The sequence below is a fragment of the Sceloporus undulatus genome, chromosome 1 (assembly GCF_019175285.1).
Source record: "Sceloporus undulatus isolate JIND9_A2432 ecotype Alabama chromosome 1, SceUnd_v1.1, whole genome shotgun sequence".
Taxonomy (NCBI): Eukaryota; Metazoa; Chordata; class Lepidosauria; order Squamata; family Phrynosomatidae; genus Sceloporus; species Sceloporus undulatus.
In genome coordinates this window covers 40,724,181-40,796,269 of record NC_056522.1, presented here as the reverse complement: position 1 = coordinate 40,796,269, position 72,089 = coordinate 40,724,181, and the positions used below count along the sequence as shown (strand labels likewise).

Here is a 72,089-nt window from a genome sequence, read left to right as displayed (position 1 = left end):
CTCACAGTTTTACAGTGGTGGCAAATCTATGACACAAATGCCAGAAGTGACACTCATAGCCCTCTCTGTGGGCACACATGCCATTGCCTCAGCACAGAGTTTGCCAGAGTTTGTTACTAGAAAGTCAGAGGGACATGGCACTTTGCAATATTTGAGTGGGTTTTGGGTTGCAGTTTGGGCACTCGATCTCTAAAACGTTTGCCATCATCGGAAAGAAAATCATCCCAAATGCCTCAAACTGACTGAAAACATGGCAATTGACTGATCCTCCAATTCCCCACAGTCTCTCAAAACTTTTTTAAAAATGTGTAAAATCAGCTGAAAATACAAGAAGTTAAATTCTTTACTTTTGGCTGAAAATTCAGTGGCATGGCCGACCACCAGGACATAAAACTGGTCCTTGATACTATTGCTTCTCCCTGTTTGAGAAAATCTGGAGGACATATGGTGACAAGGAGTTAGCCCTAGCCTAGGTTTGGAGTGGTTTTGGGACCTCTGTTTTCTACCCACTGTTTTGAGTTCCATGCCTGTCCCCCTTGCTATGGCTGGACTCCTTCTTGACAACAAGTGCTTGGCAGCTAGAGATGGAAATAATGTTTACAGTTGTTTGTTCCCAGGCCAAAAGATTGGTTTTCTGACAGTCAAGAGCTCTTGTCAGGAAGAATAACAAACCACAGAGTTTATTTATTTACTGTAATTTTCTCCAGCTATCCAATGTCACAAAGTCTTATATAGGAGTTATAGTGCATAGAAAAAGTACTTTTGTGCAACAATCCATTTTCTGCACAGAAAATGGGTTCACTGTACAGTCATCACTGATCTGTGCACAATACGCCCATTTTCTGCACAGAAAATAGGATTTACGTCAAGAGAGCACATGTTTTTCTCTGAAGAATATTTCCTGTGTAATAGGGCACTTATTCAGGACATTTGAATATGGATGACAATACTGCAGAGGAATATTCTTTTTTTCTGTAGCAGAAAATTAAACTATTTTAATGAAGTGTACTCATATGCAATGATGAAATAATCACGGATTTATACCCTTACAGGCAGCACTCAGATGCTCAAGCATGACTGGGACACAGCCAGAGCTGTATTGGAAGGAAAGTTGTTGTGATTACAACATAAACACAGAGGGAGCTCCAAATATAGCCTTTGTTTTCAGTGGCAGCTGCATTTATGTCACCCTTCTCAACCACCTATTAATCCTGACAGGCAGCCTGTTGAAAGATCCCTACAGTGAGCCACTCCAAAGTAATTTGCTACTTCAGAGGTTGTGATTTACATTTTACATATTTGAGGGTAAAAGACAAGAAATCAATAAAGCGATACAGTGCAACTTTCCCAACTGTGCGGGTTCAGTTCCGAGGGCCCTGGCAGATGGCAAAAAACATGGATGGTTGCACCTCATATTATTCAGTGGCAGCAATGTGCGCACAGACACATCAGGGTGTCCAAGTAATACACATGCCACCATTGAATAATATGGGCTGTGTACTCTGCAGACCATCAAATCCACAGATCACCAGCCCACAGATACAGAGGGTCCACTGTTCAACTTATTTATTTATTTCCATTTGTATGCCACCTTTCTCTTTTAACTTTTAACTTTAATTAAAAAAATTCCAGGACCTCTGCTTTCTCCTCCCACTGAGCCTTGCCCCACTCACACCATTACTTCAACATTTAAAATGGACACAGGTGAACATTATAGCCTGTTTATGCACAAAGGCAGATGTTGCTGGAGCAATGGTGTTATCCCCTGTTAGGGTGTCACCTGGTGTGGCCCATACCTCAGTACCTCTTAGTGACGCCCCTGGGAGAGGAGCATGTTGAGAGGAACCTCCTGCCCTTGATGTTCTCCTTCACCATTGCAATCTATTTGCTCATCTTCTCTTTCTGTCTAGAGTATGCTCGTGAAAAAGTACAGACAGTGGTCCACATGATGGGGCAGTTGCCTGCAGCTGCCTATTGGCTGATTGACTCCCTGCTTGGCAAGCAAGTATAGGAGGAGGAGGAGAAAGAGGAAGAGCAGCAGCAGCAGCTACTGACAACAGTGCTGTCCAGAAGGTAGACTCACATAGGCTGCATCCAGATGGCAGAAATAATCCGGTTTGGCACCACTTTAGCTGCTATAGCTCAATGCTATGAAATTCTGAGAACAGTAGTTTTGTGAGACATTTAGCCTTCTCTGTCAATGAGCTCTGGTACCACAACAAACTACAATCCCCATAATTCCATAGCATTGAGCCATGGTAGTTAAAGTGATGTCAAACCGGATTATTGCTGCAATGTAGATGCAGCCTTAGAGAGGAGGACATTGACAGTGTCTGGACTTGAGCTTGGGAAAGTTACTTTTAATACCCCCCCCCCCCCCCGTGTTTTGGATTATAAATGCCAGTTTCCCATGAACTGTTGGTCTAACATTCTCCACACTGCATGTTGCATTGGTTGAACGTTTTCAACTAATCTTGAAAGTGGGGATGCAGCCCTCCAGCAGTTCTTGGACTGCAGCTCCCAGCGGCCCTATCCAGAAAAGCCAGTAGTGCAAAATGCTGGGAGTTGAAGTTCACCAACATCTGGAGGGGCACACAATTCTCATCCCAATTGTAAAGACAGCCCCACACTGAATGAATGCAGCTAGTGTGCCTGGATTTCACTGATAACACAGAGGGTGGACAAATTACATTTTTGGATGAACATTTCTAGAATCCCTCATCAAGTATGATCATTGGTAAAGCTGGTGAGGGATTCTGGGAGTAGTAGCCCAAAACGTGTTTCCTGACCTGGTAGGTGACCCTCCAGAGCAGGGATAGGCAACCTTTTTGAGCCGGGGGCCGGGTTGCTGTCCCTCAGACAACTGGGGGGGCCGAAGCCAAAAAATAAATAATTAAATATTTTTTTAAAAAAAAAAATTAAATATATAAATAAACCAGGACAAATGTAGGACAAAATTTTCAAATGGAAGACACTTTTTTTTAAAAAAATGGAGGACACGCGAAAAAAATTGCTGATTTTTTAAAAAACGTTAATATAAATGCATGTTTCTGAGGCTTCTATAGACAATTGCCCCCCAAAGGCACTGGTGGCAATCGGTGGTAGGACCAGACCAGGAGCCGGTCCCAAGGCCTTGCCGGGCCACATCCGGCCCGCGGGCCGCAGGTTGCCTACCCCTGCTCCAGAGCCTGGAATTGACTGTGGCTGTGATAGGGAAACCCCCCTCCCCCCATTGTTCTCTTCCGGTAGGCCTTCCCCGATTGATAATGTCCAGAACCAATTGAATCCCCTTCCTTTTATTATTTTTCTTAGTTGTGGTTTGTTTTTTTAATTTTGATGTATTGTTATGTACTTTTTAACCATCTTTTACTGTTTCATTTTATAGTTGGGAGGGAGGGTTGGGTCGAGGTCTTGTGGGGCTTGTTGTATATTGTATTAACTTTGCTGTTATCTGCCTTAATCCTCAAAGTGGAAGAGGCAGGTTATAAATGAATTATTATTATTATTATTATTATTATTATTATTATTATTAATTCTTCATATCTAAACATCCTGGGTATGCAGGGTTTTACCCAGTATCTGCAATTATCGCAGGGTAATGTATGAATAACAGTTCTGGTGCAGTGCCTAACCAGAACTACTGCAGAGAAATCTCATTGGCCAGGTTCTTACACCTTGTCCATAGTGACATCATGGGGATTCCCTTCTGACTCAGAGCAGTCTAGATTGTGTTTATGATTATTGCCAATGTGAACTTTGAATTCAGAGAGCAATATGATCCAGAACCAGGGGATTAAAAAGCACAAGGAAAAACCACTCCGTTCCCTCTATCCCCATAGAAAAGTTAATGTCAGCAGCTGAGCTAACTGGAAGGAAAGTGGCATCAGCCAAAATCTTGGCTGTCTCGTTGAAAAATTTATCTGCTTATGATGACAGGAAACCTGAATCAGAGATACGTTTGCCATTAGTAATTGTTTGGCGCTAATGTGTAATGCAATACAGATCTCTTCTATCTATGGCAATATTCACCTTTTCCATAAGTCTGCTGAGGCCCAAGATTTACAAGTGAATGAGCTTGAAATGATGATATGTAGATGATGCCCGTTGCCCTGTGTGTTGCCTTTTTGGTGTATGTAATAACTCAACCCTCACAGGGATTATGCTCTCTGGCTGTCTGAAGGCAGGTTATCTGTTGAAATACTTATTCTTTTATGAGGGTGAATCCAGAGTGCATTGTGTAATGTATAATAAAATTACAAGGGGGAGGAAGGAGGGAGGGAGGAAAAGATAACACAGTAAAATATACTCCAATGACTTCACCATTCAGTAATGGCTCCTACCAAATAACAGCCCTGTAGTTTTATCTTTCAAAAACCGAGATTGTGTTAATGCTCTAAAATTAAATCTCTTGTGAAGTTATCTGGAATTTCTCAACAACTTTAAAAGGGGGATTATTTTTTCATCCAAGGTCATGCCTCAAGAATTTGTAGGAATTCCGCCTGGAAAGTAATAATCAGTGGAAACTGGCAGTCAAAGCTAATTTATACTACTCTTCCAGATAAAAAATTCCTTCCATCTTAGACCTGCATTTTAAAAGAAAGAAAGAAAGAAAGAAAGAAAGAAAGAAAGAAAGAAAGAAAGGCTATTATCACTCTTGAGAGAATACATCAGTGAGGGGGGAAATTAGGAATTATTTTAGAAAAATCAATGCTGCATCTGTAGCATCTATTTTAAAATCATTTTTGAATGCTTCAGAAATGAACCAACTGGGCTGGGAAATGGGAATGGCAAGAATTGTGCACAGCCTGGAAAACTCACCTTTTTGGGACTGTGCCAGCTGGGGGATTCTGGGACTTGTAGTTTAAACAAATAACTTTACTAAGCACTGAAACTATGTTTGAGAAAAAGGAACGAACACTAGGTCAAACCCAATGTGACTTTATAAAGTAAGGTTCACAAGCAAACATTATTTGTTGTTGTTATTGTATGCCTTCAAGTCATTTCCAATTTATGGCGAGATTTTCTTGGCACAGGGTTTTCTTGGCAGAATTTATTCAGGGTTTGCCTTTGCTTTCCTCTGAGGCCCAAACAGTGTGACTTGGACAAAATCATCCATTTAGTTTGCATGGCTGAATAGGGATGTAAACCCTGGTCTCCAGAACTGTAGTCTTACACTCAAATCACTACACCATGCTGGCTCTCGCAAGCAAACACAGGACCATGAAATATCATGCTTATCTGACAGTCTGTACACTGAAAGTGTGTTTGTTTTGCCACTCATTTTTAAAAGTTTCCCAAAGTTGTTTTACTTTGTCCACATGGAGTTGGTTCACTTAGTTTTATCCCAGTGTATCTATTGGACCTAAACTGAGTGGGGCCTAAATGAATGAGGCCCTTCAGATCATTATACCCCACATAGCTCACTGAGAGATGGAGAGATTTTTCCCAAGCATAATCCTCTTCACAGAAAGCTTTCCATTGTGCATTAGAAAAGGTAGGGTGCAAGGTAGAGTGGAAAACATGACAGGCGGTTCTTGCATGGCACGGGGTTGGATGGGATCACCCTTGAGGTCTCTTCCAACTCTAAGATTCTGTGATGCTAACAGACAGGCATTGTGTGGCTTCTTTTGCAAGTGGACTAAACATGGCACAGATTTCTATTAAATTTTCACATGCTAGTTCATATCTATACATGTACATTTCACAATAGTTACTTTAATTTAAATAGAAATGCTATACACCTCACAACAGTAGGAAAGACTGACTAGCTGACCTGTGTACTGCTTTGCCTTCTTCAGGCACTAATTCATAGCACAGAATTATAGTGACATGGCTCCACTTTAACTGCCACTGTTCTGTCCGATACCAGAATTGCACAGGATAGTAGAACCATGGAAGTTGAAATGGAATTAATAATTGTGCTGTAATTCTTTAGTGTGAATGGGCCCCAGGTTCTTTATCTTTATACTGAAGTTGGACAAACCTTCAGAAGAAGGATACCTTAAAACAGAGAACTCTCATTACCTTCAGAAAGTCGATTTTCCTCTGTAGAGCAGGACACATAACTACTCTAGTTGGCGGTGAAAGAGTTAAGCAGCTGCTTTCCTGCTCTTGGCTCCTAATGTAGTGTTGCCTCCACAGTTGCTTTTGGTGATATATATACACATCTGATATATATGTAAAAAGCCAAGGGAAAAATACACACAAATGAACATCAGATGTAGTTGGGGCCTTAAACCGCTCTCTTCTATTTGCTACTGTCTCTCCCCTGTGCATGTTTGTCAAGATATATGTATTTGTACTTTCCCCTGACAGTATCCCCCACTGTATTTTTGATGAAAGTCTACTTTTAATACTAGGAGCTTTCAGAAAGCAGGTAATTCTTTAGGAGTGAAAACAGAAGACTGATTTGCTTCCAATTGTGAGCTCATTCCTGGGTCACCATCGAGAGCACAGAGGGCAGAAGGATCCAAAATCAACAACTCCTAAAATTCTCCCTCCCCCTTTTTGTTATAGGGTTCCACATTTTGGATAAAGTGATATCTGCATGCTTATGTCAGCAGTTTGAAAAGCTATACTTTCCCCAAGAAGTCTTTTCAGAAGGTGCCTTTGGATGGCACACTGGCATCATGGTACAATCTGAAGGGGAAGAGTTACCTGAATACAGATTCACACCACCATGTTCTGTGAGACATTTGCATCCTGTAATTATTCAGGAGGATGAGAAGGAATGACCATTATGAATAATTTGCTGCTAACAAAATTATGGGCTCAAGTGAGCCAGAAAATACTCTGTAGGAACTCAAAGGTACATTGTTGTTTTATGTCAAGATCACTGTGAACAGCACCTAACATCAGTGTATCTCTTATAACTTTGTTATCCATTGCTGTAATATTATTGATCACACATAATGAAGGAGGGAAAGGGTGGATTCATTGAATGTACTCATTTTTATCTTGCTTTCCAATCTAGAGCTGAGGGTGGCAAAGGAAGTCCTTTGCCTATGGCAGCAAAATGTCCTGGGTCAGCCCTGGGCAGTAGACATGCTCTTTCCCATTTTATAGTCATAACAAACTTGTAGGGATGCCCAGTGAAGAGACAGGGAGTGGCACAAAGTTATTCAGCAGGTCACTGAACTCCAGTGTTCTCAGTATGTGTCCAGCACTTGGAAAAATTAACTTGGGAAGCTATAACTCCAGAATCTGCCAGTTAGTGTAGTCAGCAGGCATTCTCACTGGGCAATTCTGGGAGTTGTAATCCGCCCTACACCCTCTGCACAACTTTTCCAGGCTATCTTTGAGTCTAACATGCTAACAACTACATCACACCAGTTCTGTCTAATTTGTTTGGGGAAATTGCTGGAGGTAGTGAATGAAAATCATCTGAAGAAACCCGGCGGGTTGAGGATGTAGCTGCTTTTTCAATTTAAAAGCAGTTTAAAACAAACAGGTTAATTAATATGGTGAAGGGATTGGTGACAGAGGGCTCCAGATTAACTCAGCTGAAGTATGAATATAATCTCATATCTGTGCTACAAGGCTGGATCTGAATTTGATGGTGGGATGGTGTTGCATGGTACAGAATAACAGATTTTATATCAAGTGGTTCTCTAATTTGTTATTGTTGGAGAAGCTATATACAGTAAAGGCTGTTTGACTGTTTAGTCTTATTTCTTTATGTAACCCAATTCATCCATACTACATTTTTTTTAAAAAAAATTGTAGATATAATAGATTCATTGGGTTAAGTCCAGACTTAGTTAAGCCTAGAGCAGAACCAGTGAAATCAGTGGGACACATTAGTAACATCTGACATATTTAAAATTGATTTCCATAGATGATCTACTCTAAGCATTATCTGGTCTGGAACCAACCAATTTATGATATGGAAGAGAGCAGGGATGGGTAATATGTCACTCTTCAGATGTTTCTGGACTAGGACTTTACTCGCACTGTCTCCCCACTGGCTGTGCTTACAAACAGCATCTGGAGGGTCACACTTTCCCCATTTGTAGTTGAATCATAGCTTTGAACCCTCATCTCAATTTTTTTTAAGAAGCAAACTTTCACAGAGCTGTCTGGGGGAAAACAGTCAAGGAGCATATGGGACCAAAGCATCTCAAGATCACATATAGACTAATGGGATATGAGCTGGCAGTGACTTGCCAAGAAAGGGTAGTGGTAGGTAAGCAATGTTGATTTTGTATTCAGTTGCTGTAAAAAGACAAATTCTGTGTTAGACATTATTAGAAAACAAGCTGAAAATAAAATTGCCAATAGCATACTACTCGTATACAAGTAAATGGTGTGACCACATTTGGAATATTGTGTACAGTTCTAGTCACTACACCCCAAACAGGATATTGTAGAACTGGAAAGGTGTGTGTGTGTGTGTGGGGGGTAGTGCTGGAAAAGAGGTCTATGGATGCCATGTACTTGTGTAAAAATAAAAAAAGAATAAATCTTAAAGCAAATCAATCCTGAACTCTCACTAGATGCAAAGATGACAAAAGTGAGGCTGTTTTATTGTGGACCTATCATGACAGAACATGACTAATTAGAGAAAACAATAATACTTGGCAAAGTGGTAAGCAGCAGGAAAGAAGGAGAGTCAGTAAATAGGATGTTGGACTTGATTAATCTGACCCAGCATAGTGTCTTTCGTGTATTCATGTTAAGACTGTAAAATGATTTTATCAATACAAATAAACCCAAATAATTAATATATTTCTCATGGCCTTTGGCTAGAAGGATGCCATTTATTAGGCTGTATGTTACATATATCTTACAAGGTTGCAGTGAAGAAACAAAAGTGAGAAATTCTACTTAATGTTCTGCTGCTATTGCATTCTTTGACAAATAGGAAAATCCTCTGAGCAGAAACATGAGCCAATGATACAAGACACTATTTTTCTTACGAACCAGGCAGGCAATTGGCAAATGACTAAGCAGTATGGACATATTGATAAAAACTAAGAGGAGAGCATTTTTCTTTATAAAAAATGAAGCTTGTTTGTTTTGTTTTATAGAGATTGTCTCTTCTCTGAAGTATCTGTCTACTGTGTCCACTGGCTCCTTCAAAAATACCCCCCCTTTCTAAAAATAAATAAATAAAATGAAATGAGGTACTTGCCATTTTTTCAAAGCCATCATCCTTCTATTCTCCATAAAGTTCAGCTTGTGCAAATATGTATTTGTCTACATATTTATTTAAGAGCCAACCTTTCCCATAAATTTTACTCCTCCTGGGCAGCTTTCCCAAGAATAAAATGGACAATATGAATAGTTTATCTTGGTCACTTCATTCCTTCAGGAAGTATATCTCCAGGAAAAGACAGGCAGATGTCAATGAAAACAGAGTGGCAACCTTAAAACAAGGGAGGTGGAGTGGAGATGTTTCATTACCATGATTTCCTTTCTGTTTTTGCATTTCATATGAGCACTTGGATGGATTACAATATGCAATATGTAAGTAGATAACCCCTGCTTCTCAAGGTGGAACTTTTAAATACAGTCCATCATCAACATGAGGATTGTTGCCATAGCTGAAAAACATCCCTCCATACACTCCAGCTTTGTCACAATTGCTTCAGCATTTGTCTGTGAAGAATAGATTTCCTACAGCCAACCACACAGCCATGTGTGAGCACAGCCAAACCTGAAGGCAGTGATGTTTGCCTGGAGAAGTTGACAGGTTGACAAATTTACTGGCTTTTTGGCACTGAAGAAAATGGCAAGATGAATGTCAGGATATTAATGGAGGCCAGATTTATTTGCTGAGTTAGTCATGGGTGCTTGTAGTTTTCACAACATGATGCTTTTTATTGATTTGTTTGCTCAGTCCTCCTCACACAGGATGAAACTGAAACAAAGAATGCCACATAAGGACTTTGTTCTTCAGGAGATACATGTTTGGTTGTTCTACAATGAAAACCCCATCACAAAATTATCGAGTTGGAAGGGACTGCAAAGGTCACCTAGTCCAAACCCTTTTCTTGTAGGAATTCACAAATATATTTCTGTTTAAAGACCTCCAAAGAAGAAGAGTTCACTCTCCAAGACAGTCCATTTGACTGCAGAACAACATTTCTTCTCAAATGTACTTCTTAATGTTTAGATGGAATCTTTTTTTTAAAAAATGAAACGGTCAACATTGAACATCATTGACTCTGAAGCAGCAGAAAAAAGGCTCATTCCATTTTGTACATGACATTTCTTCAGATACTTAATGATGGCTATCATGCCACCTCTCATTCTTCAAGTTAAACATACCCAGGTCCTTCAGTCATTCTTCATAAGGCTTTGATTCTAGAGCTTTCATTATCTTGGCTGCCCTCCTCCAGACCATCAGGACCATTGCAGAAGTGAAGGAAGCAGCATGGCTGTTGTACAATGGCTACCATGAGGAACAATATGAGACTTTGCAGACAAGTGCCCTTGCACAATGACAGTGCAAATTCAGCATGATCTGCCATGAAGTTGTGTGTTCTTGGATGGTAAGTAACTATTTCTCAGTAACTTCAGTGTGACACTTAATTCATTGGGTTGTAGAAATAACAGCTGTTTATTTCTCATTGCTAAGGGGAGAATAACCAGGCATGCTGAGAGAGACATAATCATTGCACAATGCCAATATGCAGCAGAAACCTGGTACAGAGCAATCACCATGTAACTATGTGAGTATAGATTTATATCTTGCAAGAGTAATGTAGGAGCTTGGTCTGGGAATATATCAGAGATAATCTGTTGACACATAGGCCAGGATACTATTAGTAGCCGGCAGTGGCATAACCCTTGGTTACTGATAGATGTTGTGCAGGAAATTGAAATACATTGTTGTGTTAGTCTGTTTCAGTGTGAAATGACCTAAATATATCCTGTAGCACATTTGAGACTGAGAAAAAGACATTTCTACCATAAACATCCATGGACTCTGGTCCAGGTCATCAGATGCATGCAAGGAATTGTCCTTGTGCTACTTTCTTGGGCAGTGCTCCCTCCCTGGTGCAGGGCAGCTTAGTGGCACAGGAGTGCATCCAATTAACGGGCAAGGGGGCACTAAAGCACTGCCCAAATGCAGCTGGGCAATCAAGAAAAATGGATAGCTCTTGCCCTCCTGGACTTCCACCATGATTAATACAACCTTTTCAATGTAGTGTAATGCATAAAGTGTAATGCTGCAGGTTCAGGAAGACAACATCTGTTCCATTTCCCTGACTGGCCAACTTAAATCAGAGGGACCTGGACACTGTGCGACCTCTTTGGCCACTAATTGGGCATGGGTTTGCATCTGATGCCATCACACTGTGTTGTGTAGCTGGGGAACCTGGAAGTCCAATTCAGGAAATTCTGGGAGAGCTGTACTCTGCACCAGTATTACTGTTGGATTTCAGCCAACAGCTATAAAAGAATGAGAAATTGTAACCGCAGGCTTATTTCAGCACACTAGTCAACTTGTTTAGTTTACATATTGTTTAATAAAATATGTTTGTTTCAGCATCCCTGTTTATTTATCCTAGCTAGCAAGGGCTTTGTCAAAGCAGCAAAAGAAAAAACATGTTACGAACCAGTGGCAGCAAATTTCTAATAAGAGGTTGAAAAGTACACTAGTATCCTCTTGACTCCTGAGGAATGGACTCAAGTGGAGAGGGGTCAACAGCCCTCTGCTCAGAGGCCTTCACGTGCCATGTTCTGCAGCATTAACCCTTCCTTGATTGTTTTGAGTACTTTCTTTAAGGTTTGCTTGATCTGACTTGGATCCTACCTTTCTCTCAAAACTGGAACTCAAGGTGGCTCACAAGAAGGATGGGGGGGGGCATTACAAATAAAAACAAAAAAAGCAACCATATTAATACACAACTGGCAAACTTAAGTAAGACCAATATGTGGAATATTGTGTCCAGTTCTGGACACCACTAATCATGAAGGATATTGAGAAGTTGGAGCATATCTAGAGGATAGCAACCAAAAGGGTGAAAGGTCTGAAAGCGTGGCTTAGGGAGCTGGGTATGGGTAGCCTGGAGAAGAGAAAGTGAAGAGGTGACATGATTGCCGTATTTGAAAGGATGTCATATTGGAGAAGGAGCAAGCTTGTTTTTTTGCTGCTCTAGGGACTAGGATGTGGAGCAATGGATTCAAACTAAAGGAAAAAAATTCCACTCAACATAGAATCATAGAATCATAGAGTTGGAAGAGACTGCATGGGCCATTAAGTCCAACCCCTGCCATGCAGGAAATCTAAATCAAAGCATACCTGACAGATGGCCATCCAGCCTCTGTTTACAGACCTCTAAGAAAGGAGACTCCACTACACTCTGAGGGAGTTTGTTCCACCATTGAACAGCCCTTACTGTCAGGAAGTTCCTCCTAATGTTGAGGTGGAATCTCTTCCCAATGGTAAGAGATGTTAAACAGTGGAATATGCTGCCTTGGAGTATGGAATCTCTTTGTTTAGAGGTCTTGAAATAGAGGCTGGATGGCCATCTGCCAGGAGTTCTTTATGTATTCCTTCAGGGAAAAGAAGGTTAAGAGGTGATATGATAGCCCTGTTTAAATATTTGAAGGGATGTCATATTGAGGAGGGAGCAAGATTGTTTTCTGCTGCTCCAGAGACTAGGACCCGGAGCAATGGATGCAAGCTACAGGAAAAGAGGTTCCACCTCAACATTAGGAAGAACTTCTTGACATTAAGGGCTGTTTGACAGTGGAACAAACTCCCTCGGAGTGTAGTGGGGTCTCGTTCCTTAGAGGTCTTTAAACAGAGGCTGGATGGCCATCTGTTCAGGATGCTTTGATTTCGATTTCCTGCATGGCAGGAGGTTAGACTACATGGCCCTTGTAGTCTCTTCCAGATCTATGGTTATACTGATTTACAGCAACAGCAAGTTCTAGTCATCACCATCATAGCATCAGGACAACTGGTTCAGGTGGTTCTGCTAGTTGGTTGTCCCTTCTAGGAATCTTTTTTAGCCCCCTCTCCTCCTATGTAGCCTCAGATTCAGGAACCTCCACTTGTCCCACCACTATGGTACCAAAATTACTACTAGCCTTGAACCACCATAGCCTTTGTGTGTCAAAACACAACCACCACAGTAACACTATTGTAGTATTCCTGAAGACATATTTGTAGAAGATCAGCAAATGACTAAAGATTACCAGATACATACAGAAGCTTATGGTTAGAGAATTTCAAGGTTGTTATTTATCTAACTAATCAAAATCCTAATTGATTTTGATTCATCTCACTAACTCCTTAATATTTTCAAATCACTCCAACTGAGAGAACCAGCTGATGTAGTGGTTTGAGTGTTAGACTATGTCTCTGGGTTCAAATACCTACTCAGCCAAGAAATCCGTTGTGTGATCTTGGGCAAGTCATATTCTTTCAGCCTCAGATGAAAGCAAAGGCAATCTCTCCCTAAACAAATCTTGCAAAAAAACAAAAACAACAACAAAAAAACCAAAAAACCCAAACAAACCAACAACAACAACAACAAAACCATTGCAGATTTGCATTAGGGTTGCCATAAGTTAGAAACAACTTGAAGGCACATAACAACACCACAAATCCTGGCTGAACCTAACTCACCTAAATGACCCAAAAGACAAACTCCTTACATGTCCGTGGGCAGAGGTGATTTGCACCACTGCTCTGTCATGGACGGACCATTTCCTGGTCAAAGTGGGACTGAAGGCTACTAGCCAGATCCCCCTTGGGGGTGGAGGAGCTATTAAAATGGTCTGACCTCGAAAGCTGATGGAACCCAAAAGATTCTAAGCAGCTCTAGAGGGTCTTATGGTTGGGAATGACGGCTATTCTGTTGAAGTCTTGGTTAATACCTGGAATAATGATCTTACCAAGGCCATAGACACTATTGCTCCCGAGCGTCCTTTCCAGCCCGCTTCAAGTAGAAAACCATGGTACACGGAAAATCTTCTTCAAATGAAGTGGACTGCACAACAACTACAGCGCCGCTGACAGAAATATCAACGTTTGTCTGACAAGAAACACCATAGGAACTTTTTGGATTCCTATGGAGTGGCAATGGATGCAGCAAAGAATTCTTTCTATGCTGAACATATTGCGTCTGCAGAGTCTCATCCAGCAGAGCTGTTCAGGGTGGTTAAAGAGTTAACCCAATTGTCTCCCACCCTGAACTTTTTATTGGAATCAACTAAAGCCTGCTGTGATGCTTTTAATGCCTTTTTTTTTGCAGATAAAATCTCTCAGATAAGGGTCGATCTGGATGCGGGCATTATAAAAGAAACAGAAAGAGAGGTGTCTAGTGACTCTGTGGACTATGTTAGACTGGATCATTTTGAGTTTTTAACTACCGATGAAGTGGACAAGATTCTTGGAAGTGTAAGGAAGATGACATGCCATCTCGATCCTTGTCCATCATGGTTGACCGCCCAGGGAGGGGATGCAATAAAAACATTATTACAATCTATAACCAATGCATCCTTTAGGGAGGGAATATTTCCATCAAAATTAAAGCAAGCAGTAGTTAGACCGCTTTTTAAAAAACCCTCCCTTGATCCCCTGGTGAGAAACAATTATAGACCAGTCTCCCTTTTACCATTCTTGGGCAAAGTGATTGAGAGGGCGGCTGCCTTCCAACTCCAGGTTGTCTTGGGTGTTTATCACACTATACTCTTATTTAATTCTGCCTGAGAATTCTAAATACCCCTCCTTAAAACTGCAAATCCCAGAATGCAACAGGAGGCAGCTAGAGGAGTCAAAGTAGAATAGTAGTACTATAAGAGTATAGTGTGATAAACACCTTGGATGAAGCCGATTATCTGGACCCATTTCAAACTAGCTTCAGGGCAGGATATGGAGTTGAGATTGTCATGGTCGCCTTAGTCAGTGATCTCCGTCTGGGCATCAACAGGGGAAGTGTGACCCTGTTGGTGCTATTGGACATCTCAGAGGCATTCGATACCATTGACCATGGTATCCTTCTGGAATGCCTGAGGGAGTTAGGTATTGGAGGCACTGCAATTCAGTGGCTCCATTCCTACCTCTCAGGCAGATTCCAGATGGTGAGGCTGGGGGATAGCTGCTCTTCTAAAAGAGAGCTAACATCTGGCGTCCCTCAGGACGCCAGTCTGTCCCCCATGCTGTTTAACGTTTACATGAAGCTGCTGGGTGAGATCATCTGGAGATACAGGGTGCGGTGTTATCAGTACACTGATGATACCCAAATCTATTTGTGTATGCCTCTGACTGCCGCAGTGACTAAGGATGGCACCTGTTCTCTGGATGCCTGTCTTGTGTCGATAAGGGGCTGGATGTGAGACAATAAATTCAAATTGAATCCAGAGAAAACAGAGGTACTTGCAATAGATACCCCACGTCTGGGAACGGAGATTTGCAAGTCAGTCCTGGACAGGGTCACACTTCCCCTAAAGGACGAAGTTCGCAGTTTCGGAGTACTCCTGGACTCGTCCCTACAGTTGTCATCTCAAATAGATGGCAGGACTTCAGTTGATATGCCAACTGTATCCCTACCTGGACCAAAAGGACTTCTGTAATGTGCTCTACTTGGGGCTACCCTTATACCAAGTTCAAAAGCTTCAATTGGTTCAAAATGCGGCAGCCAGATTGGTCACCGGTACATCTAGGTTTGACCATATAACAACTGTGTTAAAATCTCTTCACTGGCTGCCAATCAGCTTCTGGGCATAGTACAAGGTGTTGGTTATCACCTTTAAAACCCTACATGGTTCAGGCCCGAGTTACTTGCGAGAACGCCTCTTCCTACACAATCCACCCCACACACTCAGAACATCTGGGAAGTATTTACTGGAATATCATAATGCTAGATTAAGGACAACTTCCCATAGGGTATTCACTGCTGTGTCTCCTAAATTGTGGAATGGTCTACCGAAAGAAATCTGTCTTATTACCACTTTAGATGCCTTTAAGAAGGCACTTAAGATGGATTTCTTCTGGTGGGCTTATCCACCGGATTCTGTATAAGAGATTATGACAAAATGCTCCACTCCTGACTATGATCGTTTGATTATCTGATGACTCTGCCATTTTATAGAACTAATAGGAATGTTTGTATTTGTATTGTATTATTTTACTGATGTAATCCCGCCTTGATCCATATAATATAAATAAAAACTACATGTCCCATTTCTCACTTTGCTCTTCCTGGTCATCTAACTAACTAACTCTAACATAAAAAATATCCAGGGGTAGTTGTGTTGGCTATACAGCAAAGTACAACAACTTCCAAAATCCACAAAACAGAGATACTTTATTGAACAAATCAGAATGCACAGAATGCATTATGTATGCTTTCAAAGCTCCACTGGCTCTTGTGATGAACTGACTCAAAAACCAGCCAATCAGAAGCCAGAGACTCTAAGCCAGTTGGGTGCTGGCTGAGGAGTTTGAAGATTCCGCTTGGCAGTTGGTTTTAGTCAGTTAGGGTTTGGAATCTTGAGGGATGAAGCTGGTGTTGAGTTGGCGAACAGTAGAGTCCAAGAGAGGACTGTTCCAGAAGTTCCTGAGGGAACAGCATTTTGTTAGAGTGGGGTGTTGATCATAGACCAAGAAAGGGTCTGATAGGTCAAGAGAGGGAAAGTATTAGTTTGGGAGTCTAGAGAAGAGAGACTCAGTGTAGCCAGACTCTGAAAGAGGGGTTTCGGTTACCTAATTTCCCGAGGGATATTATAGCCTGTGTGGCTGAGTTATTAACTGAGATTTAAGAACAAACCTGTATATATATGTAACCAAGAAAGACACAGTAACAACTTCGTGTCCAAGTTACCTTTTTCCATTCTGTTTTAAAATAAAACATCTTTCGGCCTCTGAGGGAGAGAGAAGGCTGGCCCAGTACCATCAGGGGCTGGCCTGAAGAAGGAGGCTCCTCCCTCCCTAACTGTCATCTTTCGGCCACTGAGGGAGAGAGAAGGCTGGCCCAGTACCATCAGGGGCTAGCCTGAAGAAGGAGGCTCCGCCTCCTAACTGTCATCTTTCGGCCTCTGAGGGAGAGAGAGAGGCTGGCCCAGTACCATCAGGGGCTAGCCTGAAGAAGGAGCTCCTCCCTCCCTAACTGTCATCTTTCGGCCTCTGAGGGAGAGAGAGAAGGCTGGCCCAGTACCATCAGGGGCTAGCCTGAAGAAGGAGGCTCCTCCCTCCCTAACTGTCATCTTTCGGCCTCTGAGGGAGAGAGAGAAGGCTGGCCCAGTACCATCAGGGGCTAGCCTGAAGAAGGAGGCTCCTCCCTCCCTAACTGTCATCTTTCGGCCTCTGAGGAGAGAGAGAAGCTGGCCCAGTTCCATCAGGGGCTAGCCTGAAGAAGGAGCTCCTCCCACCCTAATGTCATCTTTCGGCCTCTGAGGAGAGAGAGAAGGCTGCCCAGTACCATCAGGGGCTAGCCTGAAGAAGGAGCTCCTCCCTCCCTGTCATCTTTCGTGCTGAGGAGAGAGAAAGGCTGGCCCAGTCCATCAGGGGCTAGCCTGAAGAAGGAGGCTCCTCCCTCCCTAACTGTCATCTTTCGGACTCTGAGGGAGAGAGAGAAGCTGGCCCAGTACATCAGGGGCTAGCCTGAAGAAGGAGGCTCTCCCTCCCTAACTGTCATCTTTTGGCCTCTGAGGGAGAGAGAGAAGGCTGGCCCAGTACCATCAGGGGCTAGCCTGAAGACAGAGGCTCCTCCCTCCCTAACTCTCATCATTCGGCCTCTGAGGGAGAGAGAGAAGGCTGGCCCAGTACCATCAGGGGCTAGCCTGAAGAAGGAGGCTCCTCCCTCCCTAACTGTCATCTTTCGGACTCTGAGGGAGAGAGAGAAGGCTGGCCCAGTACCATCAGGGGCTAGCCTGAAGAAGAAGAGCCCTCCCTCCGGTCCATCTGCCTTGGTCCAGGCCTCAGAGGGAGAGAAGAATGCTGGACCTGATTCCCTCCCCCCCTCACCATTCCCTTCTCTTTTTGTGTTGTGTCTTTTAGATTGTAAGCCTGTGGGCAGGGAACTGTCTGTTATCCCCTCTATTGTAAACCACTCGGATTCCCAGTGATTGGGCGATATATAAATAAAACCTATTATTATTATTTTTATTATTATTATTATTATTAAAATAAACTTTTATTCTTGTTTGAATATCCACTTGGCCTGTGTTTTGAAATCAAACCATGCTACTGATCTTTAGAAATGCAGGGGTGTTGGGCCATCATAGGAGAGTATTCTTGGGGCCCTTCACATGAATTAGGTGGGAGCAGGGTCTGAAGAGCCAGTGTCAAGGTGAAGGATGGGCAGAGACCTTCACATAAATTGGTGGCAGCGCCGGGATACAAAAAATCCGGTAGCCGGAGGTGTGCTGAAGTTAAGGGGTCTGAGTGGAAATACCAGATACCCGATAGTAGGTTTAAACTGAAAGAAAGCGAAACCTACAGTTTAAAATCTAGGTGTTAGATTCAGAGGAGTGATCTCTGAGGTAAAACTAAAAAGGGTAATTTGTAGGAGATCACTTGAAAACTGACAACCCTAGATAGGACTAGTCTCTGAGGTAAACATACTGGGTATTGGTAAGAGACTAATACAACAAGCAAAAACACACTTTGTGATTCCTGAGGTAAACGTCAGTGGTAAATGTAAGGAATCACTAATCTGATTTGAGGGGCAAGTGGAGCCTCTATGCATAGTTGAGACCCAGTTAAATAGACGTGATTCCTGAGGTAAAAATTCGTGATAACGTAGGGAATCACCAGTCTGACTTTAAATCCAAGTGGATTCTTTTGACTCAGTTGAGGCATAGTAAAATAAGAGTATTTCCTGAGGTAAAAGTTTGAGGTAATTCTAAGGAAATACTATCAACAATGCCTCCTAAAAAAGTTAAACCTCCAGCAGGTCCAGAAATGGTGGAGTAGGAAGTCGGAAAAGAAATGGTGGCTAGTGTTGACACCATAATTTCTGAACCTCAGGAGAGTGTAGAGATTTGGAAAATTAAACTTGAAATGGCCAAGATAGAAAATGAGAGGCTTTTAAGAGAGAAAGAGATGGATCATCAGCTTCGGATGAAGAGTTTAGAACAGGGAATCCCTCAAACTCAGATGATGGCTGAGGTAAACAGAATACCTCACATTGACATGAAATGGTTTCCACGATATTATAAAGGGGACAATATTGAGTCCTTCTTTATTAACTTTAAGAGAACTTGTGAAGAATTAAACATAAAAGAAGAAGAAAGGATGAGCTATGTGAGGTCACAAATTAGTGGTGGTCTGACAGAAATTTATGTAGAAATGAGGCCAGATAAGGCCCAAAATTACAATCTGTTTAAGGACATAGTAAAACAGAAATTTGGACTAACTCCAGAGCACCGCAGAAGAGAATTTCGTGTGATTAAAAGAAAACGTGATGAAACGTATACCCAGATGGGATGCAGATTGGATTATTTGTTAAAAAGTTGGATTGAGGGGTCTAAAATAACAACAAAGGACGAGTTACAAAGTCTGATAGGCTTGGAAAAGTTTGATAATGTCATTCCCCAGGAATATAGGTGGCTGGTTCAGGACTGATAACCTAAAACCGTAGCTGAAGCAGCCAAGATAATAGATACATTGGCCTTAATCAGAGGGAATGATTGGAAAATGACAAGGACTGAGGGAAAATCTCCAGAAAATGAAAAAAGAAATCCCAAAATTTGGCATACCTCCAAAGAGAGGAATAACAATGGTAAAAATTTTCAACCTTGGCAGCAAAAAAACCAAAACAAACGAACACCTGAAGCTGAGAGAAAAAGGGTTACAACGAGAGAATATGACCCTGAAGCTTATAAAAAAGGCAGTTGGTCTAAAGAACAGTCAAAATTCAATCCAAAAAAATGTTACGAATGTGGAAAATTGGGTCACCTCAGATATAACTGTCCAACAATATTTAATGAAGATTCAAGATCAAAAATAAAATCGGCTTATTGTATAAAATCAGTTGGGCCAGACATACAAGAATGTTGCCAAAGAGAACAGACTGAGGCGGCAGTTGCCATAGAAACGGCAGTTGGAACAGTAACTGACAGTAAAAGGATTCCTTCTCCGAGACCTTGCCTATTTGTAACAAATTTACCTCAAGGGTTAATAATAATAATAATAATAATAATAATAACAACGATTTATTTATATCGCGCCCAATCACAAAGAATCAGGGCGGCTTACAACAGTAAAAAATACATAGCAAATAACAATGACAATCAAATAACATGGCAAATCACACTAGCAATAAATAGCAAAAACAAAATACATAGCAGCTCACAACAATAATAAAAATAACAGTAACAGATACAATAGGAAATTAATTTTCATTCCTAACCCCCCTGGTCTCGATCCTGAAAAAGAATATTAAACAACTTCAACTGTTGCCTTGGTGGAAAAAGGCACAGGCAGCCTCCCAGTTTGGCTTGGAGCTGGCTGGTGGTGTTGAAGGCAGGGCAGATGAAGCCTCAGAGAGCCTTGGTCCTGCTCCATGTCCAAGCTCCTTGCCTCAGCTCGCAGTGTTGCCAATGTCATCATGACTTTCACACGAAAACCAGGACTTTTCAGAGCTTTTCGTGTGATTTTGGTGCCTGGCTCTATTTCAGTGCATTTTTGGTGACTTTTGCCTATTTCAGCTCCAGCCCTGACTCTGAGAGCGAGGCTGGCTACAGAGCAACCAACCCTTTGGAGTGTCACACATTAACAGTTTTCAGCCAATCAGAGAGAGGACTGGAGAGTGGTCGCCGCCCCCCGCCCTCAGGAAGCCTCTCTCTCTCTCTTAGCCCCCGACTTCCTCTTAAGTCTAGCTTTCTTAGACTTAAGCGTACTTCCTCAGATGCATGGGAACTGTAGTTCATTGTGGCACCAGGGCTCTTTCTCACAAAACTACAATTCCCAGGGTTCCCTAGCACTGAGCCAGGGCAGTTAAAGCGGTCTCAAACTGGATTATTTCTGCAGTATGGATTGGACCTTGAGCATTTTTAATAACGAAGGTCCAAAACACTGCAGAAATAATCCAGTTTGTGACCGCTTTAACTCTCCTGGCTCAGTGCTAGGGAATCCTGGGAATTGTAGTTTGTTGTGGCACCAGAGCTCTTTTTGATAAAGAAGGCTCAATGTCTCACAAAACTACACTTCCCAGGGTTCCCTAGCACTGAGCCAGGGCAGTTAAAGCAGTCTCAAACTGGATTATTTCTGCAGTGTGTCTTGGACCCAACTCAGGTTGCATCTTCACTCCAGACTCCAGAGACAATCCAGTTTCATACCATTTACTGCCATGGCCCAGAGCTATGAAATCCTGGGAATTGTAGTTTGTTGTCACACCAGAGTTTGCTGAGAGAGAAGGTTAAATGCCTCCGAACACTAGAATTCCCAGGATTCCCTAGCACTGAGCCATGGCAATTAAAAGGGTGTCAAACTGGATTTATTTCTGCAGTGTGGTTGCATCTGAACACATTTCTATTTGGCACAAAGCTTCCTGAACCCCCTTCATGTCAAAATAAATATCTTAAAAGGACTGAAAGATTCTTTGTTTGGTTCAATGGTGATTTTGAGAGTTGAAATAAGTTACAATTATTTTTATTCAATTATGTTTATGTTTATTTGCAAAACATCCGCCATTTTAACATTATGGGAATTTTCCAGGAATTGTGACTGAATATTCCGTGTGATGTGGGGGGATTCAGTGTGTTTTGGACAAACATTTTGGGAAATTATCTTCGAGGCTTGTTGGCAACACTGCTCAGCTGTTGCCTTGGTGGAAAAAGGCACAGGCAGCCTCCCAGTTTGGCTTGGTTTGGCTAGGTACAGATGAACATAGATAATTGTTACAAATAAATAAGAACTGGGTGTGGGGTTTTCGTGACTCAGGGGCTGAGGTGTGTACAGTTAAATCGCACTTAATACAACCTTAAGATTGGTGCCCCAAAGAGAAAATGATCTTAAAGGGTTTAGGGGGCCCTGCCTGTAAGGCACCAGTAGGCAAGGTAGATATTTCATTCAGAGGACATAACTTGCTGTGGAAATTCACAGTATGGGATGACATTCCATTTCCATGCTAAATGAAAATGACCTAGATAGATATTTTAAGTTTGTGTGTGTGGTCACCAGACAACAAGGAAAAGAAAAATCTTTAGAACTGGTCAGTCCAAAGTCTGAAGAAAACCAAGACAAAGCAGTGGTTATTCCCAAACCTGACTGTCCCACTGACATGGGATCCACCAGCCACACTGCTTATAGCTCAAGTATGGACACATCTTTTCCCTTGTTGGACTACAGCTCCCAGATTCCGAGTTAGGAGTTGAACTTCAGTATTCAGGATTTGCAAGGTCTAAGGTTGACAGCCATATCAGATCAGGCCAAGAATTGCGTATGAACATCCTGGGTCCAATACAACCCACTTTTTAAATGTCAAATGGAAGCTTTCTATTTTTACTAATAGAATTTTTTAAACAGCATTACTGCCAAGTAAATAATTCTAAAGCAAGTAATAAATATAGGCAAGACAAATCCTTTTTCAGAAGCATATATGAGGCCACACATTTCAGCAAGCCATCCAAAGTAGTGCCCCAAAGCATTTTAGCTTTTACCCTAAACTGACTAGAAAACACCCATAAATCAAACAGGCACCACCTATTATATACTTCCCTTCTGCTATAAATGGAAAAAGTGATATCACAATGAGGCTCCTACACATGAATGAAGTGTATTGAAATAGCCCCATGTGAAACCACTTGGGCCAGGGGTTCCACATGACATCACTAAAAAGATACAAGACAGATTTCTTGTTGATACAGCCACTATTTACTTTCACTTGCAAGAGGTATCAGACAACCTTTAAGGCTTGCCTCATAGATCTTTTTTTGAAAAAAATGTTTACCTTCTCAGGCAATTACTTCATGTGTGAAAAAATGACTTCATATATATATATATATATATATATATATATATATATATATATATATATGGGGTGAACACACATATGTTAAGTTGATTGGCATGCCTTTTATAAAAACATTGAATCAAAATAAGACGAAAAGATGTGACTGATTGGGAATGAATGCCAAATATTATTGATAGTAAGAATTTCTGTTCTACTTGGCTTTTCCAAGAACATTGGAAACTGCCTTATAGTGAATCAGACCAATGGTCCATTAAGATCAATATTGCCTACATTGACTGACAGCAGCAATCAAGGGCTCTCTTCCCATTCCCTGGAGATGCCAAGGGCAGAATCTGGGACCTTTATAAAACCTGAGACCTTTGCAAAACACATGTCTCTTTGTGTGACTGCACCCTCTGGATCATAGGCAGCCCCTGTGGAGCATTTATGTGACCCCCCCTCACCCATGGTCCCCCCCCCCCACAGGCAGCTGCATCCCTGCAGTTTTTCCCAAATTGGGGGAGGGTCACACAAATCGGGGAAAGGTGCTTGCCCAGAAATGGTCAAAAGTCATTCCTGGAGTGGCAAGTGTCTGCACACCCTTCCCCCAATGAAGAGATGATATGATTGCCTTGTTTAAATATTTTGAAGGTATGTCATATTGAGGATGGAACAAGCTTATTTTGTGTGGCTCCAGAGACCAGGACATGGAGCAATGGATGCAAACTACAAGAAAAGAAATCCCACCTCAACATTAGGGAGACCTTCCTGACAGTTTAGCTGTTTGACAGTGGAACACACTCACTCAGTGTGATGGAGTCTTCTTTTTAGAGGTTTTTAAACAGAGGCTGGATGGTCATCTGTCAGGGTCTTGAATATAGGTGAAACTCCATTTTTGCAAGGGGGGGGGTCTGTAACGGATCCCAGTGAAAAAGGAGGGGGGACTGTATTTCAAGGGCAATACACATGTAATGCCTCTAGTCCCCTTGTGTTGTAGCCTTGCTTTTTGTTATGTGCCTTTGAGCTGACTCTGACTTATGGTGACCTTATCATAGATTTGTATTAGCCGTTTATATTCAAATGATGATTACTGTTGCCTTTCTCTGAGACTGGTGGAGTATGATCTTCCCAAGGTCAGCCAGTAGTCCTAGTCCATCATTCAAACTACTACACCACACTGGCCATGTTAAACACATTTGGCATAACAACAGAAGGATTTCCTTACGCAGTGCTCAATTATCTGGAGCTTGGGAAATTGTGGCCCAAAATGTAGTTGTTTGGATTGCGTGGAAGGTTCCAATAGGGTTAAATTGTATGCTGGCTCACAGATCCAGGATGAGCATTGCATATTTGTTTATTCAGCCTCTTGAAATCAACCTGGATATGTTTGAGACACCTCAGAAAGGACTGTGTCAGTATTATAAGGGCTGCAGCTGGTACAGTTTCATAGAAGGGCTGGGTTATGCCCAAGAAAGTTAGCAGGAAAAACAGCTAACATTTTATATACATGGGGCAGAGCTCCATATGTGTAAAGTCTGTCCACAGCTAGTAACTTTCTAATTTGACTCTGACTTACACATTAGGTTTCTTGTATTTACTCCAAGATTATAAAGCAGTTTGTGGTCTGAGTAGCAGCAGTGGGGATGGGACTGGAGCAAGTGGGCAGCAACCAGAAAGAAAACAATCACTAACCCCAGGTGTACTCCAGGGTTTTTATTATTTACTGGATCAAGGCTCTATATATTTGGTTTAGCTGAAATGCACATGAGCAGTCCTGTTTCACTTTATATATGCAAAGAATATATAACCATAAAGTGAATCTTTGCACAAGGAACAGTGGTGATAGCCTTAGAATTCAGAGTGGTTACTCTTTGATTGCAAACCTGTTTGATCCTCATTTTATTTGAATTTGAAGTTCAAGAGGCTTATACAGTGGTGCCTCGGGTTACGAAATTAATTCGTAACGCGGCCGCTTTCGTAACCCGAAAAGCCTTTGTAAGCCGAATTGCCATAGGCGCTAATGGGGAAAAGCCGCGATTCCGTGCGAAAAAGCCGAAAAAAGCACCAAAAGTTTTTTCGTAACCCGAAAAAACATTCGTAACCCGAAACAATAATTCCCTATGGGATTTTTTCGTATCCCGAAAATTTCGTAACCTGGGTATTTCGTATCCCGAGGTACCACTGTATAGGAATTTATCCCATGTGGGTTTTAAACTGCAATCTTAGCAAGAGAATAGCATCTTTGGTAATACCTATCACAAAATGTCGCCTCTGACCCGTTGCTCCTGTGCCTCCATAGCATTGTTAGAGGGCATCTCTTCATTAATTGGAACACCTATCTCTAAGTAGCCAATCACACTGCCACACCACTACTCTACAGGTATGATAAATCGCTCCCATGGCAGTCCTGATATTGGACAGTCATGTGGTGGCAGTCTCAAACTCTCAGCCTTAGAAGAAAATGATAAACGTCTTCCGAATAAATTTTGCCAAGAAAACCCTAGGATAAAGTTGCTGAAAGTCATAGGTGACTTGAATGTACTCAGCAAAAACAACAGTGTATTGTTACAGAAAACCATTTAAGAAATAGTCATTTCCCGGACCACACTAGGCACACAAGGACATAGGAAGGACTGGGCATACAAGGGCAGAGGAAGCTAGTGGAGCAGAGATATGAGTAAGGCAGTGCTCTTCAGTATGTAGACAGAGACAGTAGAACAACATTTCATTACTGGCTAAGTTACATATGAGAGTGTGGCAGACTGCAATGATGTGCAGTTTGGAGTATGCAGTTAAATAACCATGGTAAGTCACCACTTGGTAAACACTCATCTAAATTCATCCGCAGTCTGTCCAAACCTGCTGATTGAATCAAATTGTCAACTCAAGAGGAAAAATTATTCTAGTGGCTGCATTTGAGCAATCTCCAAATCCAGCATCTCCTACTAGCGGGCAACGTAGGTGTCTGTAAGGAAAATATTGCGACGTAACTTTATTTTAGGTTCAGAAGTGGAAAACTTTTTAAAGCTTCATAGCATACAGCAGCGCCATTCAGGATTTGCCAGCATTTCCATTATGAACCGCAACTTTCAAGAGCTTTTAACTCAGCTCTAAAAATGGGTTTTCAGATCAAATTTGAAATAGGGCCTATCCTCGTGGATTTATTCCTTCCCAATTTTCTTTTTCTTCATTTCTTGAGAGATGACAAAATTCAGATAAGGTCATCAAAAGAGGAAAATATCAGATAAGGTAATCAAAAGATGCCTATTGATTGGTGTGCCACTTTCTACACTCTGAATAATGGCCTACTATATGTAGAACACATACCAAAACAAAATTGAATAAGGTCTTGGGAGTGGGAAACCTGTAAACCTCCAGATACTGATGGAATATAATTCCCATAATCCCAGACCATGCTGACAGGGACTAAAGCTAACTGGAGTTATAACATCTTGAGGGTGATATATTCCCCAACTCTGGAAAAGATAGATGTCTCCCAGAGGCTCCACCACACACTTCTGTGGCTAAGGGGAGCCAGGAGCTACAGATTACCTAAAAACCTTTGTGAGATGCTCCATCCTTCTAGAGATAAAACATCTGTTGCTACTTGACCATGGTTGTTAGGCAACACACCACAGCTGGCAGGGCATTTCTCTCCTGGAAACTCCAAAGGGCAGTAGTGGAAATAGCTCTCCTCTCAGTAGCAGCAACATCTAAGGCAGGGATGGGCAAAGTGTAGTCCTTCAGATATTGCTGAACTACAACACCCAACATTCCACACCAGTGGATATGCTGACGTGCTCATGGGAATTGTGACCCAACTTCTGATGCACAATATTTTGCCTATCCTTCACTAAACCCCTGAGTGGTCGACACTGTCATCACCTTTATCCCTATAAATCATCTTCAGAAGTCACTACTTCCTAAAGATATAATTCTTTACTAATTTTCTTCCCAAAGGAAACAATAATGAATTTTAGTCATTTTCCTCCTGCTTTAAGAATGTCTTTGAAATTCAGAACTTAGGACTTATTCTGTGCAAAAAACATCCATGGCATTTTGTTTGTGTGTGTGAGAGAGAGAATTTTCCCCACAGAAAACATTTCTGTGATTTCTGCACAGAAAATGTTGTTTCATGAACATAAAATACTGTTTTCTGCACAAAAAGACCATCTGTGAATTTTTGTACAGAATTAGCCCACAAATACAGCACTTTCATCACAAAAAAGGCATATTCTGTGCAGAAAATATTTCTTTACAAAAATACTGTTGCACAAAAATGTTTCCTGCACAGGAAATGTTGTTTTCTGTTATAAAACAACTATGTGCAACTTTTGCATAGAGTAAGTCCCAAACTGAGTATTTGCATTAGACCAGATTCCTCTCAACACTAGATAAATATGGTTTGTGACCATTGAAAAATATTTTTGAACATTATTTCCATGCCTACTACTTCTATGTAAATAAATTTATTACATGTGTTACAATACATTATTTTTTACTTTCAACTGCTTTGGGTACCCATCATGGAATAAGGTGGGCTATAAATAAGGTAATTAAGTACCCCTGTCTGCATTTTATCATCCCAGCAGACCTGTGAGATAGATGAAATATGAGGTAGTAATTTAACCAAGGCCATCCAGAAATGCTGAGTGAAGATTTAAATCTGGATTTCTTCAGTTTTTATTCTACACTCTGACTGCCAGTTTTTGGACTAAATTAGAGGTTTCCTATGATAGCTCTTAACAAATATTTGTCGCAGAAGAGGGCAACAAGAATATGCTCCCAAAATTAAGAATGAAATGGTGGCTACTGCTGTGGAATTTAGGCTGGTCTAGATATTGGATTGCAGTTGAAGGAGACACTGTTCCAACAGTGATGTGCTATACCAATAATAACTGTACATCAATTACATAATCACAAAAAGTCAACATGGGTTTCAGAGAAACAAGTCATGCCAGACAAACCTGATCTCTCTCTCTCTCTCTCTCTCTCTCTTTTTTTTTTTACAAAATTACCAGTTTGGTAGATGAAGGGAATGCTGTGGATATAGTATACAGTGGTACCTCGGGATACGAAATACCCAGGTTACGAAATTTTCGGGATACGAAAAAATCCCATAGGAAAACATTGTTCCGGGTTACGAATGTTTTTTCGGGTTACGAAAAAACTTTTGGTGCTTTTTTTCGGCTTTTTCGCACGGAATCGCGGCTTTTCCCCATTAGCGCCTATGGCAATTCGGCTTACGAAGGCTTTTCGGGTTACGAACGGTGCCACGGAACGAATTAATTTCGTAACCCGAGGCACCACTGTACCTTGATTTCAGTAAAGCCTTTGAAAAAGTTCCCCATGACATTCTTGCAAACAAGCTTATAGAATGTGGGCTAGATAAGGCAACTGTGACATGGATTTGTAACTGGTTGACCAGCCGAACCCAAAGGGTGCTCAACAATGGCTCCTTTTCATCCTGGAGAGAAGTGACCAGTGGGGTCCCACAGGGCTCTGTCCTGGGCCCAGTGCTATTCAACATCTTTATCAATGACTTGGAGAACAAAATTGGGGGCATACTTATCAAATTTGCAGATGACACCAAATTAGGTGGAGTAGCTAATACCCAAGAGGACAGGATCAAAATTCAGAGTGACCTGAACAGATTAGAAAGCTGGGCCAAAGCTAACAAAATGAATTTCAATATGGAGAAATGTAAGGTACTGCACTTAAGGAGGAAAAATGAAATGCACAGATATAGGATAGGGGACACCTGGCTGAATGAAACTATGGCGCCTTACAGACGGGCCTAAGCAGCGCCGTCATTGCGCCAGGAATATGCGCGAGGGGCAGCACTTCCGGACGCGCATATTCCGTACGGCAAGATGGCAGCGCCCTATACAGACGGGCACTGCCAACTTGACGTAACGGACGCGCAGCATCCGGACGTCTAAACCCAGAAGAGACGTCGCGAGTGCGCGCTTTGGCACTTGTGACGTCTCTTCCGGGTTGCTGGAAGGAGTGCGATTTTCGTGTTCCTTTTTTACAGTGCGGGGGAGTCGCGCGGTTTGGCTGCAGTGGCTTCCCCGCGCTGCAACCGGCAGCGGCCCAAGACCGCCCCTTTTGGGCGGTCTGTAAAGGGCCTATGTGTGAAAGGGATTTAGGAGTCCAAGTAGACCACAAGTTGAACATGAGTCAGCAGTGCGATGTGGCAGCTAAAAAGGCCAATGCAATTTTAGGCTGCATCAATAGAAGTATAGCGTCTAGATCAAGTGAAGTAATAATGCCACTCAATTCTGCTTTGGTCAGGCCTCACCTGGAATACTGTGTCCAGGTCTGGGCACCACAATCCAAAAAGGATGTTGAGAAACTGGAGCGTGTCCAAAGGAGGTCAACTAAGATGGTGAAGGGTCTGGAAACCGTGCCCTATGAGGAACGACTTAGGGAGCTGGGGATGTTTAGGCTGGATAAGAGAAGGTTGATATGATAGCCCTGTTAAATATTTGAAGGAATGTCATATTGAGGAGGGAACAAGCTTGTTTTCTGCTGCTCCAGAGACTAAAATGCGGAACAATGGATGCAAACTGCAGGAAAAGAGATTCCACCTCAACATTACGAGGAACTTCCTGACAGTAAGAGTTATTCGACAGTGGAACACACTCCCTCGGAGACTGGTGAAGTTTCCTTCCCTGGAGGTCTTTAAACAGAGGCTTGATGGCCATCTGTCAGGGATGTGTTGATTGAGATTTCCTGCATGACGGGGTTGGACTGGATGGCCCTTGAGGTCTCTTCCAACTCTACGATTCTATGATTCTAAGAGCAAAATCTGTGTTCCCTCACAGGAGTAATGCGGCAAATTCCCTCTTTCCCTGTAGAGTTGCCATGATGCAGCAAGTTCCATTTAGCCTTTAGAAAGAGAAAAGGGCACTGTAATGCAGATTTATGTTATAAAGCACCTCCCACAAATAGAGCAGAACAGGCCTGGATCCCAGGCTGGTAATATAGCAGACTAGACTGGGGTTGAGAAATCTGTGACCTCAGTGTTGGTGATTTACAGCAGATTTGTCAGGCATTATTCAAAATGTAATAACAGTGGTGGACTTTCGAAACTACTAATTATTGAAAGGGGCACCAGCCTTTAAAAAAAACAAAAAAGTGTTTATTTCAATAATTAGTAGTTTCGAAATTATTGAAATAAACACTTTTTTGTTTTTTTAAAGGCTGGTGCCCCTTTAAAATATAATAATAATAATAATAATAATAATAATAATAATAATAATAATAATAATAATAATAATATATTATTATTATTATTTGTATCCCACCTCCAGTAGAAAATGTATTGGGTAACAACAAAATGGAAATCAAGATAGCTCACTTTTAAAATACAGCATTATGCAAGCACAACAAAGGAAAGAAATGGTTGAAACTTCTGTCTTCAGTAGAGTTGGCCAACTGAGAATGTTCATCCTGCATTTGTTCTCTTGGTGATGGAAATACAACATGGTAATAATCTTCTGCACTGATCAATGAGGAATTTGCAAACCAGACCAAAGCAGAACCTGTCCTGTTTTTTGTGAAAATATTCGTGAAATATATGATTCTGTGTCCATGCACATGACAGTCATGTGCACACATGAACAAATACAAAAAAAAAACAAAAAAAAAAAGCATGCGGATGGAAAATACGAGAGCAGGGAAATGAGATCATAATTTTTTTCAAAATCCCCAAAGTTATATCAGATGCTCTGAGGAGGTCTCTGGTCCCCAGAATGGGTCTGGGTTAATCAAAAATGGGTGAAGCCAATAACACAAGATGTAATTGTCACTCTTGGACTCATAGAATTTCTTTTAATGTGTTCCAGATGAGTGGATTCTGTTTTCTCCCATTCTGGGTCTTCATAGGTAATGGCTTCATCTCTTGCAATGCATCAGTAATGATTGTTATTACTTCATCATTTGAAAGAACCTGAAAAATGACTAGTTTCCAATGTTAAAAAAAGAGCTATTTACATATTTACCTACCAAGATCATTACAAATGAAGTCCTGTAGTCCTGACGACAGGATCACAAATTCTTCTCCTACCACATGAAGAATATTAGAAATGTCAGTCGTCTGGCATTAATCAAACACACTTTCAGAACATTTGTTTTCACAGGGAGGAAAGGCTTGCCATTCTAACGATAGTCTTGCCAGCTCTTTAGAAGCTTCCATTATTCTGCTTACAGAAGCATCATCCTTTAAGAAAAAATGAGGTGAGATTGAGCCAAAGATGATTTCATTACACATTTACAGAAGGTTTGCCCATTATCTTTTCTTTTTTACTTTTTGTCAGCACAAATGCATTTCAGCCTTTGGAATAATTCCGGTTATCATCACTGTATCATCAGTGCTGCTCTGACTTCTGGAAGTTAAGTCACACTAAATTATATAACACAAACAAGAGCACATCATAAAGAAACCCATACATGGTAACAATTGTATCTTCCATGTCACTCTGCTTTGATGGAAACAAACTCAGGAACAACACAATCAGGTTTTGGCTATGCTCTGAGGTACAAGTGGGACCTGCATCAAAACATTGCACTGGGGGCTGCTCCTGTTCTATGTTCCAAGGACCCAAGAATGCCTTTGTCCAGGATACTCAAATCCATTCCATACCAAACAATGATTGCTCTGTTGTTCCTGAGTTGCACTTAAACTTTCTTTAACCCTCATCACCTGGATTTTCACCTCCTAAAAACAAATTTTTTTTTGAATAAGTTGTGATATTGAATAAATTGTAGGATATTTCTTGACCCCAAACATAATGCCAGTGTATTATCAACTAGGAGTGAGGTTAGTACTGTGGATAAAGTTTCAATGTGTTTTCTGGATCTACTGAGAATTCCCAAGTCTTCAACTAGCCTACTGACATCCAGAGTGTTGAATGGCATTACATTCCTCTGAAGGCATAGGCTTACCGTGTGAGTGTACTCCTAGATTTAGCCTTGAGCCTGAAGGTTCTGTACCTTGGATCAAACATTGATAAGGACGGAGACTAAAAGTCAAGAAATAAGATTAGGAATGAAAAGGGCAGCCATGAAACTAGTTAAGATCAAAGTGTAAAGATATACAACAGAGCACTAAAATCTGAATTGTCCAAACCATTATATTTGCCAACACCAAGAGAGTTAAGAAAGCTGCTAGAAAGAAAATAAACTCATCTGAGATATGGTGCAGAAGAGTGCTAAGAATACAACAGACAGACAAAAAAGCATGCAAAGCGATCTTGCAGCTTCTTTGAGACTAACTGAAAGATGGAAGTTGGTAGCATGAATTTTGTAGACTTGATCCTACTTCCTCAGATGCACAACATACATCTAAGGAAGTAGGCTAAAGTCTATGAAAGCTCATGCTACTAATTTCTTTCAGTTAGTCTCAAAGGTGCTGCAAGATCTTTTTGCATGAACTCTCCCTGAAAGCCAAAATGATGAAATTGACTCTGTTGTCTGCTTTATGCCATGCTTTCTCCTATCAATTGAACAGCCTCTCTGCCCAGAAACCTTGTTCGCTGTTTCCCCCAAACCTCTTTTCTTTGTCATTCCCTTTTTTCATGCCTGCTCTCTTTTCCTCGTATTTCTACTCCCCAAGTCTTCCTATTCCACATGATACAATTAATCACAGCTGAGGAAGGTGAGTGACCCTTCTATAGTATGTGGTGATGAACAATATCTTAGATGCTTTTAAAATGGGATTGGAAAAATTAATGCAACGTAGTGGTTAATAGTCAAGAAAACTGTAAAGAAGTGAGAGGTTAGAGGCAGTCAACTATTACAGGACACCAGTTAATGGTAAGCAACAATGATATTGGGCTATGGCTTCCATAACCAGCTTTTGGACTTTCCAGAGACAACTGGTTGGCCTTTGTGACAAACCTGATCCATTATGAGAACGTTACATTTTGGATAACCAGTCCTTTCTCTCCACAATACATTAGGAACTGCTATCCAAAGCAGTTATCTGTTCATTAATTGTAACATTTTTTTTCTTTTTAAAAATGCAGATTCTTTACAGTGGAAGATTAAAACAAAATACAACCACCCAATTCACATTTTGTTTACAAGTAGAACAGAAAACATTTACAAAGCCCAGGAGAATTCAAGCCCAATTTGAAGTCATTTTCATTTGCTTGCTGAATTATGTACTTCACCAACGCAAGTGGAAGTTCCAGAAGGTATCATGAAATAGACTGCTTAAGCCTACCCATTTGTTTCATTATGTCTTGCCAAATGGCCTTCAACTCTGTAGACCAAGATGAAAAGCTACATGATATATAGTACTGGTTTGTAAAAAGTCCCCAAGAAAAATTACTTTTGGTTTAAAGAAGACTGGCTAATTGCTGTTATTGTTACCAAGAGGCAGTGTGCTTGTGTCCTGTGCTTTGCCATAAGAAACATGGGTTCAACAGATTCTCAGAACAGAAAATCTACTTATTAAAATATATTCAGACATAATGGGAGAAATCCAGATTTTGTTTGAGGACTGTCACACTGACATTAATAAAACATATGCAATCACTTTAACATTCAGTGATTTCATTGGGTTTAGTCTAAAAATGGGGTGCGGATCCAGCACAACGAATATTCACAACTTTATTTAAATGCTATATAATCATCAGAAGTATATTTACTTAGAAATCCTTATTGTATTTAATGAGAGCCTACTGAAGTGTACATTACATAACAGATATAAGCCACAATTCAAAATAGTTCGAAACTACCTCAGTATGTGAAAAGAGAAATTAAGCTTGTAATTCTTAAAGGGCAGCCTTTTACCCAGGTTGCATAAAAATCAGTTTCTAAAAGTGATGGGAATTTCAATATTTGTTTACAATAGTGCAGGATGTATGTCTTTTGAAATGAGGTGGGGGTGGAGGAGAGCAGGCAGGCATATGTGCGCATGCGCGCGCACACACACATTCCTGAGTGTTCCAACATGGACCCAACTCTAGAAGATAAACATACCAACGACCAAATCCTACTGAACTTGCTTCTGAATAAATATATTCAGGATTAGGAGGGAAAGAAATGTGTTGCATTCACATTTCCCTATAAAAACATCCATTTCGTGCCTGTAGAGACTGCCAACAGGATGAAGCACATCTTGCCTCAGAAATCAATATGAAATTCTGGAGGATCGCAATGTGTGTGGCAAAGAAAAAATGGGCACAAATTATGTGTGATTTGAGAAATGTGCACAACTAAAACATATACATCTGAAAAATGAACTCAGAGGCATGTAAGTCAACAAGAAACATGCATACATTTGGAAAAAAAAAACATATGCCCCCAAATTTTCATGAATTTCAGATGTGGGAAGAAAAATGTATTGGAACATAATACAGTACTGGTTTAAGGCAAGAATGTCCATAAGATTCTGAGAAATGCAACAAAAGGGTTTTACATCCCTAACTCAGGGTCAAACATATTCCCTGACAAGTGATCTTTCTATGTAACTGTAACTGAACAATCTAATACCTCAAAGTAATATGTGATATTTGTCCCAGAACTAATCACATCAAGTTCCAACATTTCCTTTCGGCTGATAAGATCTGTTTTATATTGTTTTATATACATATAAGCTCCCAAAGCAAGTATAAACTAGAATATATAGACTGTCCCAACACACACTTTTTCCTCAGTGCAATGAACTGGACATGTTAATGATTGATAATACTTTTTAATGCTATTTAATATAAACAAACAAGTCTTGGAAAATTTAAGGAATAAACTTGATCAAATTTACAGTACTTTATACTTACTAGAGTTTTTAATATTATCATTGATTTATTTTTTAGTGAAAGTGTGTTTCAACCAATAGAAAATAACCATATTAAAAGACTGAGTGTTTTGTAAAACCCAGAAATATCCATGTGAATTATTACTTATGTATATCTGATAAGAACTTTTCATTATTGTTCATTATTCAGGATTCTTCTGGTAATTTCTTCAAAATCCATGTTTGCAGTTTTTTCTAACTCACTTTTGTTCAGTTCATGATAAATGTTTGGTAAACTCAAAAAAAGTAGTTGCTACACCCAGAGATTTTAACATCTTGTTGGTTTCTTCACCCCAAGAATACAGAACTAGTTCATCAGCAGTTCCATGACATTGAAATAATTCTGGGAGTTCTCGTCCATCCTTCTTCAGTGCCTAGTGCAGAGAAGACATCTTTTTTATAACCAATCTTTAAACAAACAGGTAACTAATAAAAACAAGAGAAAGTCAGCATTTTACATTGAATACCCAACTACTCACCTAGATCAGCATTACAGTACATATAACAAACATATCCTAAAGACACCTGACCCTGTCTGATCTTGGAATTAAGCAGGGTCGGCCCAGGTTAGTACTTAGTTGGGAGATGGCCAACAAATACCAGGTGCTGTAGGCTATATTTCAAAAGAAGGAACTGGTAAAACTACTTCCTACGTATTCCAGGAGATGCAAAAGACTGCAGCAATTACAAGGCCATTATGCTCAACATTCTGCAGCAGAGATTCCTACCATAAATGGAGTGAGACATTCCAGTGTTGCAAGATGGATTCAAAAAAGGAAGAAGCACTAGGGATCACATTGTAAATATATGTTGGTTAATGGAGTGCACCAGAGAATTCAAAAAGAAAATAAATATGCACTTTATAGATTATAGTAATAATAATAATAATAATAATAATAATAATAATAAGAATAAAATTTATTTCTATACCGCCCTTCTAGAAATCAGGGCAGTGTACAACAGCAATCCAACAATCAAACATATTAAAATACATTAAAAACATTACAATAAAAACAAGCAAACCATGCCAGCTCAACCAGCTGACGAGGAGGGGAGAGAGAGTATACTGGGGGGTAGAATCAGAGGTAGGCCCACTCGAAAAGATGTCTTCAACCCCTTCTTAAATTGGGTCAGGGAGGTGGCCGAGCAGAGCTCGGCGGGCAGCGAGTTCCAGAGGTTGGGGGCCGAGGTGGTAAAGGCCCTCCTGTGGTAGTAACTAATCTGACCTCTGGAACTCTTAATAATTGCTGCCCAGTTGATCTGAGGTTGCGGGGCGATTGTACGGAGAGAGGCGGTCCTCCAAGTACCCTGGGCCCAAGCCATTTAGGGCTTTATAGGAATAACCAACACCTTGTATTGCGCCCGGAAGCGAATAGGCAGCCAATGAAGTCTTTAAGCACAGGTGTTATGTGACTGGCCCTGGAAGTACCGGTGACCATTCGGCCCATATTCTGCACTAATTGCAGCTTCCGGGTATGGACAAGGGTTGCCATGTAGAGCGCATTGCAGAAGTCCAATCGAGAGGTTACCAAAGCGGGTACTACAGTTCAAGGTCCCTCCGGTCCAGGTAGGGACGCAGCTGGCGTATCAGCCGAAGCTGATAACAGGTGCTCCTGACCGTCGCATCCACCTGAGAAGTAAGATGGAGCGATGAGTCAATAAGCACCCCCAGACTGCGTACTGAGTCCTTCACAGGAAAGCGTGATCCTGTTCAGGACAGGTGGAACCACCGCCATCCCCGGGCCAGGAGAACCTATCGCGAGCACTTCCGTTTTCTCTGGATTCAGGCTGAGTCTGTTTTCCCTCATCCAGCCCATTACTGATTCCAGACAAGTCACGAGAGGAGAGATGCCATCCCTGGTCACTGCATCAGTCGGAGACATAGAGAAAATTATTTGGGTGTCATTAGCGTACTGATAAACCCGCGCCCCATGACTCTGGATGATCTCTCCCAGCGGTTTCATGTAAATGTTAAAAAGCATGGGAGACAGAATGGCTCCTTGAGGAACCCCAGATGTAAGGGCCCTCTTGTCGGAGCACACGTCCCCCAGCTGCACCATCTGGAACCTCCCGGAGAGGTAGGATCGGAACCACTGGAGCGCAGTGCCCCCAATTCCCACCTCTACCAGGCGCTCCAGAAGGATACCATGGTCTATGGTATCGAAAGCTGCTGAAATGTCCAAGAGCACTAACAGGGACACGCTACCCCTGTCCATGCCCAGACGGAGATCATCGACCAAGGCGACCATGGCAGTCTCAACCCTGTAAAGCCTTTGACTACACAGAGATCATGAAGTTATGGAATGCTCTGAAAAAAATCGGAGTGTCACTATACTTGATTGTCTTAAGAAACTTCTACTCAGGACAAGAAGCTACTGTCAGAGCAGAATAAGAAGAAACAGAGCCGTTCCCAATCGGCAAAGGAGGGTGTACAGTGGACCCTTGCTATCCGCTGGAGTTTGGTTCCATGACCCCCTAAGGATACCAAAATCCATGGATAGTCAACCCATTAAACACAGTGGCACAATAAGACAGTGCCCCTTGTAATAAATGGAAAAATCAAAGTTTGTTTTTTGGAATTTATATATTTTTAAAATATTTTAAACCATGGATGCTTGAATCCATGGATTAAAAAAACCCTGGATATGGAGGGCTGACTGTATTCTATCACCCTACTTGTTCAACCTGTATGCAGAAAATACCATAAACAGAGCAGGTTCAAACTTAGAGGAAGGTAAGGTGAAGGTTGGAGGAAGGAATATCAACAATCAAAGATATGCAGATGACAACATACTACTAGCAGAAAGGAATAAAGACTTGGAACAATTACTAAAGAAAGTCAAAGAGGAAAGTGCTAATGTTAAAGCTGAACATTGAGAAAATAAGAATAACGACTACGGAAAATTTACATGAATTCAGATGACAAAGAAATAGTAAAGCTAAAAGAGTTCCCCTGAGTACCTTAGATCAATCACTGATCAGAACAGAGATTGAAGTCAAGAAATCAAAAGACTGAGGTCCAAAACATACTGCAGAAATAATCCAGTTTGAGACCATTTTAACTGCCCTGGCTCAGTGCTAGGGAATACAGCGAATGGTGGGAGATGTAAAAGAAGAAGAGGTACTTTTTCACACACTGTATAAGCCTACAGTTTGCTCCTAAAAGATACAGTGATGGCCATCAACTTAGATTGTTTTAAAAGGGAATCATCAAATTAATAAGAGCACAAAGATATTCGTTGTTACCAGGCATGAGTGCTGTTTACTATGTCCAACAATGAAGGATATATGTCTGTGTCCCTTGCTGGGAGAGTGCTATTGCTCCTCATTATCTCTGGCTTCTAAGATTCCCCATGGACATTTGGTTGTCCACTGCAGGAAACAGTATGTGGAACTAGACAGGTGTGTGGGCTGATTCAACAGAGCTCTTCTGCTATCCTTATGCTGGCTACATGAGGATTTTGAGACAGGACATAAAAGAGAGGCAAAAGAACTAAACAGAAGATGAATTTCTGGGGAAGTTTAGCCTGGAGAAGAGAAGGTTAAGAGGTGATATGATAGACCTGTTTAAATATTTGAAGGGATGTCATATTGAGGAGGGAGCAAGCTTGTTTTCTGCTACTCCAGAGACTAGGACCTGGAGCAATGGATGCAAGCTCCAGGAAAAGAGATTCCACCTCAACATTAGGAGAAACTTCCTGACAGTAAGGGCTGTTCGACAGTGGAACACACTCCCTCGGAGTGTAGTGGAGTCTCCTTCCTTGGAGGTTGTTAAGCAGAGGCTGGATGGCCATCTGTTGGGGGATGCTTTCATTGAGATTTCCTGCATTGCAGGGGGTTGGACTGGATGGTCCTTGTGGTCTCTTCCAACTCTTTGATTCTATGAAGATGGAAAAGGAGAGAGTAGATGGCATTTAGATTAGAAACTTGTGTTATCTTATACAAGTCATTAATTTAATTTAACTTACAGTAATTTAATTTATACCCTGCCATTCCCCCAATATGGGACCAGAGTCAGCTCACAAATGTGAGACAAAACAAAATTAGCTGTATGATAGCACAAAAGCTTTTTTAAAAAACAATTAAACAATCAATTTAAAATATTAATTTACAAGTATTGAAAGGCAGTTTAATAATAATGACAAAATGCCAATGAAAATAAAGCACACCCCAATTAAAAGACCTTCCACGTCTGCATGGAAAGCTACAAGATGTAATCAATTAGGACAGGATCATTTGTTTTTTCCAAGGAGATGTAACAGTGATCAACTCATGTTTTGGCATTTTGGGCAACCCATGTTTCCTAAAGAATGACAAGTGTGAACTTTTTTTAAAATAAGAAACAGTCCTTACAGGCAATCTCAAACATATACCCTCCTCACCAGAAATAACTGGGCAGAAGGAAAAAAGTGGGCTCCAAAAATCTGCTATCAGTTATATTAAATATTGCAATTTGGTTGTCTGTTACAACATACAGGGTTTATTTTTATCCATGGATTCAACCATCCACCGTTTGATAGTATTAAAAAAATAAATTTCAAAAAGCAAACTTTGATTTTTGCCATTTTATAGAAAGGACACCATTTTACTATGCCAGTGTATTTAATAAGACTTGAGCATCCATGGATGTTGGTATCCATGCGGGGTCCTGGAACCAAACCTGTGGATGACAAGGACCCACTGTACCTTCATAAGCTTCTGAACTAGGTTGATTAACATGGTGGTTGCAGGAATGGCTTAGGTCCAGGCAATATGAAACAACACATTTCCATGTACAAGCCTCTCTGAGTCTTAAGACCCCTGGGGGAGGACTTTCTCTCTGTCCCACCTTTGTCACAGGCCTGTCTGGTGAGAATTTGTCAGAAGGCTTTCTTGGTGCTGTTCTCAGCCCATGGAATTGCCTTCCACGGGAGGCTAGGCTAGCCCCCTGTCTGCTCTCCTTCCATAGCAAGATAAAAACCTTTTCATTTCAACAGGCATTTGATGATTAATTGGTTGTGCAGATGGGCCTTTTAATAAGGTTTGTGTACTACATTCTTATCTTTATTTTATTCTTAAATGACTTATACTGTTTTAAACTATTGATGGTTTTATTACGATGACAAATGTAACTATCTTTTAAAAGCTTTTTTACTTTATGATATTGAACTGAAACATGGCTGAACACTTTTGTAAACCAATTTGGGTCCCAGGTCCAGAGAAAGGCATGATAAACAAACAAACAAACAAACAAACAATAATCAAATAAAAATATGCTTCATAGCATCCATCACAACATTCTGAGACTTTTAAATATCGAAAAATAAGGCAGACAAAGCTGCCTAACACCCACCTGATAAACAGAAGAGTTCTTATTAAGGAAGCTTGAAAGAGCAAACACTCCAGCCACATCTTGGTGATATCTATAGGCTAAATGCATCGCCATGCCTCCACCCATTGAAAATCCACCTATGGAATTTTAAAAGAAAAAAAACACACACACCAGAAGATAAAGAGCATACTGAATCCAAATGTTTAGAACATTTGCTAACTGCTGTCTATTTTCTAGCATAGACATAAGGGTATACTTACAGCAGCTTTAAGAAAGCTGCAGATTTAAGCAAGCTGTAGAGGATAGAACATTTTCTAGCTTAGAAATAACTTTGCCAAATATCAGTAAAGGCCACTGCACCCTGTTTGCAGATTTATACTTAAGAAGACCCAGAACTCTTTTAAAATAAAAATAAAAATAAATTTGTAGTCATTTTAAGCTTGTTTTGCAATTTAAAACATTGCTTTTAAACCACTAGCTCACTAGATAGCAAACCACGCGTAATGTTTGTTTTCCTGGAAGTTAGTGTCAGAAGAATTAGCATGACACTTTTTCTCCATCTAAGCTTCAGTATGTTGTTTGGATTTTACTTAAGCAAGGAATTTGGCAGCTTCATATTCTTCTTACTCTAAAGCAGGAGAGTATGCCACTTCTTCCTTGAGTCAGACTATCAGTGCCTTCCTCCTGCCTCTTGCCTGAGGCTCAGTGGAAGAGCAGACCTTGCTTGCAAGTGGGTCATAGTTCAATCAATGGAGTCTCTCGGAGTTTTCCTATTCCTAAGAAGCAGATGATAGGAAAGATTTCTTCTTGAGATCCCACAGAGTTGCTGCCCATCAAAGCAGATACTACAAAGAGGCTGGGTAATATGGACAAACAATATGGAGTCTGAGCTGCTGTAAGATATACTCTTATCTACATTTTGAGACAGCACTTTGGTATAGACTTTAGCATATAATGAAGCACTCTTAGTGCTTTTGCTTAGTCTTACAATCACAAATTAAAAAACTGATTAAAACCTGCTCCATCTTCTCTAGGACTGAGAATTATGTGGTCTGGAGATGTTCTTGGCCTGCAACAAACAGCACTCAGTACCATAACATAAGGAGAGCCACACAATTCCCGTCCCTGATTCCTAAAATTCACTTTTATTTGACCACCACCAGCCTACTTTAAAACAATTCTGGGTGCACTCCCAAACCAATTTCACATTTTCAAAGGGGGTTTCAGAGTGTTCCTCGTTTTACTCTTAAACTACATTGGTGACAGGCGCACATACAGTAACAGTGGAAAAAAAAAAGAATGAGGGTATGTGTGTCGTATGGGAGAGGGAAAGGACCAGGGGGCATGCATGATCTCATAGCTCTTGATTACTCATCTCTGGATTTCATTTCAAGCCTGGGCCAAGCCAAAAACTCATTTATTTCATGAGAAGATCTATCCTTCTCTGGGTTTATCATTGTAATTCTACGATGATGCATAGTTAATTATGGACAGATGGCTGTAGGTACACAGAAAACACATCTTTCCAGCACTCCTTTATTTACATAAAACTGAGTTAGTACTAACAGTCATCTGATTTTACTCTTCTCCAATTGTTATTAATTTGAGATTTAGGTAATTAATTTATACTCTTCACCTAGAATTTCATGATCCTATTCTCAAAATATTTATTCTACTGAAGAAGGGCAACAAAGCTTAAAATGCCCTGAGGATTCTGAACAAATGTTTTAAAAGAAAAAAAAAGGTTCAGCCCATATATTAAACTTCAGGCTGCAGTGCAAATCTCCAAGACAATGACAAATTAGATAGGATAACACAACACACACAAAACACACACATTCAAATTATATATACAGTTGTATTTTGTATCCATGGACTTAACCATCCACAGGTTGAAAATAGTTTTTAAAATATATATATACTACACATTCCAAAAGTAAACATTGATTTTGCCGTTTTGTATAAGGACACCATTTTACTACATCACTGTATACAATGGGACTTCAACTTCCATGGATTTTGGTGTCCACGGGGGTTCCTGGAACCAAACCCCAGTGGATACCAAGGGCCCATTATATAGGCCAGTAATACTGAAACAGAAAAACCACAAAGATTAATTGTTCATCTATGAAAATATAGTCAGATTAGCAGTTGCATTGCAATTTTTAAAGATATAAATTACCATCAGCCACAAGCTTGAAAGTACACCGTTCTTGGTAAAAGAAATGTCTTAAATCACACACAAGCCCTTTGCTTATTTCATTGTGCAAGTCAGTGAATTATGTCATCACCCCATAGCTCATATATATGTATTGGAAAAGATATTTTCTGTATAAATAGGCATATATTGACTCCTAGACACTAGTGCATATTGTGCATAGATAAAATTAAATATGTTTTGGTGTTTCAAAATGCAGGAGGAAAATGGGACACACTGAAAACTCATTACTAATTTGTAAATGATTTAATCTCTCTCTGTCTTTTTTTTTTTTTTTTTTTTGGCATATACTTAGTCATTAGCTGGCAAAGCAACCTGCCATTACTCACCACCCGGGTCTGATAATGCAGCCACCTTCTGTGAGGAATGCATTAAGCAATGGGGCTCTTGAAAGTGAGGGAAAACTAGAGCTCGGAAAACTTACTTTTTTGGAAAACAGAACCTTCCTGGCACCACAGGCCAAAACAACTAACTTTTCCACACTTTGAGGAAAACCAAAGGCAGATTTGATGAATATTGGTTTTCAGGAAGAAAACTACAGTTCATTCTGCACTAACTTTGAATCTGATTGTGTATAGCCAGGGCGGGGACCTTGTAAAGATTTCTAATGTAAAGATTTCTAACTAAATACCAAAGTTAGAATTGCCCATGCCATCACATTTCCCATTTCTATGTATGGTTGTGAAAGCTGTAGGAAAAAAATCAACTAATTTGAGATGTGGTGCTGGGGAAGAGTATTACGGACTGCTAAAAAGACCAATGGATGGCTCCTAGACCAGATCAGGTCTGAACGCTCCTTGGAAGCAAAGATGACTAAATGGAAGTTGTATTTTGGCCATATCACGAGAAGAAAGGACACACTTCAAAAGACTCTATGGCCATGAGGCTGAATGAGATGAGAAAGGTGGCTGAGGTTAGGGTGACCTGGAGGTCTCTCATATAGAGTCACCATGGGCCAAGGTCAACCCAATGGCAATTAACAACAATGAAGTGCCAGAAAAAGAAAGAAAGGGAAGAAGATACCACAATTTCAAGTTGTATGGATGGTGGAAGGAGAAAGAGTGCCATGTAGTTGCCAATTATGGGTGTGGGGAATGCATTGCAGCCTGTGATGTGTTGCTCACCCATATTGTACGTTGGCCCGTTCTGGACGGGCGTAAAGTACGTATCCAGTATGTACTAGGGTTAGGGGCGTCACTTCCTGATGCCCCTCACCCTAGTATGTACTGGGTATGTACAAAATGGCTGCGCCCGTTCCACACGGGTGCCGCCATTTTGACGTAGTGGTCACGTAGTGTCCGCACATCGCACGGCAGAAGTGACACCGCGAGTGTGCCATTGGGCACTTGCGGTGCCACTTCCGGAGCACAGAAAGAAGCGCCATTTTCGGGCTTCTTTTTGCTCTGCAAGGGAGCTGCACGGTACAGAAGCTGCGGCTCCCTCGCAGAGCAACCGGCGGCGGCAGCAGACCGCCGCTTTCAGGCGGTCTGTAACGCGCCATAGTCAGGCTATTTAAATCTTACAGAAGCAACTAGGACTCTGTGCCAAGCCAATGCTTGCTGTTGGTAATGGACTGGATGACGCTACAGGAAAATAAACTGAAACTTAATCCAGTCAAGACAGAGATGCTACCGATCAGCTATAAGGCAGATCACAGAATAGGGATTCAGCCTGTATTGGATAGGGTTACATTTACACTCCCCCTGAAATCTGGTTCAAAGCTTGAGTGTGCTCCTGGACTTAGATCTGAGTCTGGATGCCCAGGTTTCACAGTGGCCAGGAGTGCATTTGTACAGCTAAAACTCATGCACCAGCTGCACCCATTCCTTAAGATGTAGATCTGGCTAAAGTGACACATAATTACATCCTCTTTGGATTACTGTAATGCACTTTACTTGGGGCTGCCTTTGGAAACTGTTTGGAAATTTAAATGGGTTCAAAATGCTAGGCTGCTAACTGGGGCAGGTTACAGGGAGCACATAACCCATCCAGCTGAAACAATTCTACTGGCTGCTGAGCAAAATTCAGTGTTAGTTTTGATGTTTAAAGACTTATATGGCTTGGGTCCAGATTATGTGAAAAACTGCAGATTCCCATTAAAGCCTGCCTGTGCTCTAAGATCTATAGGTGAATGCTTTCTCACAGTCCCACCACTGTCCCAACACATCTGGTAAGGACATGAGAGAAAGCCTTCTTGGTGGCTGCTCCCAAGTTTAGGAACTCCCTTTCCTGGGAGGTCCAGCTGGTCTCCTCCCTGCTGTCTTTCCTTCAGCAGCTAGACCTTTTTATTTAAGCAGGCATTTGTGTCAGCAGATAAGAGTTTTTAATGGGGAAGGGGTGTAGGGTTTTTCTTTTGTTTTAAATTTCTTTTTAAATGCTGTTTTGTGTTTATAATGTGCATTTTAAAATCAAGTTAGTTTAATTGTATTTTAACTTTTGTATTAAATAGGTTTTTTTAATTGTGTTTTAAAGGTTGTACACTGCCTTGTGTCCAGATAGCTCTGTGGCACAAATCACATAGCCCATGGGCTGCACACTATCCCCAGTACTGTTTCTGTGGACCCCAGGTCTCTCCTGGACCAGCCTGCACTGAAAAAGAAAACCTTTTAAGACTTAAAAATGGAAACAGGGGTTCTGGGAAACCTCCAAGATTGGCAATTCTTCTTCAAAACAAGGCATAGGGATCACCTCCATCTTGCTTTGTCCCCAACATCCCCAAATAAATTTGATAAAACTAGAATCAAAATTTTAATAACTTTTCCAGGCTTTTATGACTTGTGGCAAATCTCAGTGGCAGAGAATCAGCTTCCAAGGTTATTAACAACATGATTAATCAACATGGATAGATGGTGATCTTGGGCTGCCCAATAACTATGGAACACTTTCCTCTTCGCTTAGCATAACAATCTCATTTGTTTAGGTGTCAGGAAAAACTTTTTTAATTTATCCAAGTATTGCAATCAATTGTACAGCTCCAACTGTGCAGGTTTAAATCTCTTTTAAAGTTTCATTTGGCCTTTTTTCTGCTTTTTGTATTTGTTTTGTATTTTAAATCTGATATGATGAAGGGCAGTCTAACAATATTTTCAACCAAGTTATACTGGTAGTAGTGCAGATTCTAATGTTTTGAAAGTTAAATACCTACAGTGACAAACTGTTTGATAATGAAGAGAAGATACAACTTTATGAGGGGAAGCAAGATTGGGGCATGCAGTGCCATGGAAACAGACTGGCAGCTTGCCCAGATTTTTTTTTCCATTCAATTCCTTCTGTTTTCAGTTATTGACAATATTCACTTTCTTCAATTTGTACAGTGCTGTATTTCTTCACTTCCCATTTATATATAGGAGAGAGTGAACATGCCAATATTTTAAGAATTGAGCAACTTTCATGTTTTTTCTCTCGTGGTTCAGTAGAGATGGAAGAAGGCTAGCAATAAACAGAAGAGTGGTTGCATGTCTCATGTTATTATAATGAAACAAGGGGTCAAAAAGCATGCCTGTATTTCTTGGCATACTGTTGAGCCTATGGCTCTGTCACAGAAAGTTTATTTTCACTGGCTGTTCATAAAAGTGACTACAGGTGGCAAGGACCAATTGGCTTGGATCAGGATATTTGTGGCCTACCAAACTAGAAGGAGAAAGAGTGAAACAGAAAAAATGACCTTGAAAAATGGACAAGAAGAAATAATAAGGATTTGCCACAGGTAGAAAATATATATATATATATATATATATAGAGAGAGAGAGAGAGAGAGAGTGTTACAGTTATACTCTGCCACTTAGTACATCAAAGAGATGATCAATAGAGTCTGAACCTGCAGGAGAGGCAAAAACAGCCTTTTAGTACATATACATGATGTATGCTGTTGACACATACCCAAATGAACAAGCCAGATAGATCTTTTCAAAGTGAGGTTATCAGTGATTCTTTGAGCTGGAACAGACCGGCTCTAAAAGCTGCCGTCTGGATGCCTTGGGGCTGTGACGTGTGTTTGCCACAGCCCCAATCTGTCTTCAGAACGGGTGGATTCAAGCAGCCCTTTCCGCCCATCTGTTTCGCCCTTAGTGTAAGGCTGCATCTGCACTGCAGAAATAATCCAGTTTGACACCACATTAACTGCTGTGACTGAATGCCATGGTATTTGGGGAACTATAGTTTTCTGAGACAGTCTTCTCTGTCAGAGGGCTCTGGTGCCACAATAAACTACAGTTCCCAGAATTCCACAGTACTGAGCCATGGGAGTTAAAGTGGTGTCAAATTGAATTATTTCTGCAGTGCAGATGTAGCCTAAGACTGACTGGAGGAGAGCCTTTAAATCTATAGCATAGATTTACAAGGGTTTTCTACATGGCTGTTCCCAGACACTGAATGTCCTCCCCAGGGAGGCTAGCCTGCCTCCCTCCTTGTTGTGTGGCAAAAATTACTGTATTCAGTCAGAGAATTTGCAATTGACCTGACTTGCAACAAATGTGGCTTTTAAGTAGATGGGTGCTGTCTCTTGCTTTTTCTGCTTGTTTTAACATGATGTTTTCTCTTTCTCGTTTTTTAGCTTTTCATTTGATTTTATTGGCAGATACACCAAGTTCCCATTCATGGCACAAAGGTGGGATTTTCCTAAGAATATAAATAAAACTTTATGCGAGTGCAACAGCACTTTCACCTCTCCCCCTTAGCCCTCTGTTATGCCAATATACAGGTCCAGAGCCAACTTTCAGATATACTAGGGTTGGGAAAGAATAGTATATCACTTCCCATGTACCTGGAATGCAACAGCATGGCTTTTGGAGGAGCAAGCTCAAAGCTGACTGTTAACCCCTCACACTTGCCCAACAGACTATCCTGAGCATTTGGTACGAAACAAAATGGTCTCACACAACATGCCAAATATTGCAGGAGTATATCTGCTGAAAAGTGTGGCTGATGTCTGCTTTTCCTCTTCTGTGGCCACTATGGATCTTGAGACGGCCAGCAGCTCCCAAGAATTCTTCCTGTATTTGGCGGTTTCCAGAAGATCTGAGCTCTTGCATGAACCCAGAAGTCTTGTAAGAGTCTCTCTTCTCATGATACTTGAGGTATTCTTATACAGGCCTGCCTCATGTGCCCCAGCCAGTCTTAAACAGGCAACGGACTATGCTGTATTGCTGCTTTTAAAATCTGGCAATCCTACACTGAGGTATGTGTGCAGGAAATGAACTATATTTGCATTAGTTTAACATGTGTTTAAAACATTATTTTAAAAGGAACAAACAAACAAAATAAGTGCTTAGAATCTGGTAGGTCACTGAAAGGGGGGGGAAAGGGACAATAATAAATTATTACTTTCAATAATCATTGGTTTAACAATAGTGTTAATCATCAGATTGATAATTATCCCATTGCCTCCACACTGGGCCAGACTGATGCTTATGTGTCATAGTTCATATGGTATTTTAAACACAGGACACACGTAATGCATTAGGGTTTTTTTTTCCTTTGAAAAAATGGTATGGAAATTCACCTGCACCTTTGAAACAGCTCAAAAGAAAGTTTTGTGAAAGTTTTGTTTGGGCAATCACCAGTTAGCTTGGGCATCTTTGCAGAGCAGCACTGTTCCAAGCAGAAATATATTTCTAAAAAGTGACTTCACAGACAGAAAATATTTCCATAATAGCCCACCCCAAACTCTGTTATATTAGGACAAAGTACAGTGAACTTTGTGCTGATGTCGTCCTAGCCTGTCCAATGGTTAGAAGGATCTTAACATGCTTCTCGGTTCCAGCAGAAGGTTTAAAAAAACATGAAAACCAGATTAAACAATCTCTGCTAAACCTTGGAGCTGGGACAATGAGCTACCAAGGCAAAGAAAATAAGGAGCTTCAAGGAGCAGGACATGCTCAGACCTAGAAATAGGCACAAAGAGCCCTGGCTCCATCACTCGGGATCTTCCTGGCTTCTGAATAAGATTTTAGAAGTTCCCACATGAAAAACAAATTTTAACCATCTTGGATTATTCATTGTTGTGCCTGCAGTACCTAGTTAGCTCCAATATGGTGGAAGCATTTTTCCCATACAGGGGAGGAGGGAGAGCATGCCAACTCCAGTGCATCATATATTTAAATCCCACATATGAAGAAAAAGCAATAACATCCTACTAACAAGTGCGTGTAGTATAATAGATACTTCAGCAAATTTTACACATGGCATATGCTTTCCGCTGACTCATGCAAGGGAAAAGTGGCCTTATCTATAGCAGATGTTAATGGCCACAATGTTACTGTTATTGAACAGTTCCCATTTATTTCATATTGAGCTTTGCAAAGCACAGCCTACCAATATTTAAACAGTGGCAGCATTGCTCCATTTGTCACTAAGCTTCTGAACTCAAGTAAGATGCAAATGAAAATTATGTTGATTAATGCTGTGACAGAGTGCATTCCTACCCTAGACTACTATTTCTTACTCCTCACAGAATAATAATAATAATAATAATAATAATAATAATAATAATAATGTTTATTTATATTTCCCGCCTCTCTCATGGATCGAGGTGGGATTACATCAATAAAATAATACAATACAGATACAATCAATAAAACATTAATACTGAATTGACCAACATTCCTATTAGTTATCTAAAATAGTAGACAATGGTCTTCACAATAAAACTCCAATCCTGCAAATCCCATAAGAACAAATTTTGCATTTAATTAGAATTTAATTTTTGTATTTAATGCATTTCATAGTCCTTTCTAGGCAGCAATTTTTCCCAAGGCAGCTAATAATATAAGACATAAAACCCTCTATCAATATAATCAATTCATAAAATCATCAATCAATTTAAACCAAATGTAAGAATGCAACAGTGAAAATGAGCTGAGGACAGCAACTAAAAGGCATTAGCAGAAACTCTACCCAAGCAGTACAAAGGTTTTTTGGCTACTCAAAGCTTCCATATCCACTCACCACATTTTCAGGTTAGGCTCAGCTCACAGAATGAGCTCTCTTAAAAGTTTTCTCTTCTAAAATCTTACCCAAGAGTATTCTGTTCTTCTTGATGCCATTTTTTAACTTCATCATCAATCAACCCTGTAAGTGCTTGACACATTGAATCAATGGTTTCAATATGTTCTGGGCAATCGTTAGAGATCTTATATCTGTCAAACCACACACTGGACAAGGACCCTCTCATAGGTGTATATGGTCTGGAAAAAAATGGTGATAGAAAAATATGTGAGAACAGACATTGTAATACATCCATGGAAATCAATTAATTCTGTGTCTTAGGAGTCTTTCCACAAATGCTAGCTAGAGTGGTGGTAGATGGACAGCACACAATTATGTAGGTGATTAAGACTCAAACTACACGTAACAAAAATAAATCTGTTTCTTTAAAAAATATTGGACCCAGTTATTTAGGAAAAAGAAATGGAAGAAGGAAGGAATGAAGAGGGAGGAAAGAGAGAGGATAATGGAGTAAGTTTTGTATCAGGTTGGGGCAATGTGTGGTCCTTTAGATCTTGTTGGATTGCAGTTGTCATTAACCCTAGATGACACTGCCATTGGAGAGGGATGATAGGGAACTGCAGTCCAAAATTTGGAGGGCCACAATCCTCTCAATTGATATATATCTATATAGCCAGGATGATGTAGCAGCTAGTGTTTGGAGATCTAGGTTCTAGTTCTCACAGAGCTATTAAACTGAGTAAGAACTCTAGGGCCAGTTGCACTCTTAGCCCCACTTACCTATTTATTCTGTTTGTTTGAGAATAAAATGGGGAGCAGGGTAGCCATATATGCCACCTTGATCTTGTTAGATGAAAGTTGGGCTATGTTGTTGTGGTGTGCCTTCAAATTGTTTTCAAATGATGACAACCCTAAAATTACCCTAACACAGGGTTTATCTGATAAGATTTGTTTGGCGATGGGGTTACCTTTGCCCCCCCCCCCAAAATGTTGAGAGAGTGTGACTTGTCTAAGATCACCATGTGGGTTTTGATGGCTAAATGGGTATTCAAACCTTGGTCTCCAGAATCCTAGTCCCAGTGCTCAAATCACTACACCATGCTGGATCTCTAAAGTGGTCTATATGATATCTACATTGCAAATTTAAGAGCAAAAGGGATGTCTTGGTGACAGGGGCTAAACCTTATCCACAGTGTTGGGTCCTGGAACTTTCTATCAGCTAGATCAGTAATACAGTACTCATACATTTGCCTTCCAGATATTTTTCACTTCAGCTCCCAGAATTCCTGACTGTTGGCCAAGCTGTCTGGGGCTTCTGGGAGTTGAAGTCCAAAACATCTGGGGGACCAAGTTTTAGAAACCACTGAGGTAGATGCACTTCCATTATTAAAAGAACCCCAGAGAATGAAAAACTGTAGGCAGGATGGAGAAGTGAGTACTGTATGACTATAATTCAAATGCTTGGACCAGTGGAAAAAACAAAGAGCTGGGTATAAGCTTCAGGCCCAATTAAACTCTAAAAATACTCTACTTTTCCTGAACTCCAGCTTGCTATTTATGTCATATGACAAATAATATCTTATCCACCATGGCTGTTGAGAAAATGAACAAAGCTGTAAAAACATTTTTACATTAAAAAATTGAAATTCATTCTGTGTTTCTGAGCTGTAGATGGCTACTGAATTCTGCCTGAAATATTTAACATTACAGTATTTAATTATCATATTGGGGCCTAAATATTCTAAAGCAGCAATTCCCAAACTTTGACTCTGCAGATGTTTTGGACTTCCGCTCCCAGAATTCCTGACTGTTGACCAGAGGGTGGTTGGGCCTTCTGGGAGTTGAATTCCAAAACACCTGGAGGACCAAAGTTTGGGGATCACTAACCACATCCGATTTGGGCTTAGAAACTAAGTAGGGCCAGCTTTGGTTAGCATATGGATGAGAGACTGCCAATGCATACCAGATGCTGTAAGCTATATTTCAAAAACACTTCTGAGTATTCCGTGTCTAAGAAAATCCTATGGAATTCATTGGGCCATAAGGTGAAGGATGGCTTGAAAGTGTGTGCGCGCATGCACTGCACAATTATCATACATGGTAGCTTTAAAAAACTTTGCACAACCAACCAACCAGCAACCAGACAATAATAATGGAAGTATTAACTCATTAACATTTAAAAAGAGCCAGCATGCCCAAACCCTAAATATAACTGCTGGAATCCCATTGCGTTCCCCTATGCTAGCATCTGCACTTTTTCCAGGGTTGCACAGCTGTGGCGAGAGATAGCAGACGCTGCCCAAGAGCCAACAAAGGAATAGCACAGCATCAAGTTCAACAAGCATAGCTATTCCATCCCATTTGTATACTGGATGACACCATTTTTTGTGCAATTAGCAAAAGGAAGGATGTGTAATCCATTTCTTTTAATATGACGTTCTTGTTCCTTTTTTTTCAGGACCATCAAATCAGTTTAGGAGCATTTTTCAGATGGGGACAATGCAGACTAAATCTGAAGTATAGTTTTTGTGGGCATTTTGTGGAATCAGACTCTACAGAGCAGCACTTTTAAAAATATACTGTAGCTGTCTTTCTTGACAAACCTCACACTTTAAATGTTGTGACAGTAAAGATCTATTTTTTCTACAACAGAACAAAGAAGCTTGTTTTCCTTTCCTGACAGCCTGTTTTGTGTAGATTAATCCACTGGTACTAACTCCTGATGTCTCTTGGCTCTCTTCCCATTGGCAACCCCACTAGTATGAATGCCAGTGTTTTCAAATACCACCATGAAGAACAGCAGTAGAGGTGCACACTAGAGAATAAAATCATTTTCTAAACATGTTAGCAGAGTTTCTTTATTGTGATAAATGCGAGCTGCTGAAATAGGCTTCATTTCCATTACCCACTGGAATGATCCAACGAAAATGAATCAATGTTTTAAGTGTTCTTGATTTCAGTGTGGGAAAATTTAAACATTTGGCTTGATCTTAGCCTTTTTAGTTTAGACTCATTGAAGATGGATGTATATGCTTAATTACTTTCCTGAGTCTGAACCTAGGGCTTTGTATCATCAGCTTCCATGCTAATAAAACTCAGTCTTGCTCCCACAAAATGGAATTAAAAATGGATTACAATAATTTCTGAATACAAAAAAGTCTTAATGAACCCCAAGTGATGTTTTTGAAACTTTCCTTTGCCATGTCTTTATTTCTGAAATGCTCTCTGTGGTTTAGCAAATTTGGGAAGTCACACTAAAGGTAGCAGGGAAGGATATGTCAATCTTGCATGTAGAGTATGCATAGTAGTAGCTATGTTGACTCGGTGTGATGGAAATTGTAGTATAACACATCTGAAAGGCACTTTGTTAGGGAAGTGGGCAATACAGACTGGATCATAGGATGCTCATTCACCCAAAAGTTTAAAGAAATATATAAAACCTTCTAACCAACCAGCCAACCAAATTTATTACAAAAAAAAATTTGTAAATCTCATGAAACTGGAATGATCCGACATCCACAAATGTGGATCCTTGGCAGATTTTAATGCTTTTACTCAGTAAAACATTGCAGTTACCAATAGTTTTTGTGGTCTTTTTCCAGAAGAACAAACATAAAGATAAGCCAATGATTTCCTATATACTTGTGCACATAGTATAGTTTTACTACGATATATGATTGCTTTCTCATGAAAGGAGTGATTCACCCATGAGTGTGTCTCTCCTTTTTTGTCTATAACTAACTACTGTATACACAGTAATTGAACGTATTGATCTACTTTACTAAAAAGCATTGTGTGTACCTGAGTACCACACTCCAACTAAAGTCTATTTCCTCAGATGTATTTGGTGGAGTAGAAGCCAGGGATAGACCTATATATGCCATTGGGAGCCCTGGTGGCACAGTGGTTAAATGACAATACTGTAGTCACAAGGTTGTGAGTTCAATCTGAGACATGGCTCCAAGGTCCACTCAGCCTTGTATCATTTTGTAGGCCAGTAAAATGAGTACCCAGCTTGTTGGGGGCAATTGGCTTACACATTGTAAACTGTTTAGTGAGTTCTGTTTCACTGATAAGTGGTGTAGAAATGTACTTGCTATTGGTGTGTGACACAGTCAATTCAAATTCAAAATCCTTTGTGTATGAAAATGAAGTGGCAAGTCCAGTTTTAACAATGGTCGTTTGTGAACAAAGGCATTAGGAACTAGCCTTTGTGTGTGCAAATGAAGTGGCAAATCCAGTTTGGCATTCGAAACTAGCCCACAGGTGAAGAGATTAGATGAGTGTAGGATGCCCTCATTGGGAAGGGGTTATATAGTCTTGAAATGTGTATAGTGTGCCAGGAAGCCATTATCTTTGTTCAATCCACTGCTGAAGGACTATAGTCTGTAGATGAACTCCAATTCTGCTGTTTCTCTTTCTAATATGCCTTTGTAGTTCTTTTGTTCAAGGACCGCTGTTCTGAAGACTGAGATGGAATGCCCAAGGAGATTGAAATTTTCTGCACTGGATTTTGCGTATTCCCATTCCTAATGTCTGATTTATGTCCATTTATCCTCTGCTGCAGGGACTGGCCTGTTGCCTGATTTAGAGCGCTAGTGGGCATTGATGTTATAATAGGGCATAAATCACATTGGAAAATGATCACGTGAATGTTCCCCTAGTATTGTAGGTGATGTCATTAGGTCTTGTGATGGATAAATGTGTGGGCAGAGTTGGCATTTTGGTTTGTGGCAAAGCTTAGTACCTGTGTTTCCATCTGTGTCTTGTGTCCTGCTGTTGGTAAGTATCTGAGGTTTGGAGGCTGTCTGTAGGCAAGTAAAGGTCTGCCACCAAGAGACCATGAGAGGTCCAGAATGGGTTGCAGTTCATTGATGATGATGTGCCTGAATAGTCTGTTGGGAGCTGTATATGACCACTAGTGGAGTTCTGTTGTTTTCTCTCTTGTCTGTTCTGTAGTAGATCAATCCTGGGTACAAGTCTTGCCTTGTTTATTTGTTTTTTTTTTATTTCATGTGGTGGGTACTGTAGTTTGAGGAATGCTCATTGTAATTCCTTGAGTGTGGCATCCCTGTCTTGTGGGTCTGAGCAGATGTGATTGTTTTTAAGGACATCCAAGCCTTCTGATACACTCGCATCTGCTCAGATCCACAAGATAGGGATGCATATCTTAGACTGTCAATGTTCCTTCCTCTGATCTTCACTCTTCCTTCTTCAGAATCTGAACTAGCTCTGCATGTGTTTACTGTGTACAAGTTAAACACGGAGAGTAACAGAATGCAGTTTTGCCTGATCCCTTTGCCAGTTGGGAACCTTTAGCAACCCTTACACTATTTCTTCAAGCTTGGGTTACATATCTGTATTCTTCCTTGGTACTTTGTGCTTCCTTTCCATTCTTAATATATGCTCTCTTTTTTTCAACTTCATTTTCTCCTTGAGTTTACGGTGCAGGCACATCAGCTTTTTAAGATAATTCCTATTTTAATTCTTCCATAGATTTGTTTGCGATTGTGCTTTTAGCCATTCCTTCTTTATGAAATCCTACCCAAGCTGGGTGTCTTTTTCTTTTAGCATCTCTAGCCATGAGATTCAGATGACTATTTATCTGAGCTTAAAAGAAGATCAATTTTCAAGAGGTCTTAAAAAGGAAAAACACAACATATTTAAAGAAGACTGGATTGATGTCATCAACTTCCTTAAAAAGGAGTGGGGGAGAGATGTAGTGGTGGGAATAGAACCCCTGTAAGCATTGATTGTATTTGATATCTCTGTTAATCAATCATTGCCAGATTTGAACAAAAACTAGACTAACTCCGACGTCATTTTTGTTTAATTTTTAAGTGGGATCTACTGGCCTGGTGTACCCAAAAATAAAAGCTGTATAGAACTTGCTGGAGGTTAAGCATAGTTATAAACCCTCTTTTTTGCGTATTTGTTTAAAAGGTAATGTAAGATTCAAAAAGTGTATGATTAAAAATGGACTGCTAGCTAGGAAGTAATGAAGGAGGAAGGTAGGTATATCTTTATTGCATCAAACATCTTAAGCTTGGAAATTGAATAATTATTTGTGTGTGTGTGTGTGTGTGTGTGTGTGTGTGTGTGTGTGTATATGTTTTTATCTTTAAAAAACTCAATAAAGACTATATTTAAAAAAAGATAAATTTTTCTGAAATTCAGGATTTGTGTTTACCTGTACTCTTCTTTTGCCTGTCCCACAATCATTAATTCTATTAGTAGAAAATACTAACTACTTTGATTCCAGTGACCAATTCCTTCCCATTGGCTAGGTTCAACTCCAGTATTGCTGATCCCATTGTTTCTCCCTCCACCTTTTGAAAAGCAATGAGTTTTAGGCCACAGCAGGACCAATGGGCCATATTCAGCTCATCTCTCAACTCATCTCTTGTTATCAAAACTTAGTTATGCTCAACAAGACTTGTGTATCAAATAGCTCCCAATTTTTTTTTAAAAAAAAACAGTACCTTGCTGACTCTGTGGTATAGCAGAAGAGTCTTGATATGAGACATACAAGGGGAAAAAAGGTCTCTAACGCACGCTTGAAAAAAGGATCTGCATTACTCCATTTTACAGCAGTCAACAGATATTTAAATTTTTAATGAAAAATGTAATAAAAAGAGTCTAAACTATCTGTTGGCTGTTGGAAAAGCACCCAGAGAATCAATTTATTCATATATTAGATTTGTAAAAGAAGAGAACTGAGAAAAGGAAATGCTACATAAAGCAAGATTCTTTGACCTAGATTTGTTGAAAGGAAAGCATAATAAGGTACAGTATAGTCATTTCATAAAGTTGAGACTACATAATTTAAAGATGACCACGTTGGCTGTTGCAATGCCAATTTAAACTATCACTTTCTATTTGTAAGACAAAGAGGGAGTGGTATTCTATTTCAGTTTAGACAGTCAACAGAAAACAAATGTTTAACTTATACCACTAGATGCTAAATCAGTATTTAATGTTGCAACTATACCTACTCCAAGGAGAGAGAGAAAAAACACCATTTGCTGTAAAAACCACTTGAACAGATGTGGCACTGGATGCTATTTTTAAAGCCCCAACTTAAGTTACAGCACATTTAATCAGAATAATTGAGTGGGGGAGGGGGAAATGGAAAGGCTAAATTATATTTGACTATGGAAAGTTGATGTAGTTGTCAATTCTCCATTGCAGAGTAACAAAATTATTATAGGTACAACCTCAGTTAATGAAGCAGATGTGTTCCTGAGCATTACTTGTTTAACATAAAATTTGGGACCAGATGCAGAACTAACACGGAAAGACGAGAGTTTAGTTGCCACACCAAAAAAAGATGGGGCATGTTTCAGCAAACATTTTATCCAAAAGTAACAACACATACATTTGAAATGAAGAAAACATGTTGTATCTTCTTCAGAGCACCGAAAGGCTTCTTTCAAACTTTATCTTTTACTAGCCTCTACTTTTCTTGAAATTTCTCTTTTGGTGGCCAAATACAAAGACTGTGTTTTTTTTTTTAAATAAAAAAAACATGCTGAGGGTAGCTGGTAAGACGAATCCCCTCTCTCCTTTCTCTGTTTTGCTGTTCACATATGCTCAGTGAGAGATTCTGGAACCAGCTTCTGTTTACTACATATTGTACATGGCTACAATACGATCAGTTAAGAGTAGAGGCTCATCCTTTGCCAGCTCAAGCTTTACTGTGCTGCTTACTGAAGACACAATGTTGCAACAGGTTACACAAAATCTGCACTTCTCCAGCCCTCCTTCAGCATTCTCTCAATGTCAATGCTGCTAAAAAAACTCAAGCCAGACATAGGTTGAGGAAGAAACAGAGAGCTAGTGGGGTGTAAAAAGCCTTCACTGTCAATGGGTTTGTTAATTGAGCTATGTCTTGGAAAAATCTATATTCCAAAATTTCCTCTTACTCTTACTGCCTCCCTTGAAGACTTCTGGGTCCCATGGCTTAATATGAAACGAAACACTTTTTATCATTATGTCATCACATATTAACTGTCATAATTTCTACTGTGAGATCAACTGTATCAAAACATTTAATTTCACCAAAAACTACCATTGTGTTTCCATTATTCATACCAACTTGTAGAAATCTGATTTATAGTAACAACATTGACTCCTACAAGCAGATGTAACATCTATTAATGAGATCAAACATGCTACACCTGTTCCAAGTCTCTGTTAGAAACACAAGCAGCTAGTACCGACCATGCCAGATTATTTGTTCATCTAGCTCAGCAGTCCCCAAACTTTGACCTTTAAGAGATTTTGAACTTTAACTCCCAGAAGCCTCAGCCATATTGGCCAATAGTTTTGGATTCTGGGAGCTGAAGTCCAAAATCCCTTAAAGAGCACAGTTTGGGGACCACTGATCTAGCTAGTATTGCCTACTCTGACTGGCAGTGGCTTTTAGTGTGTCAGGCACAACCTTTTCAGAATTTGCAAGTTCCATACTACAAGTATCAATGGCAGTTTACAGACCGCCCCTTTGGGGCGGCCTGTACCCGCCCCTTTCCCTGCCAGATCGGGGCCTCAGCTGCCACAGTGGTAGCCTCTGAGGCCCCGATCCGCCACTTTCCAGGCCGCGGGGAAGCGTTAAAAGGCCGCTTCCCCATGGCCTGGAAAGGGGTGTCCTTGGGACAAAAAAAAGAGGCCACTTGGCCCCTTTCTGCTTTGCATCGCTAGTGCAGCCGTCTAAAGGCTGCACCCAGCGACGCAAAGCTGGAAAGAGCTCCGAAACGGAGCTCCTTCCGGCACCGCGGAAAGGGCGCCCCAGGCGCCCTCACACGGCACCAGGATGTCACTTTTGTGCCGCTCCGTTTGGGGGTGGCGCAGTTGTGACGTCACAATGGCGGCGCCCGCCACCATTTTGTACATGCTCAGCACGTACTAGGGTTAAGGCGTCCAGAAGGGACATCCTTTCCTAACCCTAGTACGTGCCGAGCACATACTTTTGGCACGTGTGGAACGTGCCGATGTTACCTTTAACATACTACTTTTCTAGTAACAAGAGTATAATGACATTGCTCCTCTGAAGTAATATAGAGGACTAATATAGAGTACAATGTTCACTCTTTACTTTAAAACAAAAGTGGGAATCATGCAGCCTTCCAGGTGTTGTTGGACTTCATCTCCCAAAAGCCCAGCTGTTATTGCCAATCGTAATGGACTGTGAGAATTCTAGTACAGAACTTTTGAGGCAATAGATCCACTAAATTTATTATAACCAGAACACTGCAGAACATTTATTCACAGATACAGCCACATTAAATCTGATTGCAACAACCTCTGTACTGGATAACAGGAAATGGGCAAGAATAATTACTTAAAGTATATTTTTGTTCAGAATATGATTAAAATGATGTGATCGCTTTTGCTTGTCAAGAGAATATTCACTTGCTGTTGAGTAGTTATAGCCTTGTGTTAGCAATTTGCCACCCCAAGGAACCTGTCCAAGAGCATGATATTACTGTCCAAAATAAATAAAATCTTTAAGCTGTCAACATTTTGGCACAGCAGTTCGCCTGTATGCTAGCGCTCAGAGGCATGAGGCTGACAACTTAAAAGTTAAATTTACAAAAGGGTTGATGTTAAGATCTTAACAAAATATGTAGATTGTGTGCATGTGTGTAAACGAAGGCAGTCATGTAAACAAGTTTCTTTATACTTTAAAATACTGATGTAATTATAACCATACTAGTCACTACCATATACAGGACTTGTTATGTAAATCCAAGTGTCTTAAACTCCTTGTGCCTTCAGTTCATTCTTTCTCACAACCACCCCCAAAATTAATTTATTGTTGTGTGACCTTTTGTAGGCAAGACTTAGGTTTTTCAGACCTGAAGACCTGTTTATCTACCTATTTTACAAATGGGGAGGAGGCTAAGATATAATAATATTCCATTTACCAGGATGTGATACTATATCTGAACAGAGATCTGAAGACAGGTATTCAGGAACAGATTTCCAATTCTGTAGCTAGGATCACTCTAACCAATTTAAATTTCAGGGCAAATGTGTATTCTTTGTGCATTCCCCAAATATTTGCAGGAACAAGTACATACCTTATATCTGCTCTTTTTGCCAGTGTTGCTTAACAATAAAACTGTTAAGAACAATTATTTATAATAATGGTTATCTGAAAAACAGTAATTTAAGAGTTGCATGGAAGAGTACCTGGCAGGAGCTGTTGGATAAATGACCTTTATATGTTGAAACGACAAATCCTGATTCAAAACCTGCTTGATCCAGTCTCTTATTCCTTGGCCAGTATCACCTAATATAGAAAGACACAATCTGCTTTAGATATCTATAGAGTACTAAACACTGGGGACACACACACACAAGTTTGCATCTGAGAGAGAAACTGCACAACATTTGGAAATCAATGCTCAACCTTACTGAATTTCAGGAAAACCTAGCAGTACTTGATGTCTCTCCTTGTTCCATACATAGTTATTTTGCCTTCTCCTTTCCCCAGCTGCTGGAGCGCAGAGGCTTCAATACAGCAGAGTATATAAAGTAAAGGCATGACAACAGGCTGTCGTTCTGTACTCTGTGAATAAAAGTCTCACTAACTTGGAGCTCTCAAGCAACAGGTGTTGTCTCTGGATCAGGAACTGGCAGCTCCAGCTATTCTACTTTCCATGAAAAACGATCCCTTATAAACACAAGTTTACATGTAGGCAGTAAAAACAGCTTTACAGTGCAATAACCCCAATAAGTTTCACACTTTTTAAAAAAGGCTATTTAAAACCACATAAAATGGCTTTGATCTAGCTCACCTACTCAAACACCAGAAATTAAAGAGCTGCACGAGAATAGCACCTGCTGAGGGATAACAATCTCAGCATGCCTGTAGTCAGATAAACAAGGCAACCTTAAGGTAATGAAAAATACATCAATATTAAAGTGTTCTGGGACTGTAAACATGTTCTTTGAAACAGAACCACTGAAAGGTCAGCTGCTGAGTCCAACGTGTGATTGCCTTTTTGCACTGCTAGCCACCTTGCTATGTTGTAGATAGTAATGCAGAACAATGTACCAGTCCACATTAAGTAAACCATTCTGATCATCCTCATTAGACCCTAACTGCCAAAAGAACTGAACAAAGAAAACACCACTATTACTCAAATTAAAAAGTATCAAAAATGAAAGGCTGCACACTACTTGAGATCCTAGGTGGCTGAAAGGCAGAGTTGCTTTCTTATTTTACAAACAGCTAAAAGGGTAGCCATGTTAGCCTGGCACAGCAGAAGCAGTGAGTCCTCTGGCACCTTAAAAGTGACATGATGAAATTTCTGGCTAATATTTGGCATAGTGGTTTGAGCGATGGACTATGACTCTAGAGACCAGGGTTCGGTTCCCACCCAGTAAGGCCATGAATCCCACCTTGGGCAAGTCACACTCTCTCAGCCTCAGGGGAAAGGCAATGACAAACCTCCTCTGTGGCATTCCCTGGGAAGCCCAGAGGATGCGACCCCTCCCAGGATAGCAATGTTTACCAAGATTGAAATGTGATAACCCTACTGGCAGACCATAGGCTTATGACTTGCCTTCTGGTAGACAATGCTTTATCCGTGATTGGGTAAGCCCATGTTGATTCGGCTGAGACAGTGTACACACCTTGCTCCCCCCTTGCTAATTAGAACTCTCCTAAGTACACATTGGTCCCTGATTCCTTTAATTGCCTTCTGATGTACAGTGAGATAACGTGAAACCTAATGTGTCCTTGATGTCAATAAAGGAGGCTGGCCAAAACCTGGCCAGCTAAGCTTTGCACCCCCATTCCTGTCTCTGCGTCTCTCTCTGCCGCGACACTCCTCTGAACAAATCTTGCCAAGAAAACCCTCTAATAGGTTCAACGTAAGTCAGAAACCACTTTAAGGCACACAACAGGAACAACTGAGGAAGAGCCAGGGTGACCAGAGGTCCTCCTTTTCCAGGACATGTCCTCCATTCCTGTCTACTGTCCAGGAGGAATTCCAAAATGCCCTCCATTTCAAGCATTAATTTATATTTTTATGAGTGGCTCCTTTTTAAAAGCTTGAATTTGGTTATGTCCTACATTCTTCTTTAATGGCCTGCATTCCCAGGCGCCTTGTCCTCCTTTGCAGGGAGGACACCTGGTCCACCCTGTCTCCATCCGTCTTTGATTTTGGGGGAGATTCAGGCAAAACGAAAACTGAGGCTACTTAAAGACTAATTTAGGTCCAAAACACACTGCAGAAATAATCCAGTTTGAGACTGCTTTATATTACTACTATTATTATTATTATTATTATTATTAATATCCCACGCTTCTCCCAAGCCTGGGACACAGAGCGGCTTACAACATAAAAAAATACAATTAAAAACATGCAAAACTAGTACATCAAAACAGAATTATTATTACTATTATTATTATTTATAAAGCGCTGTAAATTTACACAGCACTGTACATACAATCAATTAAAACAGATAAAAATAAACCTGCCTATAGCGTACATTCTACAAAAATAGTTAAACGTAATACATAATAATATAATAATAATAATAATCTGCAACAAACAGATTATACAGTGTGTCCTCGCCTTACGCGGGGGATCCGTTCCGGATCCCTCCGCGTAAGGAGAATTCCGCCTATGCTCGAGCCCCATTGGAAACAATGGGGCTCGTGTGTGGCGGCGCGGCGCGCAACAGGCGGGCACGCCCATTCAATTGAATGGGATGCGCCGCCCCTTCCGCCCCACGTGCACCCCGCAGCTTGAGCGCGTATGCTCAAGGCCGCGTATGGCGCGCCCGCGTATGGCGCGGGCGCACTGTACTAATCTGAACGGATTATGGAAAACTGCGATATGTTTTAGTATGAAACATTTTTGTAATTTCAGTGTACACCTATTGCTTTATATGTTTATAAAGCAAATGTTTATATATTAAATATAATATATGTTTAATATAATATATATTATATTTATATCAAATATACAAATAAATATATAAATATATTAAATTAATATATATTAAATATGATAAATATTTATATATTATACATTTAAATATAATATATGTTTATATTTAAATATAGATATAATTATATGCTTATATTTAAAATAGCAATTATTTTAACTTATAAATCTATTTTTTTGTATTTCTGATACAAATACAACATGTTTGTATGTATTTTGTATGTATAGTGTATGTACTGTTGTTTTATGCAAAGGCCATTGGCCGTAAGAGGTAATAAAACTTTGATACTTCGATACTATATTTTATAGAGCTAACTGACTGTAAAAGGTTTTAAAGGTTTTAATTATTTTTGTAATCTGATGACTATAACCTGTATTTGGTTGTCAGGAATAAACTGTATTGTACTGTACTGTAACAACAGCAGCAACAACAATAATAATACATAATAGCATTCAAACAATAAAAATATAGCAGACAACAAATTATTACTATTAAATTAAATTACTACAATAATTGAAACAAATCACATATTTAAAATATCACATATTTTTAAAAAGATTTAAAAAATGTTTAGAAGACATTAAAACAGTAAAGCACCCTGGGGACTGTAGTTTTGTGAGCCTTCTCTGTCAGAGAGAGAGAGAGAGAGAGCGCTCTGGGGCCACCAATGAACTACAATTCCCAGAAATCCATAGCACTGAGCCAGGGAAGTTAAAGCAGTCTTAAACTTAAACTGGATTATTTCTGCAATGTGTTTTGGGCCCTAAACATACAAGGTGTGTGCCTCTAGTAGACTGCAACTCCCACCATCCATGAATATGGTGGCTGGGGATTCTGGGAGCTGCAGTCCCACAGGTAATGTTTCAGAGTAGTAGGTCAGGCCCTTGAAAAGGTGGAGGGCTGGGGGTCACCCTGGGATGGGGAAAACCCTGTCTTTGGCAGCTCCAGTTTCCCCCTACAAACTGAGGCTCCTTGGGAGTCCAGAGAGCCCAGTGCTAGCGCCACCTGCAGGCCACCTGAACCATGAAGAAAGATGATGGAAGCTGTATGTCTCCCCGCAGGAGCCGCCACCACTGCGCCCCTCTGCAGCGCTGCATTGACTGCCATGCTGATTCCTTTCTTGGCCAAGCAAAATGGGCGGTTGGAACGTACTGCGCAGGCGCGGCAAAGGAGCGGAGGCCTTATTATTTTCCCCGCACGTACATGGAAACGCCTCAGCTGCCAAAGAGGGAGCGGTTTGCGCATGCGCAGGAGGGGAGGTATAGCCTTTCAGCTATACAGGCAGATGAGGGAATATTATTGAGCTGTATTCAGGCTGCAACTGCACTGCTGAAGAAATAATAATAATAATAATTTAATAATATTTAGTTCTTAACTCGCCTCTCCCCATGGATCGAGGCGGGGAACAACAACAACAACATAACATATTATAACAACAACAACAACATAACATTATTATATTATAACAACAACAATAATATAACATTATTATAACATATTATAACAACAACAATAATATAACATTATTATAACATATTATAACAACAACAATAATAATCATAATATTATATATATGTGTGTATAATATTTTCTTAAAACTGGAACTTAGAAGATTAAAACAGTACAATTAAAAACACAGAAAAATGTTACATTAAAACAATTATTAAAATATTGAAACAACAACAGTAATATAACTATTATTATGATATTGTATTATAATAACAGCAATTATATATATATATATATATATATATATTATAGCATTATTATAACAACATCAACAATAATTATATGTATAATATAATTTTATTATAACATAACAACATTATATATATATATTCTCAAAACTGAGTCTTAAAAGATTAAAAACAGTACCATTAAAAACAGAAAAATGTTACATTAAAACAATTATTACAATATTGAAACAACAACAATATAACTATTATTATGATATTATATTACAACAGCAACAATAATAATTACATATATATAATATAACATTATTATTGTAACATTATTATATTATAACATTATTATACAACAACAATAATACAGTATCTATAATCTAACATTATTATTATAACATTATAACAGCAATAATAATAATATTTTATATATGTGTATGTCTGTGTGTATGTATTATATTTTCTCAAAAATTGGACTCAGAAGATTAAAAACAATACCATTAAAAACACAGAAAAAATGTTACATTAAAACAATTATTACAATACCGAAACAACAACAATAATAATATAACATTATATTATAACAACAACAATAATAAATACATACATATATATAATATAACTATTATTATAACCTTATATTATAACAACAACAGCAATAATAATAATCATTATATCATATATTATATAAAATATAATAATATTATATATTATATTATTTATTATATTCTTATTATATTTTCTCAAAACTAGGACTTACAAGTTTAAAAACAGTACCATTAAAAACATAGAAAATTGTTACATTAAAACAGATCATTACAATATTTAAAACAGATTGCATTAAAAAATAAAATACAGTTAAAAATATAAAGGTGTTTAAAATACTTTAAAAAAATACAACATCTAGTGTACAACAAGAACAACAACGATTAACACACACACCTTTTGTCAGTTAAAACAGACATCATTTAAAAATGCACATCAGTTTAAAAGGACAAATAAGGCTCTGTCCACACTGCAGAAATAACCTGATTTGGCACCACTTTTAACGGCCATGGCTCAGTACTAGGGAATTCTGGGAACTGTAGTTTCTGGTGGCACCAAAGTGCTTTGACAGAGAGGGTTAAAAATATTGCAAAACTATAGTTCCCAGGAGTCCATAGTCTTGAGCCATGACCATTAAAGCAGTGTCAAACCGGATTATTTCTGCAGTGTGTTTTGGACCTAAGATATTATTTATTTATTTAATTTCTATGCCGCCTTTCTCCCAGAAAGACACCCAAGGCGGCTCACAAAAACTCTTTTAAAACTTATTACAATAAAACAATAAAAACAATCACATAAAAACCATTGAAAATTAGAAACATTAAAACTACAATAAAACCCCAATGCCCACCCCATATAGCAAACACCATCATATAAAAAAAGCTACCCTATGATTACACATAATAGACACATATTAAAACAATCCACATTTAAATTCATCTTTTAAAATTCACAATGAAAAATAATCCAGTTTAAAGGCCATGGCTCATGAATGCTATGAAATTGTAGCTTGTTGTGGCACAAGGCTGTGATTCCCAGGCTCTGGCCTGTTTTGGACTTCAGCTCCCAGAAGCCTCAGCCATCTTGGCCAATAGCGTGGAATTCTGGAAGCTGATGTCCAGAACACCTGGAAGGCCAGAGTTTGGGATCACTGTAAGAGAAGGCTCACAAAACTACAAATCCCAGAATCCCGTTGCATTGAACCATGGCGATTAAAACAGTGTCGGCTGGGATTATTTATGCAGTGTGGATGCAGCCCTAAACTGCCCTGGTTCAGTGCTGTGGAATTCTGGGAACTGTAGTTTTGGGAGGCATTTAGCCTTCCCTGTCAGAGATCTCTGATGCCACAAAAAACTACAGTTCCCAGGATTCCATTGCATTGAGCCATGGCATTTAAAGCGGTGTCAACCCGGATTATTTCTGCAGCCTGAATTCAACATGTCTGTCCAACACCAAAACCTCTCACATGCTACCCAATACATGTCCATATAGCAGAAATTTGAAAATCAACAGTTATGGGTTCCCATGAATGGGGATTTCACAGTTTGGAATTCTGCTTGAGGCCCATTTTCAGCAGCAGCTGCAGTGTATTTGTTGCTCTTTTTTCTGTTTATTTGGGTGGTGAGACCATGCTCAACGTGGCATATACTAACATCAGAAAGAATGTTAAATACAAAACAACATTTCCAGATACAATACATTGGCTTTCCATATCCACAGATTTTTTTATCCATAGATTCAAACATCCACAGCTTGAAAATATTTTAAAAATATAAATTCCAATTGATTTTTGCCATTTTATATAAGGGATACCATTTAACTATGCCATTGTATTTAATGGGACTCGAGCATCCACAGGTTTTGGTATCTACAAGGGGTCCTGGAACCAAATCTCAGTACTGTAGATAGCAAGAGCCCACTGTAATTCAATAACAACTGCAACTCAGCATGGTTATTTATACCATAAACTAATCCTTTCACAGCAATTATTCAGTATGCACTGAAATTAAATAATCCATTAGTAAGCAATTTACTAGTAATATGCGTTTCGTGTTCATTGTTTTTAAATCAGTGTCTTACAATACTGATTTTATTGGATTGTTTTTAAATAACTTTTAAACTTTAAAGTGCAAAAGCAGTTACAACTGAATGTTAATAATGACCACAGATAAGATATTATTTATTTATTTAATTTGTATGACATCTTTCTCCCAGAAGGGACCCAATATTCATATAATTAAAATGGATGTTGAATACATTGACATAGTCAGAGACTTTCTATATCTTGGCTCATTTATAAATCAAAATGGAGACTGTAGTTAAGAAATCAGAAGTAGACTAGGACTTGGAAGGGCAGCTATGGGAACTAGGTGAGATTGTTAAGAGGTTGGGCCAATTTGGTTGCCAACTTTGAGAGTACAGAATATAACATGTAGAGTATTTATAATGCAGAAAGATGTGTGTCTCTGTTTGTGTGTGTGTTACTGGGAACAAAGAGGCTAATTCCAGGCAGAATGCCTATTCAATAATGAACAGGGAGATGAGAACGCCAAGATTTCTATTAGCATTGAGATATGAGCAGACTTGACCAACAATAACCTCCTAGCAGGTGCAATGGCTGATAGAGATCTCTTATTTCATTGCATCAGATGGGATAGCTGATAGGCTGAGTGAAGGCTGGAAAGAGAATAAAAGAAGCCAAGAAGAGAGAGAAATTAGATGGCTTTGGCAGTCTGCAATGTACAAAGGGAAAGCTGCAATGTAGCCTCCAAGCCATGCTGTTCCTGTTAACTGCCAGACTGTCCAAACATGCTGACGCAAACAGATATTGCTGGTACAGCACGCCCCCATTCACCATATTAGGTCTCACCATCCATGTGACCTCAAGGCCGCATATGGCAAGCCGGTATACGGCGCGGGCGTGCTGAAATAGCATCGATTAGTATCAGAATGTGGAATACATTGACTTTAGCATAGCCTAGATGTTTCTTTTACAGTCTGCCCTTCGCATCCATGGATTTTTTTTATCTATAGATTCAATCATCTACTGCTTGAAAATACAGTGGTACCTCGGGATACGAAATACCCAGGTTACGAAATTTCCGGGATACGAAAAAATCCCATTGGAAATAATTGTTCCGGGTTACGAATGTTTTTTCGGGTTACGAAAAATTTTTTTGGTGCTTTTCGGCGCTTTTTCGCACGAAACGCGGCTTTTCCCCATTAGCGCCTATGGCATTTCGGCTTACGAAGGCTTTTCGGGTTACGAAAGCGGCCGCGGAACGAATTAATTTCGTAACCCGAGGGAGCAGTGTATATTTTTTAAAATTCCAATGAGCAAACCTTGATTTTGCCATTTTATATAAAGGACATGGTTTTATTATGCCATTGTATTTAATGGAACTTCAGCACCCACCAATTTTGGAGTCCTGGAACCAAACCCCAGTGGATACGAAGGGCCCACTGTACCAGCAGAGTACTTAATGGGGCTTGATCATTCACGGGATTTGCCTTACGCAGGGGAAAGGGGTCCGGACATTTGAGAATCAAGGCGAGTAACAACAAGGAAAATTTCTTTTTTTTTAATAATCTTTATTAATAGTTTCAAAACATAAAAAATATACATTAAAATAAAGTAAACAACAATTTCCAGTCCAAAAAGAGAAAATTTCCCTTCAATGTTTCTTGTATTACCATAAATTAATCCAATAACAAATCTTAATTATATGAACTGGATTCCATCGGGTCATACTGACTTCCCAAGACATTTTCTCTACATTTGGGGGATTTTCTTTTGATCTCTATGATTGTTCCTTATTATTTGGTGTTTCGTGGTACTTCTCGAATCGGTGACAGTATTCATCAAATGCTTATTTTCTATTATCCCCTGTCCTGCATCAGCTTCGCATTTTACGTTTAAGCAAAAATGTAGTAGTCCACACTTGATTACATGGCAGGAGGTATTCAATCAATCTAACCGCATTATTTCTGTCGCCCCATTCACTTGCTAGAATGATCACAAAGCACATTCATTAATCATACCTAGTCCTTCAATTTCCTCTAAGGAGGACAAGCCTCCAAAAATAAAAAGACATTCTTTAGTTCCACAACTTCTATGATGAAAAGGAAAAACTTGTCATTCCTTATCCTGGAATTATAAATTTGCTGTTGGTAAAAAAGGAAAAGTGTAAACCAGCAAATAGACATTAAAGAATTCTGAATCATTAAATCAGTTTCAATTACAGATTAAAGATACATTAATATCCCATTCCCTTCCCATCCTTTTCAGTACCCTTTCCCATGCTTCCTTTCTCTTCTTACCATCACGGTTTTGTACCAAACATGTCATTCTGTCCAACTCTCTGTACTCATTTACTTTAATCATCCAGTTCTCCCATGACGGGATTTCAAACACAAAAGTCACAGAAAATAACGAAACAGTCCCCGAAAACCCCCACCCTTCTATCCTCCCTCCCATCAATCCAAAATAATAACAATAAAACATTTAACTGGAATAACATGAGTTAAAACAGCTCAGCAGGAAGTGACGACAATATGAAAATATTGGGCAATAATGATGACAATGTTCCTCTAAGACAGCGGTTCCCAACCTTTGCTGGGCCGTGACTTCCATTGCGGACAAAAGTCCCGCCCGGTGGTCTCCCTGATTGGTTGGGAGGCCAGGAATGGGCGGGACTTCCAGTTGCCTACAAACCCCAGTGGCCTTTGCATCTGGATTCCTGCCCCTTCCCGGCCTCCCAACCAATTAGGGAGGCCACCAGCTGGAATAAAGGGTGGGACTTCTGGCCGCAAAGGCTGCTGGAAGCCCCTCCACCTCCACCTCCTCTTCCTCACCCCTCCTCCTCCTCCATGCCGGACAGGCCTGCTCTGGCCTGCCGTGGCCGTCATCAGAGGAGGAGAGGGAGGCAGCCCCGTCCCTGTCCCTATGCTGTTCTGACACCAGCACCGGCACCCATGGAAAAAAGGGGAGGAGGAGGAGGCAGCCCCTTTCCCATGTGGTTCCAGCGCCAGCACCCGCAGAAAAGAGAAGGTGCCGGCACTGGAAAAGAGGAGGAGGAGGAGGAGGAGGCATCCCCGTCCCCATCCCCGCGAGGTTCCGGTGCCACTCCAGCACCCGTGGAAGAGAGGAGGAGGAGGAGGAGGCATCCATGTCCCCTTCTCTGTGAGGTCCCGGTGCTGGAAAAGAGGAGGAGGAGGAGGCAACCCTGTCCCCTTCCCCATGTGGTTCTGGTGCCAGTGCCAGCACCCACGGGAAAGAGGAGGAAGAGGAGGCAGCCCCGCCCCTGTCCCCTTCCCCGTGCAGTTCCGGCCCCAGTTCTGGCACCCGCGGGAAAGAGGAGGATGGGGAGGCAGCCCCATCCCCTTCCCCTTCCCTGTGCAGTTCCAGCGCCAGCACCCATAGGGAGGAGGAGGAGGCAACCCCGTCCCCTTCCCCACGCGGTTCTGGCACTAGCAGCCACAGGGAAACAGGGAGGAGTGGGAGGCAGGGGGGAATCCGAGAAAGTGTCAATTAACCCCCAATGGGGTCACAACCCCCACATTGGGAACCCCTGCTCTAAGAAGCCTGCTAAAGAGATGCAGAGGTAGAAATCCTTCTGAAATTGTAACATCTTGTTTGCTCTATCTTGTAGTTTAATTAATGTTTGATGCCTTACATGCCATGTTGTGCAATGTGATGAAAGCAAAACTCCCAGACATTGTCATGGTTGTGTTTTTCCATAAGGGGACTTTGTATAGTTGTATATCTGTGCTCGCCTATAATAAATAGCCTAAAAGATTACCAGAGAGCCTGTTCACTTCCCCATATAAATAACCTGAGATTCCACTTCTTTAGAATGCTCATGTGGAATGCTGACATTAACTTTGCCTGTCTGGATTTCATAGCCATCAGAAGCTGGATGCCTAGGTTGCCAGAAGGCAATAACGAGACGTGAGACAAAATACAGATTAGTTGATAAGTAGTAAAATACCCCCACCCCCAAACATCAGTTTGAACAGATAGGGCTGAGGAACTAGTTTCAAATATCTTGCAGGTTTAATCTCATTGACCTTCTCTTCCATACTGGTTAGAATCAAGTCAAGGTTCTTGAAAGGAACTGAAAATAAAACTGCCAATATCATGTTGCTCATACACAAATGCAAGACGCAGCCACTTCTTGAATGTTGTGTATAGTTGTGGTCAACACACTAAAACCTTTTTAAAAATTTACATAGAGCCCCTGAGTGGGTATTCAAATCTCAGTCCAAAACTGAAACTACTATGCTGGCTCTCCAAACAGCAGCAAAACTTAGCGGTTTCCAGTTCTATTAGTTCCTGCATAAGAGAACTTAGCTGTTCTGATCTGAGTCAATAGTTCTTAATGAACCATGTATTAACATACAGTGGTACCCCGGGATACGAATTACCCAGCTTACGAATTTTTCGGGATACGAAAAAATCCCATAGGGATTTATTGTTTCGGCTTACGAAGGTTTTTTCGGGTTACGAAAAAACCTCGGCGCTATTTTCAATGGAGCCGCGGCGGAGCCGCGGCTTTTTTTCCATTAGCGCCTATGGCAATTCAGGTTACGAAGGTTTTTCGGGTTACGAAATTAGCCGCGGAACGAATTAATTTCGTAACCCGAGGTACCACTGTATATTTCACAATATATTACTTCTTAAAATACATAAAAAGAAGTAGTTTTTAATGCTACTGAAGACTATTCCAGCATTTGATATCTTTCTTGGTTGTGTAAATTCATACGAAAAGCCATGTTGGATCAGATCAAAAATTTAACTAGTCCAGCATTCTGTTCCCACAATGTTCAGCCAGATTTTTTTTGGCTTTTTATAGGCATCTGGTTGGCCAATGTGGGCTCAGAATGCTGGACTAGAGAGGCCTTAAGTCTGATCTGGCAGGGTCTTAAGTGTCTTTTCAAACATTTTTTTGCCTCCAAAAAGAATATGTCCAACTAAGGCTGCAGTCCTAACACATTTAACATGGAGTACAAGCCACTGAACCAGGCCAAGCACCAGTATCAACATGGTGGAGAAGATGGTAGGGCTCATAAGCACAAGCAAACACGCAGCATCTAATTTTAGCTTCCTTCTATTTCAAAAAAAGAGATAGATGGATATCTTTTTAAACAATCAAACATTTTTTATAACGAGCTGAGCACCATAAACTGTAGCACCAAGATTAAAGATGCACCAACTATCATTACTCCCCAAATTTTGGGGTCGCCTTCTGATTGGTTTCGGAAAACCACCAGAATAATACAGTGCTGTGTGGGTGGTACGTTTCCCAGTATGTTGAATTTATTTGGACTGATTCAATATGCTTTCGATGCACCCAGGTCTGACTCTACCATTAACCACAGTTAGGAAGCCACCTCAGATACCAAAGTATGGTGGTGATTGGTGAAATATTGGAAAATATAGGCTGGAATCCTGAACATGATATACCGTATATACTTGACTTTAAGTCAAACTCATGTAAGTCAAGGGCATGTTTTGGGACCAAAATTATGGATTTTGATATGACCTGTGGATAAGTTGAAGGTAAAACTTAGGGACAAAAAACAAAGAATTTGAAGGATGAAACAAAGGAAAACAATGCCAAGGAGCTTAGAAAATTCCAGCAGGCAAAACTGTTTCTGCTCACACTAAAGGCTGGATGGATGAGAGAATAGAGGGGAGGGGGTCAGTGCTTCCAGGACAAATCACACTCTTGCCTTTTACCAGGTG

At 40.3% G+C, this 72,089-nt stretch overlaps 1 protein-coding gene across 1 annotated transcript; it reads right to left on the bottom strand.

Annotated features, from left to right (window-relative positions):
• Positions 1–32,294: 32,294 nt before the first annotated feature.
• Positions 32,295–63,253, bottom strand: LYPLAL1 (lysophospholipase like 1). The gene is given in 8 exon segments (XM_042445719.1): positions 32,295–34,863; positions 34,865–34,903; positions 34,905–35,045; positions 40,004–40,119; positions 49,214–49,247; positions 49,249–49,384; positions 59,340–59,439; positions 63,128–63,253. Coding segments are annotated over 8 exon segments (702 nt in total). The 5' UTR covers positions 63,219–63,253; the 3' UTR covers positions 32,295–34,818.
• Positions 63,254–72,089: the final 8,836 nt, after the last annotated feature.